The 72089-nt window shown below is 40.5% G+C and overlaps 2 protein-coding genes and 1 long non-coding RNA gene across 3 annotated transcripts; 1 reads left to right on the top strand and 2 right to left on the bottom strand.

The window, feature by feature from the left end:
* Positions 1-9839: 9839 nt before the first annotated feature.
* LOC134440303 (natural resistance-associated macrophage protein 2-like) lies at positions 9840-23139 on the top strand. The gene is made up of 15 exons (XM_063190325.1): positions 9840-9922; positions 10981-11105; positions 13845-13964; positions 14745-14864; positions 17249-17355; positions 17833-17903; positions 18005-18072; positions 18705-18860; positions 19289-19447; positions 19604-19690; positions 20002-20121; positions 20652-20801; positions 21304-21377; positions 21829-21979; positions 22777-23139. The coding sequence occupies exons 1-15, from the start codon at positions 9880-9882 to the stop codon at positions 22849-22851; spliced, it is 1626 nt and encodes a 541-aa protein (XP_063046395.1). The 5' UTR covers positions 9840-9879; the 3' UTR covers positions 22852-23139.
* LOC134440304 (uncharacterized) lies at positions 23138-25118 on the bottom strand. The gene is made up of 3 exons (XR_010032942.1): positions 24952-25118; positions 24686-24793; positions 23138-23703 (listed from the first exon to the last, which is right to left on the bottom strand). It is a non-coding gene; the product is annotated as an uncharacterized LOC134440304 (long non-coding RNA).
* Positions 25119-29729: 4611 nt separating this feature from the next.
* LOC134439970 (immunoglobulin superfamily member 1-like) lies at positions 29730-38956 on the bottom strand. The gene is made up of 6 exons (XM_063189898.1): positions 38935-38956; positions 38083-38382; positions 35981-36280; positions 31140-31442; positions 29861-30120; positions 29730-29738 (listed from the first exon to the last, which is right to left on the bottom strand). Exons 1-6 carry the CDS (start codon positions 38954-38956, stop codon positions 29730-29732), a joined length of 1194 nt encoding a protein of 397 aa, XP_063045968.1.
* Positions 38957-72089: the final 33133 nt, after the last annotated feature.

A 72089-nucleotide genomic window follows, 5' to 3' on the forward strand; every position in this document is an offset into this window, starting at 1 on the left:
TTTAACATTAATTGTCCTACCTACTTTGCTATTATTATCATTAGTATTACTTTTGTAATTTTTATTTATTTCTTTGCAAGGACCATCTTTATGACTTGAAGCACATTGAGTTGCCTTGTTGTATGAAATGAGCTATACAAATAAACTTGCCTTGCCTTGCTGTAATGGCCTACTTCTGATATAATTGAGTGGTCAAGAAAGCTACAGTATGCTAAGGCTGTAAGGGTTCAGCACACTGATGACCCCTTCTGGAAGACTCTGGCTATAGGACTCTGAGATGCAATAAAAGTTTTTTATTTTGATGGCCTAAGCACAGCAGTTATTTATCATGGGTCCTTCTACAGGAATAACTGAGGATATATGGGGGTGGCATATCCAAAGTCACTTGTTGCAGGTGCCAGACAATAGTGTCAGACAGTTGAAAAAGGTAGGTCTGCACACGGCCAAATAGGATGACAAATAGTCTGATGAAGATCCAGGGTGATCAAAACATTGCTTGTTTTAATTACATAAATGGGCAATGGCAATGTGCTGACCTGCTTTTTACAACAATATCAACTGTGTGGCAACATCGATTTGAACATGAAGGTCAATGAGATACCCAGAGTATGGTATGCTGTCTCCATACACTGCTTATTATGCTCCCTCCTTGCACAGGGGAACCATATCATGGCTGGGTTGGTCATAAGGCATACAGGGCATTTGCCTGGTGTACTGTTGATGATTTTGGCCTGGTCCTCCCCCAAATGTAGTGGTATCAGTCCTCATGCTGCTACATCTGACCTCTCTGAGTCATATTTAAATATTCATTTTTTGCTGTTGTGGTCAAAATAGCTCATAATAGACGACTAAAAATGTTGTCATGGGCTTCATGGTCTCTCCCGAAAATTCCCAGCCTGATTTTTTGTCCCAGTACAGCCCTGATTCGCACGCATTCCTTATGTCCCTGTCTGTTTGCTGTGTGTGCTGTGTCACAGTGTCATTGGGAATTTCCCAGTGACACTTTCATTTTCACTTTAAATCAAGATATTGAAAAAATATATTGTAATTTAGAAAAGGCAAACACATTTTGTCTAGAGCAACAGCAACACTGAGTGTGCAGTTAAATTAAGTGCTGTTTCCTGTCAAATAAAGTGCTAGTGCTTGGCATTTATGTTCAGTGATTCTCACACTGTGGGCCAGGCCTACTAGTGGGCCTTGTCTATATTCTAAGTGGGGCTTGAAATAATTTGCTAAAAATCAAAACAATGTTTGTGTGTGTTGCTTTGGAGTCTTTATTTGAGTTAAGGTGGGCCCCAAACATTTGTGAACATTTCAAGTGGGCCCCAAGTTGGCAACACCTGCTTTAGAGTGAACAACTAACATTGATACTGACTGTAGTCTGTGATGTCATGTGACCGCGTGTTACCTGGATGAACCTTTTGATATCTAATATAAGAGGGTATGTCCGTCCGTCTGTCTGTCGGTCGGTCGGTCGGTCTGTCCGTCTGAAACGCTTTCTTTCAATTGTTATTCCCTCCTGTGTCCATAGGGCGGCAGTGCATAGACGGACGCAACTCTGTCCGCCTGTCGGACTTGTTACCTTCCCTCTGCCCCCTATTCCTTTTTTGCTTGACAGATGTCACAAATCTTGACAGATCACATCCGGATCGCTGCTAAGGTTTGGGAGGCCCTAAGCATAGGTGGTCAGGGGATTTAATAGCATAATTGGTCAGGAGATTTAAATAATAATACGTTTTTACTAGTCAAGGGGGGGGGGGGGGGGGGGAGACGGACAAAACTTTTCCTTTTATGAAAACTGCTTGTGGCTGGCCAAGACGGAAATACAGGCAATCAACGCAGGAGTGACAGACACCCACACACACACAGAGTTCCTAAAAAGAACAAATAATATTTAATTAGTTGTTAATAATAGTGCCATTTGGTCAACTCAAAAGAGTGACCCAACCCAAAAGAACTGGCTCTCTAAAAAGAGCCAAAGTTCCTTTTACTATATCCAACCTAACCCAACTTTAGAGGAAGGCTCCCAGGGGGTGTGACCGAATGATGTGGAGGAGCGGGGGGATGAATGAGGGGTGAGCGGGGGTAGGGGGTAGAGTGGGGGGTGGGGGGGAATGAGTCGGGTTGAATTAGGGGGTGGGGGGGCAGAATAGTGTGTGGGGGGATGAGTGAGGTGGTGGAGGGGAATAGTGTGGCGGGTTCAGGGGGGCAGAATAGTGTGTGTGTGTGTGTGTGGGGGGGGGGGGGGAGTAAGTTGAGTCGGGGGGGAGGGGGTTGACCTGCCAAACTTTTCACATTGGAAGGGGGGTGGCCGAGTATTTTGTGGGGGGGTGGGGGCAGAATGAGTCAGGGGGGGTGAGCGTGGGGGGCAGAATAGAACGGGGGTGTGTGAGGGGGCAGAGTAGCATGGGGGGGATGAGTGAGGGGGTTGGGGGGCAGAATAGTGTGTGGGGAGGTGGGTGGGGCAGAATAGTGTGTGGGAGTCAGAATAGTGTGTGGGGGAAAGACACTGTATAGCAGGGGAAAGATGAGTGGGGGATACGTGTGGACACAAGCACGCACACTCGCCCTTGCTTTATGCAAAAAAATGTAGGCCTGAAAAACTTTTGGTCAGTAATGTAATGTGAAAAGTTTGGCAGGTCAATAGCCTTTTTTCAGCAGTCAACTGTGTATGTGTAATTCAATCATTTTCTGAAAACAATGCTTAGGATATTTCAAAGGGGCAAGATATATATTTACATCATTCTGTTACTAATCTTTGTACTCACGTCTGTAGATAGGAGATAGGACAGAATTTCACTGAAAATAGGTTTTCTTTATTGATAATGATTTATCACCTGCTTTAGAGTGAACAACTAACATTCATATTGACTGTAGTCTGTGATGTCATGTGACCGCGTGTTACCTGGATGAACCTTTTGATATCTACGTTGTCGTCATGGTTCACTTTGAAAAACCACACAGATTTCAGGCTCCCAAACGCTGGCATGAAATCTGGCATGCCCACTGCCATGATCACCGCATAGTTTGCTTATGCCCCAGGCTGGCCCAGATGATCAGTGTAAGATTAGGTGTGGGAACCACCACTGGTGCGGTTCTCTGTTGGGCTTCTCAAAGTACCTAAGGCCAGTTTCACATCACACAGCAAATTATGCAGTGCTCATTTAGCACTTGGAGGGGTTGATTTGACCTTATCTGAACTTAAATGAACTCTGAAGTGTTGAATTAACACCACAAAATTTACTCTGCAGAGTGTGACGTGGCAGGCAGCAAGAAGACGGTGGTCTTTCTGCTGAGTCTCGGCCAGTGTGTTCTTCTCAGGGTTTCACACTGTCAGCGTGCGGAGCCACGGCCAGACAAAATCCGCCCTACTTTGCCCCCATATACTATACCTGGTGTCTACACCACAGCACCCCCTGCTAAACTGGTTTTGCATCACGTGTGTTTGGCTGAGATTTGCTCACGTGAGAGACAATGAAACTCACATGGTGTCTGAGAAACTCACATGATTCCATTTGAGAGGTTGCTGCCAAGATGGATCTGAAACCTGTCTGAGCAGCTGTCGTTGCTCCGACTGTCATGGGGATGAATTGGTCGTGAACGATCCTGCTCTACTGCCAGCTCTTTGAAAAGAGAGACATATTTGAGAGCTTGTTGGGAGTCAAATTCATCCCCCAGTCCCACTTTAATTTGTCATTTTCCTTTTTAGTTGCGTCCTAGCATCTCTGTAAGAGGGTATGTCCGTCCGTCTGTCTGTCGGTCGGTCGGTCTGAAATGCTTTCTTGCCATAGGGCGGCAGTGCATAGACGGACGCAACTCTGTCCGCCTGTCGGACTTGTTACCTTCCTTCTGCCCCCTATTCCTTTTTTGCTTGACAGATCACATCCGGATCGCTGCTAAGGTTTGGGAGGCCCTAAGCATAGGTGGTCAGGGGATTTAATAGCATAATTGGTCAGGAGATTTAAATAATAATACGTTTTTAGTCAATCTCAATTTAGCAGGTCCCAATTTTTGGGGCACAGTGGTTGAGTCCCTAAGCGGTCTGCTTCTCTGCTTATGCCTAACGGGCTGGTGGCCCTCAATCACATGTGGCACCCATCATTAGGAAAAAAATGTGGGGAAAAAAACTAAACTTTTCCTTTTATGAAAACTGCTTGTGGCTGGCCAAGACGGAAATACAGGCAATCAACGCAGGAGTGACAGACACCCACACACACACAGAGTTCCTAAAAAGAACAAATAATATTTAATTAGTTGTTAATAATATTTGATGTGTCATTTGGCCAACCCAAAAGATTGACCCAACCCAAAAGAACTGGCTCTCTAAAAAGAGCCGAAGTTCCTTTTACTATATCCAACCTAACCCAACTTTAGAGGAAGTGTAAAAGAGGGAAACAAAGGATAATTGTCAAGAGTATTTGCTGAAGGCTGGCAGTAGAAGGCTTTGTGGTTGAACACAAAAGACATTTAAAAAATGGTGTAGCCTACTGTTTCTCAACGAGGGCTCTCAGGGCTCCCAGGGGGTGTTCGGGAGCTCTAAGGGGGCGTTGAGAATGAGACAGCTGAGGGGGGGCAGTGCTTAGTTGCCATTGGGGAGCATTAGTCCATTTCATTTTTTAGCACTACAGAGGGCGTTGGCAGGCTTATGATGAGGTGACTTCAAAAAGTTTGAGAACCACTGTTGTGGCCTATGGAAAGATATGTAAAAGAAGAAACTTGGTTTTGGCAAATTTCCAACCAACCCACATAACCTCATGCATGCGACTAAGAGCATGATCCAAAACCCAATGCCCAAAAGTTTTACTTCCTTACTGGTCTGCAAAATGTGATGTGGTTCAGTGGCATCCAGACAATTTCTGCACTCATCAACATTTGAAAGATAGACATTTTCTCACTAAGTGATAAACAAATGTGGACATTTCTTTCTAGTTTCTACTGGTAGAACTGAAACTGCCAAGACATTTCTTTAATAATGGCAGGTTAAATGTGCCTTTCATTCACATGCCAATGGCCCATCCAACCATTAGAATTGGATTGTTTCCAAATTGAAATTAATTGGTCCCAAATCCTGGGATATGTAATTTTTTTGCCGCCTGGGCAGAAAAACTGAGGAATGAATCTTTATGCAGTGTTGCAGGTAGTATGGGCAGAATTGGGCTTGAAATATTGAAAAAATATTGAAACAAATCAAAGCGTTTTCAATATATGAATGCAATAACATTTAGATGTCATGGGTTATGGGTGCAAGTCAAAAACATCTTATAGTACATATGATCCTGCCTTGAGATCCCAACCCTGGATATTTAAAGAGACCTTTATGTTGTGTTATTTGTGTCATTTGAATTTCAATGCATTTAATAATCAACAATACATACCTAAGCAGTGTGAGGAAACAATCCTACATTTGATAATATATTATAATTCCTAAATATATATCCACAGCAATGCAGAAATTGGCTAGTCCGGGTCATCAAGTCTTGGCAGACCAGATGTCTGAGGTGGTGATATATCATACATAATGGAGGAGTTGTGAACATTCTATAAAAAGCAAGATTCTGAAATTCCAAATTGTATTGTATGGCGCACAGAATTCTATACTTTCACTGCCCAAACTTTCCCGTCTCACCGGTGTGACGGTACACTCACCACTTCAGTCAATTTCAATATGCTGTTGTATTGCTCAGACTACCCTTGACTTGTCAGTACCCGGTGATGTCATTTTTCGGATCAGCCCTTTCCAAGATATGAGCTATTCTAATGGGGGCAGCTTTTGTTTACATTTTTTTTTTAAATAACATAGGCCTACTCCAAAGATTTCCCCAAAAGGTACCGCTGTTTGCTAGTTGTCTGCTGATGTTGCATAACCTTTTGGATGTTTTTGGGAATAAATAAAAACGTTTTTTTTATTATTATTTTTTTTTTAATGTAAACAAACAGCTGCCCCCATTACAATGACCAGGATCTCGGAAAAGCCTGAAGAAGAAGAAAAAAAAAAACTCTGGTACTGACAAGTCCTGGGTAGTGTGAGCATTACAACTGCATGTTGAAATTGACTGAAGTTATCCTTTTAAGGATAATACGGTCCAAAAACTAAACTTTGTTAAAGTGATACTGTCCCATTTTTGGAAATAAGCTTATTTTACACCTCCCCTTGAGTTAAATAATTCTTCTGTACTTTCAACCGTTCTCTGGGTATGGCAGTGCAAATTTTACCCCCATGCTAGCAGTTAACATTGATTCCTATGAGATCAGTTCGCGGCTAACTGGTCTCATAGCACTCAATGCTAACTGTTAGCTTGGAGGTAAAATGTGCACTGCCATAACTAGAAAACGGTTGAAAATACAGGAGAAAGGTAAAACCCTATTATTTAACTCAAGGGGAGGTGTACAATAAGCTTATTTCCAAAAATGGGACAGTATCACTTTAAATTAAAAAAGCAATGTTTCGATCAGGACCTCGTTTCCCGATAACGATGGTTCTTAGCCTTACGTGTGTCGTTAACCAGTGATCCTACGAATGTTCTTAGATTTCCTACGACTGTTTCCCAAAGACACTCGTACATGAACGCGCGTGCACAGCCTCTAAGATCATTCGTAGCGTCGCTCTTAAGGATCGCTGTCCACATATGTGGTGCTGAAGTGTACTCGGAGTGAACTGCGCCGTCATCTGCTGCTAAACCATTTACAAAATGTAAGGCGTGTGTCAGTATCAAAAGTTGTTTTCTATAAGGGTCTACATTTGTAGCAGTTTGCAACTATCGACAGGAGTTATTGTTGGCAAATGAAATAAAATGCACACACACAATGAAATAATGCAAAACTCCCAACTGACGGTAATAATGAGCTACGATAAGACCCAGATAAAGCGCGTGCACTTGGCTACTGCAGCTTAATATTTAAGAAGACAAGTAGGCATAGGCCTAGTTGGAGTTCCAAATTGGGATGCGCAAAGTTACAACCTCAAGGCGTTCAATGCTTGACAACTGTCGGGAGCACGTCAGTATGCTGTTATGAAAAACAATGTCCATCAAAATTGACACATCCCCTCGCTGCCTTTTTGTTATTGCTTAGCCTACTAGAGTCGGAATAGGGAGAGGAGCTTGGCACATGTGGTGAGCGGTGCGCAAAGTACCGCGCGCTCAAGACTTTCACAACTGTGAGGACATTTTTGCACGGCAGTCTGCTGTTATTAAAACAAAAAATCCACACGAATCCCCATCGCTGCCTTTTTAATTTTTGTCATAGCCTAGCCTTCGCCTACAACTATCATGTATTTTCGGTGTCGCCTGATGAAAGAGGGTGCAATGAAAGAGGGTGCAACAACTCGCTGACCATTTTTCTTCAAAAAATATAAAATAAATAAAGTTTCGGAAGTGGCCTTCCGACATTAACACTCTTGTCTCTGGTTGCTGAAGCCCCTTATTAATTTTGCCTTGTTCTTGTTCATGAAGCACCCACACAAATTATGATTGATCACAGTTTAATTATGCCCAGGTTTATCAAACACAGTCGAACTATTTTACTACCTGTAAAATATTTCCAAACACATTACTTTTATTTTATAGGCCTACACATCCACAATTAATGTTACCTTCTTATTTTCGTTGCAGTGTCAACTGTGCTGCCATGATATTTAGGCTACACTCCCGTCTTAAAACATCAACTTGAAGCGCAAGTTTCCTCTTTTCCTATGGGTGTCTCCACTGTGCCATGCCTCTCGCGTCTTAAAACAGCAATCTTATGCGCAGGTTTCTTCTTTTCCCTTCATATCCTGTGGGTGTCTCCACTGTGCCGTGCCGCTACGATCAATCTTAGCGCGTTAAGACTACTCTAGACCACTCGTGGATTGCTCTTAGAGTTACGTGTCAACCTGCGATGGTTCTTTGCTAAGTTGGCTTTGGGAAACGCTCCGTGAGCTCTACGATGGTGTTACGTGTGAACTTAAGTAGCACGTAGCGTTAAGTAGTACTTAAGGCCCTTTCGGAAACGAGGCCCAGGTCAGTGAGAAGGCAAAACAAACAAGTTTTGAGAAGGTGAATGAAAAATGTGCACATGGTACATAAGCAAATACAATACAGCCGTCTCCAAAACAGTTGTCGCCTATCCATCTGTTTGGAATAACAACTAATAACCTGACTTTCAATTAATCACTTGGCTTCCGAAGTCACTCATATGAAAGCTACAACCCTCCCGAATGAAAATGTATGTACAAAAATAAATTTCATGCACCAAAGAAAGATTGACCCTTTAATGAACACAGACAGGGCAGATTTTCACAAGACAAAAGTTTTGTTGCCTATTGAACAGAATGTGAAAATGAGCAGATAAGTCACTTCAAAACACTTCAAATACGCAGATCAGGTGTCATACTTAAAGGGACACTGTGTGAGATTTTTAGTTGTTTATTTCCAGAGTTCATGCTGCCCATTCACTAACGTTACCTTTTTCAGGAATACTCACCACCAGCATCGATTCAAAGTAGGGCCTATTCATTATGACTGGAAAAATTGCACTTTTCATACGTGAAAAGGGGAATCTTCTCCATGGTCCGCCATTTTGAATTTCCAAAAATAGCCATTTTTAGCTGCAAAAATGACTGTGCTAGGACCATACTAGAAAATATTTGTTTATTATTCTACTTAGTAGACTTTCATGTAAACATCAAATTTGGCAATAGGTAGCCCAGTTTCAATGAGCACCATAGTTGCAGTACCTTTTTTGACCATTTCCTGCACAGTGTCCCTTTAATCACTTATTCACTCTCACCTCTCCAGAAAATCAACTTTGGCCTTAGGTGTATGTTTAGGGTCATTGTAATCATGGAAAGCAACACAATGAAAATCTTTGAATGAAAAAGGTTCCCCACCCCTGCCCTATTGAATGCCTGTTAGTGAGCTTCAAGTTTCCCAATGTCTTTGAAGGAGGATGCTGTTGTATTGTCTTTAAAGTATTTTTTTGAGCTTTTCAGCCTTTATTGGTTTTTGTATAACAGGATAGTGGAGGAGAGACAAGAAGTGAGCTGGGAGAGAGAGACGGGGAAGGACCGGCAAAGGACCCGCACCGGGAATCGAACCTGGGTTGGCTGAGTGGTAAACGTGTGCCCTACCATATCAGCTACGGTAGGGCCAAGGATGATTTTGTATTGTCTTTATGTTGCAGTGTCTATGACACATGCACACGCGCGCGCACACACACACACACACACACACACACGGGCAGTCATGGGTAAGTGGTTAGGGCATAAGACTTGTATCCCAAAGGTTCTGGGTTTGACTCGCAACCTGCCAGCTTGGTGGGGGCAATAATTAACCAGTGCTCTCCTGCATCCTCCTCCATGAATGAAGTACCCAGACTCAGAGCATGGTACCATCCTGCTGCACTTCTCCCTTGGGGCACCATTGGGGCCCTTGCATGCATGTGGGGCATGAATGTGCAGTGAGCACTGTGTGCTGTGGAGTGCTGTGTCACAATAACAATTGCAGTTGGAGTTTCCCAGGTGAGTGTTTACTTTCACTTTTACACACAGACAGACAGACAGACAGACACACGCACGCACGCACGCACGCACGCACGCACACACACACACACACACGAGAGAGATAGAATGAGAATTATGCCTGAGGAATTCCATGCTGCAGTATTCTCATACTCACTGTTTTTTTTTGTTGTTGTTGGGGGTGGGTCATTTGAAATAAGAAAAATTCCCTCAATCAGGTTTGCACTTGCACATGCTCTCAGATATCACTGGTCCTACCATTGCAGGGTTTCAGTAGGAAGTTGAATACACTGTAGGAATATAAAAAGGAAGTGGAAAAGGGAAACAAGTGTCCATTGTCAGGGATCTTTTGCTTGTAAGCCTGCAGCATTGTCGAAGCAACAATGACCAAGAAGCAAGGTGCAGTGGATGAACACTCCAGATTGTGTAAGTGTTATTTGTTGTTCTAGTACTGCATGGTTACAGGCAATAGCATGAGTGCATCTTTTATTCTTCTCTAGAACACGTTTTTCCGTAATCTGTGTGTGTAAATTAAAAGTTTGTGATTAATTAATCAGCTAGTACCACATCCACAATTTAGTGCTGTGTCGTTGTTTGATGCAGATGGGCTCACTAGCAATCCAACTCAAAAAACTAACAAACTGTTAACACCTAAGAATAAGGTTTCCATGTCAGTCACAAATACATGCCTATTGTATAAGTGAATTATATGCCTTCTAGGGCCTTATTATGATTATATCAATAACAAAGGCCATATTGGCTGTGAACAAGAAATGTAAAATGTACATTTACATTGTGATTGTACAGTATACGCCTAACAAATGAATCATTTTGCAGAACACATGGCACTCACACAGACATTCCAGCATGTATTAACGCCAGCATGTGAATTGTAAAGTGTCACCAGAGATTCCAAGAGTATCCTGTCTCTCTGGTGTTACCGCAAAAATGAAAACAACATTGCAATTACATCGCAGGGGGTCTTAATTAATAGATTAACCCCTTTGCGCAGAACCTATGTTATAACCTTACTGTCAGCAAAATGGTAATGGCTATGTCTTTATCTGTTACTTAAGGCTCTCTGTACTGTCATAGCAGCGTTGTTATGATGTAGTTGAGTCTTTTCCGCAAAGAGTGAATAGGCGCGCCGGCGACCCCATTTGCAGTAAGAGGCTACGATGTAATCATTATACCATTTTGGTAAAAGCAACCTTATAATTAAAATCTCGGGCCCTGCCGTGTCTCTAACGGTGTGAGCTCTGGGCTGTTGTGCTGGCGACCTGGGTTAGATTCCGGCTCGGATCATTTGCCGATCCTTCCCCGTCTCTCTCTCCCTAGTCATTTCCTGTCTCTCTCCACTATTTCATCACTAGTGAAGTCTCGAAAGACCTAAAAAAATATATATCTAAAAGAAAAATAATCAAAATCTGTCTTACTTGGAGCAACAGTTGATCACCCATTATTTCCTGCCACCTGCTCCACAGTGGACTCTTCATCAGCCGGTGCCCAGTATGATGGTCTTCCTCCGCCCGCTGCTCAACAGGGCTCCTCAGCCAGCCACTACGATGACACCACAGCCAGCGTCCCAATACCAGACGATGACACTCAGGTGAAGGGCGCAACTGTAACTAACGGATGCCAACTAGCAGAGTCCGGTGGTACTGTAGAACGTTGCAGCCAGTTAAATGTAAAAACAGCAAGTTGCCGTGCTGACTTAAAGTGTGTAATTTAACTCAACTTGAGAAAGCCTCGAGTTGAGTTTACTCTTGAGATGAGATCATTTACAAGCTTGAAGCAGCAGGGCAACTTACCTTTCTACGTTTCACTGGCTTGCTTCCCTCCTGAAGCGTCATACAGATGCTATGGCGCTGATCGGCCTAGACCTTTAGCTCAGTGGTTTCACACCTGTGCTCCCATGCCATGATTGGGAGCTCGAGTCCCGAGTGGCAAACTATAGCGCAAGATGACCACCACCATCACACAACGAAAACACATACTGTACAGTTGGTCTACATGTAGGATTTGGAACTGGAAGCAGGGCTAGGGCAAAGATGTGTGCTCACAACTTTTTTGTTTTTGTTTTTATGTTTTATTTTGTTTTTACTTTTATTTCATTTTCATTTATTTTTTTCAAAAATGTATTTATTATATTTAATTTAATTGTATTATTATTATTATTATTATTATTATTATTATTATTATTATTATGTCATTTAATAGGCTCCAGCTGTCTCCACGGCACATGAGGAATGTGTGTAACCAAGAGGTCAAGTTTTGGCAAAGGACGCGCTCAACTTCTTGGAAAAACGAAAGTCTTTGGGTGCGAGATAAAAAGTATCAACTTAAGGAAGAAAAATCCGCACTCACAAAACTGCGTCTCATTATTTATTTATATTACCACCATGTCCAAAAAGCAAACGCCTGTCGGCTATCAAGCCTTCACCACGCACTGATGAAAGCTTGATAGCCGAAACGCGTTTGCTTTTTGGACATGGTGGTAATATAAATAAATAATGAGACGCAGTTTTGTGATTGCGGATTGTAACCAAGAGGTCACACAGCAGATACTGTAGATAGATACAACTAGGGATCATGCCTGGCTTCCAAGTTGTTCGATCTCAGCAGTAATATTTTGCATGGTGAAATAGTTCTCAGCTGACTTCCCTTTCACTTTCCACTATGGTGAAAGAAGGGAGTGATTTTTAGTTGTTGTAGCACAGAATCAGCACAGTGTCCGGAAACAGCTATTTCAGAGATTCTATATTTAGCAGAATGAACAACAAGATTAATGATGATGCTGTTATTTAGAGTTGTATACTTAACCCTATCGCACCGGACGCATCATATTTGATTCATCAAATTCAAAGCCCTCTCCCCGCTGACACAAAAAAAAATCGATATAAAAAACATCCTGCATGTCATTTCCAAACATCCTGCAGTACACGGAAACTGCCAAAAGAGAGCAGCGGTCAACAACAAGTTGACCACAGCTCGGCGAAAAATGCAAAAATGGGGTAGAAGCGGTTTCCCTGACCGACGCTGAGATATCGTCAAATTGCAAAGGGTTTGTGTACAAATTTCCGAAATATAACTCTACATCCTTTAATTTGAACACTTGCTTTGTGCAATTAATCTAGGAAGAGTTTATATTTTTACACCGTGTTGCAGAGAGATCGTGCTAAAACTGATGAAACAAATAAGCACCATCCGGCGGTGGCAGGAAGTCAACCATCAACGCATTTTGCCATAGGGAAACTTACAAAGCATACCACGACGATCATTTAACAAAACATACAAGTTGTTTTACTTCAAGACGAAGATATTGCCTTAAGAAACAGGTTTTACTTGCAATTTTGAAAATGTAATGCAAAATGTTGAAATTATGATCTCGTAAAAAATGCATTGAAGTGAATGGAGAAATGGTCCAATTGTAGTAATGGACCAATATATTCAAATTACACATGAAAAATGAATAATGATCTATATTACACTCATAAATAGGTTGTTAAGCAGTCGATCAGCTATGTTTTTACATAGATTTAAAAAAATTACCCAACCAGGCTGTGGGAAATGTAAAATATGGTCCTGCTAAAACAAGGATAGGCTTAAAAAAATGGCAGGATCTCACTAAATATTTAAAGATAATCCTCAAATTAAATTGTCTGACAACTTTTTTTAAATTAAAAAAAGTTGTAAATGCATTAAAAGTCATTTTTCAATGGTCATGAAATCCTGAAATCCTGATCCATTAAAGCCTGATGCATCATATATGATGCATTAAATATCTCAGTGACCTTAACAAAATTTAGAAAATTCTTTTTTACATTTCTTATAAGGGACCAATATTGAAGCAAATTCCAAAAAAATTGAATTTTCTCTCATTGCTTTCATGGTTCAGGTCTCACAGGGTTAACAGAATGAAATAAGATAGTCATTTTTTTCCAGTGTTAATTCAACACGCACAGAGTCAAGTTCAACACTCTCAGTGTTGTTCCTGCTCTCTCAAGGTGATGAATTATCACTGAATGAATTTTAATGTGTACAATACTGTATGATATGAGCCCAGGTGAAAGCTTCAGTTCATTCCAATGAGAAATTTGAAAACCTATCAATTTACCTGGTGAATGCATACCTGAAGGGCAATGTCAAGTCCTGTAAAATCCAGTGACCTCATAGTCCAACTTTTTACTCTTAGCGGTTAAAAGTGTGTTGTTGCTCAGCAGTTGTTATTAGAGATGAAACCTAATAATTGTATTTATTTTTCTCTGTGTACAGCATGCAGTATTGTAACACCACATTATGTAATAATATCAGCATTGAACCCCAACTCCTCCATGTTGTATTCTAGATATTCAGTTTTCGCAAGCTTTGGGCCTTCACCGGCCCTGGTTTCCTCATGAGTATTGCCTACTTGGATCCTGGAAACATTGAATCGGACCTGCAGTCTGGAGCTATAGCTGGCTTTAAGGTACAGTAAAACCACATAGCCTACTATGCCAGTTACCTTGTAACCTTGTTAAACCACACAGGCCTACTCTGCCAGTTACCTAGTAACCTGCGATTTAGCACATGTGAGCATGTTAGCATCAACATTCACACACACACATACATATATATATACACAGACACAAAGACTCTTATTCTGAAGAGGTTTCATTTGGACTAGAGATGGGATTTATGGCTCTTTGACGGGATCCGGATCTTAGTGGCTCGTTCCTTTCAAAGAGCCGTTCAAAAAACTGGCTCTTTTGGCTTTTTTAAAATTATTTATTCAGTGTTTAGAGTGTAATATTTGACTCCACCTCAAGTTGATTTTGTTCAAACAACAACTGATTATTCTCTTGCTTCTAAAGACTGTTTTTGCCACTCTTTAAGGCCAACAATTAAACATTGCTTTGCTTTTTTTGTAATGCATTGCAATGCATTGTAGGATTACTCTGGTCGAGGTCACGTGCTTAAAATGAATGAAAACAGTCGAGTGGCTCCCCCAGCTGTGATCCGGTTCCCATCGTTCACTTCAGAGAGCCGTTCAAAAGAACCGGCTCGTTCGTGAACGACACACCTCTAATTTGGACTGTGTGTGTCGTGTTATGTCTGCAACCACGTATGTGATCAGTAGGTCTATCATTGCATTCCAGGTTTATTACATCATGGAAAATACCATCAGTGTATTTTTTCAAATGTAATTATTTATGCATTAAAATTATGTATAACGAATGCACTTCCTCCTGTTTGCTGTTCGGTCCAGCTGCTGTGGGTTGTGCTGTGGTCGACCGTGATTGGTCTGTTTCTTCAGCGTCTGGCTGCCAGACTAGGAGTGGTCACGGGCATGCAGTTAGCAGAGGTCTGTCAGCAGCAGTATCGCAAGGTGAGTGTAAAATGAAAGTGAAAGCCCAACTGGGAAACTCCAACTCCCATATGTCATTGTGACACAGCACTCCACAGCACACAAGTGCACACTGCACACAAAGAAATTGCAATTACGTATGCCTCACCCGTGCAAGGGGGCAGCCCTTAATGACGCCCGAGAGGTAACATACATCTTCTAATCACACATACTACTTCTACTAAACACAGGTAGGAGTGGGTTAAAGGCACATTTTCTGTGTAAAATCTTAATCAGCATGCAGAGCCGTTTCAAGGTATGGGGGGCCCTAGGCAAAGAGGGACTTCGGGTCCTGTTTTTTCTCTTCATACTATTAAGGAGGGCCCCTCTGAAGAGGGATTTTGATAGCAGCATACAAGTATATAACCAGTCATTGTAAGGGGGTGCCCCTTTCAGCTGAAGGCCCTAGGCAATTGTCTTGTTTGCTTGCTTAGTTGTCATCATCGATGGGCGGAATGACTGAATGGTAGGCCTATATAAAGTAAGAAGAAATAGTAGACTACGGAAATGCTTATTCTGCTTTTCTGTAGACCCAAGAATTGTTTAGGAATTATTATTATTATTATTATTATTATTATTATTATTATTATTGTTGTTGTTATTATTGGAGTTGAGCCCAGCTACCTGTCACTCAGCAAAGACATCAACAACACCAAAACTAGTTTTGCAGGGAAAACCTTGCAAAAGGTTTAGGCATGAAAGGAATTTAATTGTGTGCTGTGGTTTATGTGTGTCACGATGACAAATACTTTCACTTTCACTGCTAGGTTTACAGCGTATGTTGTTGCTTCCCCAGATCATTCACCTCTGTTGTTTTGTCACTTTGTCACTTTGTCCATTCAGATTATGATACAGAAATGTTGAACTCCTTTCTTCTGCTAAATCATTTCTTTTTTGCAGTTGTGCAATGAAAGGCATCCCCAAGACAATGCAATGAATGGATGATTGAGTAAATACATCAGTGGTGTTGTTGCCTATAGTATGCCCTTTATTATCCCGCCATGGGGAAATTCATTTGTTGCAGCAGTAACATACAGGTTGTGCAAAGACAGTAGACAGCATACATACAACACAAGACCAGGAGGTTAAAAAGTATATGTAGGAGAGATAAAAAAGAGATGTTAAAGAAAATAGAAAAAAATAAACAAGTACATTAGTAAAAGTGAAAGTGCATTTGTAAAAAGTGCATTAGCAGCTTCATAAAAAGGAGGAGAGGGAGCTAGAACAATAATAAATAAGTACGTTAAAAAGTTAAAAAGATAAAAATAAATAACCTAATAACCTTTACTGTCCATCGGGGTATGGGAAAAAAAATATGTGGCACGCACCACCTATTCAAGGGGGGCCTTGGCCAGAGTTTACCGCTATATGGGGTACCGTGTCATGGTAAAGTTTGGGAAGCACTGGTCCACCCCATTATACTGTAATTATGATGGGATCAGTTCACTATGCTGAAGATGTAATGATGGATCGCCCCATCTAAATTGTGGGCTGTTCTCTAAGGGAAAATGTTAAGCAAAAAAAAAAAAAGGCATAGGCCCTGAAGACTATCTGCCCACCGGGAAAATGCCCTGTATGTTAGATGATCAGTCCAGCCCTGGACTCCAAGACTCCAGTAAACCAAAGAATCTGAGAGTATTTAGGCTCTTCTGAAGAATATGTTATTGAAACATTAGTCAGTGGTTTGCACCTAATTAATGTCCAAAGACTGCTTTAATTCAAAACAAAACGTAACTTGCAGACATCCAAAAGCCTCCGGCATTAACCTTTGTATCCTTATTTTCTCTGTGTGTTCCCACCTATTAGTTGTTTCAAATTAAATGTAATGTGATGTAAGTATATAAAAGATGAAACCATCTGAAGAAGGAGGGTGTTGTCTTCAAATAACTAAAATATGTAACATTTGCGAACAAACAAGACAAGGAGAAACTGAAACTGAATATTGTAGATAATTTGACTGTAAGCCAAGAGAATGAGACATTCTGGCACCAATTCAGGAAAAGTTCCCTGTATTGTGCAACTTCCAAAACTCTTACATGGCGTAGTCATCAAAATAAGGCATGGCATTTTTAGTGTGTGTGTGTGTGTGTGTGTGTGTGTGTGTGTGTGTGTGTGTGTGTGTGTGTGTGTGTGTGTGTGTGTGTGTGTGTGTGTGTGTGTGATTTTAAGGAGGAGAGAAGCGCTGCACACTCCCAAGTTGCATAAACAAGTCTTTAATGTGACAACGTTTCGGCCTGTGTGACGCTTCTCTCCTGCAAGTGTTTGACTGCTTGTCTGCACCTCCTTTTCTGGTGTGCGTTTTGCACCCCCATTCATCATGTGTCACAATTACAGTAATGCTTACATTTATTGCTCTGCCCACCCAGGTGCCACGTATCCTGCTGTGGTTGATGGTGGAACTGGCCATCCTGGGCTCTGATATCCAGGAGGTCATCGGCTGTGCCATCGCCTTCAGCTTGGTGTCTGGTGGAAGGTCATACTTCCTCTCCCACTCTTTTTTATGTGATCCACTGACTATCTACGTCTCTCTCTCTCTCTCTCTCTCTCTCTCTCTCTCTCTCTCCCCCTCTCTCTCTTTTCTCTCTCTCTCTCTCTCTCTCTCTCTCTCTCTCTCTCTCTCTCTCTCTCTCTCTCTCTCTCTCTCTCTCAATGCAATTCATTTCAAAAGCGCTTTATTGGCATGACAGAAGAAAAGTTTGTATTGTCAAAGCATAGTACAAGTATAGAACATGTATACTCTCTCTCTCTCTCTCTCTCTCTCTCTCTCTCTCTCTCTCTCTCTCTCTCACACACACACACACACACACACACACACACACACACACACACACACACACACACACACACACACACACACACACACACACACACACACCATATATTAACACTCACACACACACGTATGCATTGTGCGCCCGCAGATGATGATTATTTATTTTTTTGTCCTCAGGATTCCTCTGTGGGGAGGTGTTCTGATCACCATCAGCGACACATTTTTGTTCTTCTTCTTGGAGAAATTTAGTAAGTGCAGTCACTTTGACAATATGTGCCATTTGCTTTACGAATCACAGTAATGTTTGGATTGGTTACTGCCCTGACTGATTGTCATTCTTTTTTTCAAGATTTGAGGAAACTTGAAGCATTCTTCTTTCTTCTCATCGCCATAATGGCTGTCACTTTTGGATATGAGGTAAGAATTGTAGTCTGGATGAACATTACAGAAATTATCAATATATATATATACGTATATATATATTCAAAACCCTGCACATACACATTGCTACCATCTATACAAAAAGGTACGTAAATATCCAAGCGTTCTGTCTGTCTGTCTGTATGTCTCTCTCTCTCTCTCTCTGACACACACACACACACACGCACGCGCGCGCGCGCGCACACACACACACACACACACACACACACACACACACACACACACACACACACACACACACACACACAGCTCCAGAGTGACATCTGGTGGTGGCCAATTTGAGTTATATATATAGTTTACATCCTATACTGTATAAATGACTATACTTATATTGCTTACAAGTTGATGTGTTAATATTATTATTATATGTGTTTATTTATATACATTTATATATTTACAGTATGTGTTAATATTATTATTTATTAAGTGTCACAGCAAGATATGTTAGAATAAATTGCCTATACATCTTGAATAAATAAAATTCAAATGGACAAATAAAACATGAAACTAAAGCAGAACCTGAAACAACACATATGAAAAATGTTCTTTTCGATCGATATAAGGGAAGAAAATATTTTAATAAAACGTGCCTCGTCTCTCTTCACCAGTACGTGATGGTGGCACCAAACCAGGGCGAGGTGGTGAAGGGCTTGTTTGCTACCTACTGCCCTGGATGTGGCAGGGCAGAGCTGTTGCAAGCTGTGGGAATCATCGGAGCAATCATCATGCCCCACAACATCTACTTACACTCTGCTCTCGTAAAGGTAGGAGGTTACAGTAGGGCAGCACAATATATTGAAAATGTTTCAATATCAATACGCAATATCAACATTTGCGATAGGTGTATCATGAAAATGACTGGTATCGCAACATGAAGATTTGCAATAAATTGCTAATTTTTTGTTATAAAGACAACATTCATGACTAAAAATGTATATAATTTAAAAATCGGCATCTCTGCAGGCCATCATGATATCGAGTATCCTCATTTTTCCTGGTATCATGCAGCTCAAGTTTAGAGTCAATCAATCAATCAATCAATCAATCAATCAATCAATCAATCAATCAATCAATCAATCAATCAATCAATCAATCAATCAACCTGTCAACAATCTGTCAGTTTCTGTTTGTCTATTTACATTTACATTTACATCTAACCATACCGTACTTACTTTACTCACTTCTCACACAGTCCCGACAGATAGATCGTCGCGATAAAAAAGAAGTCAGTGAAGCCAACAAGTATTTCCTGATCGAGTCGGCCATTGCTCTCTTCGTCTCACTCATTATCAACATTTTCGTGGTGGGCGTTTTTGCAGAAGCGTTCTATGACAAAACCAACATGGAAGTGGTGAGTTTTGACATTTAGGTAATCTGTCACATACTGGTCTCATAACTGGTCTCATAACTGTCACATAACTTGTCTCATTTCATTGATTATTACGGTTGTAATTGTTTGAAGTATAAGCAAAGCCATCAAAAGAAACTGTTTTTGTTTATCCTCCAGAGTGAGAAATGCAACTCCACTGGCAGTGCACATACAGACCTTTTCCCACTCAACAACGAAACACTTGAAGTGGACATCTACAAAGGGGTGTGTTTGTAAATTTATATTTTGAAGAATATCATGAATAGCCATAATAATAATTAAAAAAACGTTTGCTTAGCCTGAAATGTTTAAGTGTTGTCTGTGTGGTCTCCCTACACCTTAATCCATTGATGTTACTTCGAGCAAGGCATCTCATGCCATGTTGATGTAAATCATTTTCTGCCCCTGAAAAAAGACTGTAAACAATATCCCGTGTCTAAAGTTTGTATATGTGTGTGGGTAAAGACATCAGCAAAATGTAATGTAAGGTAATGTAGTCTTAAATATTTAGTCGTATTTTGTCTTTGTTGCTGTAGGGAGTTGTCCTGGGTTGCTACTTTGGTCCAGCTGCCCTGTACATATGGGCAGTTGGGATCTACGCTGCCGGCCAGAGCTCCACCATGACAGGGACTTACTCTGGGCAATATGTCATGGAAGTATGTGATGTCCTTCATCTCAATTCCTGCTAATTTTAATGCAATGCTTCAGTGGTTTTGCTACTCTTGACTTGCCAGGATCTTGGCAAGGGCTGAACAAAAAAGATGTTGTGCTGTCAGGTATTGACTCAGGCGTAGCATGAAGAATATAGTAGGCTATATATCCACATGTTCAAATTGGCTGGAATTCATCTTTAACCTCACTGTTAAACATTGCAGCCAGTTAAACGTAAAAAAGCAAGTTGCTTTGCTGCCTTAAGTTTGTAAGTTAACAGCCAGCAGGGGAACTTACTTTTTATGTTTCACTGCCTTGCAATGTTTTACAGTACTTGCCACTATCTGAATGGTCCATCATGTAACATGTTAAGTCATTCTTTTTCAAAATATGTTGTTGACAAACTTGACATTTTCCATGCGTTTTTACCACCACCAAATAGCCTATTCCTAGATGACATTTATTGATTGAGATTGAAAATGAAATTAATTTTTCTCCTGTCAGTTTTATTCATCTCCATTTTGATGTGTTTCAGGGCTTTTTAAACCTCCAGTGGTCCAAGTTCCTTCGAGTGTTCATAACTCGCATGATTGCTATCGTGCCCACCTTGCTGGTGGCTTTCTTCAATGACGCCCAGGACCTGACGTGGCTCAATGACATCCTCAATGCGCTGCAGAGTGTACAGGTCTGGCAATATTAGCATTAGCATAACACTTAACTTGACGCCGGTGTCATAAGCATGTCATTACAGTGTCATAATATTGTCATGGCACAGTTATGCATGTGTAATAATTATATTATTATGTCATTATGTCCATGTCATAAACATTTTATGACTGTTGGCCTTAAGTGACATTCGGTTAACCGAATACACATTACGTATTGATTGTAAAACCCAGACTCACTGCTTATAAAACAAATCAAGTAATTTCTGAGTCAACATTATTTGCTCCCTTCTAGGGATCAAATGATGAAAAAAACCTTTTGGGAATTTTGCTTCACACTGTGTGCTGTATCAGTTCATATATAGTGTAAAATAACTAAAAGGAATCACATTTGTGTTAACTGTATAATTTGATATCCTTTTTCAGTATGTTAATGTTAAACCTTTATTACATCTTTTTAAATGGTAAACACTCATATTTATTGACAAGACTATGTTTTCTTTTTTGCTACTACATGAATAGCTGCCGTTTGCCCTCATTCCCATCCTCACATTCACTAGCCAGACCTCTCTGATGAGCGACTTTGCTAACGGCCGGTGAGTAGAGTGCTTATGTGAACAATCATCTGTGGTAAGAGAGATATAAAGATGTGCAATGATAACAAAATGCAGAAACATTACTTAACACGAGTGCAAAGGGAAAAAAATCTGATGCCACACGGATGTCTATTTTCTGTTATTTATTTTTTCAGTGCAGTAAGACTAACGTTTCGACATGCGTCTTCATCAGAGTCCTCCGTATTACTTAACACAAATTAATGTGGTCTAATCTATTTTTCAAAACATATAGAACAATGAACACACACAGAGTGTGTACATGGCATGTACACACACACACACACTCACACCCACACACACACACGCACCCCCACACACACACACACACAGTAGGTCTATATGTCCATCTGCCATTCTGTTTTGCACATTATTTTCATCCCCTCTACAACAATTTAAAAAAATAACACCCTGACCACGTCTATGTTTGTAGAGTTTCCAAAGTCCTGGGAACGGTGTTCACTCTGGCTATCATGGGCATCAACATGTATTTTGTGATCGACTACGTGATATCGCTGGCCAACGTGGGGGCCTACATCTTTGCTGCTTACTTCGCCTGCACTCTGTTGTTTTCTCTCTACCTGGTGCGTATGCTAATTGAATGAGATGGGTTTAGTCAGGAGCTGAGTCTGAGCAACATTGGGGTGATAGGCTACTTACTGATATATAATAGAATAGAATAGAATAGAATAGAATAGAATAGAATAGAATAGAATAGAATATAGGCCTGATGGTTTTATCTCCACTGCCTCAGTAACAAGGTATATCATATCATACCATACCATTTCATATCATATCATATCATATCATACCTAACGTCTTGCCTCCTGCATTATCATCTTTTTAGTTTGTGCCACATAATATAATATAATATAATATAATATAATATAATATAATATAATATAATATAATACACTTCACAATAGCCTTCCGCATAAATGGTTAATTAATGGATAACTAATGGTTTGTTGTGCATCTATAATACTATTATAAGCATTGTTTTATCATTATTAAATCAATTGTAAAACACTTACTGTCATTTGCTGTTGACAATAACATTTAGGGCTGCACGATTATGGAAAAAATTATAATCACGATTATTTAGATCAAAACCATGATCACGATTATTAATCGCGCTTATCCAGCAGAGCTTATAACCCCCCCAACCCCCCCGCCTTTCCGGAGCGACATAATAACACCTTACCATTAGTTAATATTAGTTAACCGTTAGTTAACCATTTCGCGGAAGGTTATTGTGAAGTGTTACCCAAAATATAATATAATATAAGAATGTTTTATTTCACCGCTACCTCAATAATTAGGTATCATATCGTATCATATCATAACTAACGTTTTGCTTCCTGCATTCTCATCCTTTTAGTTTGTGCCATGTCTCATTGCATTGGGAATCCCCTTACCTGAAGCCGCACAGAGTTTGATGATACAACCGAGCTGATAGAGGAAGCCCTGCAGAGGGCAGCAAAAACACATCACATGCCTCTAGCATTGGCCAGTGGGCAGGGTTGCCAGCTCTGGTTGCTCATGTGTGTGTGTTTTTCTTTCTTTCTTTAAAGGGACACTGTGCAGGAAATGGTCAAAAAAGGTACTGCAACTATGCTGCTCATTGAAACTAGGCTCCTTATTGCCACATTTGATCTTTACATGAAAGTTTACTAAGTAATAAACAAATATTTTCTAGTATGGTCCAAATACAGTCAGCTAAAAATGAATATTTTTGGAAATTCAAAATGGCGGACGCTGGAGAAGATCCCCCTTTTCATGCATGAAAAGTGCAATTTTTCCAGTCATAATGAATACTTGGAATTTGATGGTGGTGGTAAGTATTCATGAAAAAGGTAACATTAGTGAATGGGCAGCATGAATTCTGGAAATAAAAAGCTAAAAATCTCACACAGTGTCCCTTTAAAACAATCCACAACTATGTGCATTTTTTTACATTTACTTCTGGATATAACTTCACCTTCATGAACTGTTGAGAGTGCAATTCAAATGTTATTGAACAAACTTCCAAATGATGACTCATACAAAAAAACTCTTAACATGCGCTGTTTCAAATTATTGTGCAAAATGGAAATATATACTCTTTTGATACAGGAAATGTGTCACCATAATATAATGTACAGTAATGCAACGTACTATAAAACTATATAATGTAATATAGTACTATAATAAAGATCAGTAATATAAAACATTGTCATTACATGTCCTTGTCAGATGATGTGGCTTCATGTTAGTTCAAAACACTCCTTCTCTGTTTGGGGCATTTTCTGGTGTGGGCGTTTCAGACCTTTCAAGAAAATACAGTACAAGAACACATTAAATAACTTCAACATTTTATGCTTAGTATTTTAAGAGGTTTTATCATTAGATATTTATATTAGATGGTTTTCATTTCATAATTAAATGTTACTTGTTCCATCTATTGGTAGGCTACATAGTAGGGGTGGCACGGTTCACAAAATTCACGGTTCGGTTCATATCACGGTGTCAGGGTCACGGTTTTCGGTTCTCTACGGTTCTTAGTTCACTGTCTTAGTTTATTATTTTTAGTTCATGATAAATGGTGCACTGGGAATATTAAACAATATTTATATAACTGCAGTTACAAAGTGATGATGCGCAGGTTGAATTTGACCTTTTGCTTGTGTCTGAGAACTGCCTCTTATGCTAACCTGCGCTTGCACTTAAACTGTCATCAGCTGATGTGCGCTGTCTGAGCGTTCCAAATGCCCTCTTTCAACTGGCTAATAGAATCGGACTTATCACTAAATATCCTACATATGGTTTGTATAGGCTTATAATGTGAAAATGGTGTGATTTTAATTGTGTCATCCTCTGATTGGTTATAGGCTAATGTTTTAACAGAGAGACTGGATACTCCTAGAATCTCTGTTTTACATATTTTTCTGGGCAGTACATGAATTGCGGTTTGCCACGGATTGCACGGTTCGGTTCGGTATGTGTGTGAATTTTACGGTTTCGGTTTTCGGTGCGGTTTGTGCCATCCCTACTACATAGTGCAAATTAAGTATTGAATGATATAATGGCACTATGTAGCATCTTTGCGCATACTATGGGCCCACTTTCACTCATTGCTGAAAAAACTGAACTACAGTAGATCACAACATTTCTGACTTTTCTGAGAGACTCTGAGAGCCAGCACAGATTAAGACTTAGTCATTACAAATTTGGTGAGGCTCTGTGCAAAGGGATTACAAATGTTTCATCATTTGATTGAGATAACAGTGCACTGGCCTGGTCGTAATTACCTTTGCTGCTGCAGAAATGAGAGTAAGCCAGACCAGCCAGAGCTGCCATGACCACAGCTGAACACAGGAGTCTGATGACATTCACCCTCCACATATGGACATCCATCTCTAGTCAAAAAGAGAGACATAGTAACACAAGTTCATCTGTATGGAACACCATATGTGAAGGTATTGCCATATATAGTCATACATAACAGAAAGCGTAACTTCATCTCATCTGTATAGCCAAACATGAGTGCGGACCTGTAGCCATATGTACACATTACCTATGTTGCTTTTCCGATCATCCGGAATAGTGACCCCTGAGGCCCCAAAGTGGGATCTTTGGTCTGTAAAGGATGTAGTATTACTTTAATGATAACAAGTTCAATCAACTGTTGATTATTTGAGTAGAAACTGCGATTGTGCGTTGGCCTGTTCCATTTGGCCAATCTCCAATCTGATACAGGTTTTTTTGCATAGCACACACATTAATTAAATTACATTAATTAAACTGAATTTCAGTAAATTGAAACCTAGAGGAATACTGCACAGTTTGTTCTTTGGTTGCATTGCTGACATTGTTTAGCCTATGTGTGGTGGACCAACCGTATTCACGAAAAAAATAGATTAATTTTCGTGGTGCATTCACGTTATTGCCCGTTTTTCGTGGTAGGGCAACGAAACGCTGCCTATTCACTTGAATTGCCCGACTGTTGCCTAGCGACCCACTAGTTTGATGCCCTTTCGGTAGCCTACCGTCACATGGTAATCAAACATTTCAAACAAGCAGTTTAGGGTCAAGGTTAGGGTTAAGGTTAGGGTTAGGGTTAGGGTTAGGTTTAGGGTTAAGTAGGGTTAGGTTTAGGTTTAGGTTTAGGTTTAGATTTAGGGGATGTAAGGCGTAAGTACCGAAAGGGCGTCGAATTAGTGAGTCCCGAGTGTATCAGCAGTGTTCTGTCAGCACCCCCTCCCCGCCCCTGCAGACGCTTGGATAACCATAGCAGCAGTGGGGCAATTCAAGTGAATAGGCAGCGTTTCGTTGCCTTACCACGAAAACGGGCAATAACGTGAATGCACCACGAAAATTAATCTATTTTTTTTTCGTGAAGACTTTTTTCGTGAGGGCTCGGTGGACATACATACCGTTATGGTGTTTTACCTGTGGTATGATGAAGGCTGAATGAAGTGGCGGTTTTGCACCTGACGGTGCCAATGGGGTGCTTTCTAGTCGAATACACACAGCTGTAACTATAACTACCTGAGTTTTCTCTGGTGGGTTGAAAATGAGCTTCTAAACTCTTTTGAACCACTTCCATATTGACACCATGTCCGTTCTTGCAAAGGTACATGTGCAAGGCTTTCTGGGTTTGGATCTCAAGAGCCGCACATTTGACATCCACAGTGTCTCCCTCAGACACATAGGGATCTCTTATGAAGATCTTGGCATCTACAAAATCTGAAACAAACAGTTCATGCCAATTTAACACACATGCATTTTTTTATTTGCTATCATTGCATGTTTTACTACCATTGGAAAGCTAAAAAAAATATTACAGCTATGACTTAACAATTGCTGCGAGACCAGCCAGTTTCAAATTGTATATTACCTTTAACATGGATAGAGATGACTTTTCTGTCAACAGCTATTAGACTATCAGGGAGACCTATTTGTTTTGAATGCACACAACTGTAGTTCCCCGAATCGTCTTTGCTGACATTTGTTAGGGTGAACACGGCTTCCTTCGAGCTCTTCAGTATCTCCATCTTAATTCCAACACCATCTTTACAGAGATACATGTGCCGATCACCACTATGGACTTTATTGGTCTGAGAAATGGAACATCTAATTTCCACTTTATCTCCCTCCCAAAGCGTAGAAGCTGTTGAAAAAATCTCAGCAGGGCTGGTATCTGAAATGTCAAAAGATAGGGTCTAAATTACAATGGCTTGTTTATTTTTTTAGTTATTTACTTACAAAACAATTTTTGCTTACCAGTTTGAGATGACAGGTCCAAAGCGCTTGTGATAACTTTGTTTGAGAAGAGTCAGGGTTGCATTGTTGAGAATATAATGTGATTGTAGAGAATTAATCAACAGCTTTATGTCCAGCCTCATGCAAGCAGCACAAAAAACAACATACTGTAGATATTTTTTCCACAAATGTTCGAAATTATTAAGAGAACATACAAATCTAATGTGAACTAATAATGAATTTCAATTTCTCTAACATTGATATTAGTGTTATAAAATCTACATCTAGAAATGTCCTCTGATTAGTTTAGTCTACTAAACTAAAAAAATACTACTCACCAATCAAAAGAAGCATGGGACACATTGCAATGACTTGCAGGCCCAGAGGGGAGGATGATGTGACCTTAAAGTCATAATACGGTAATACTGAAGTACATTTTTCTTCAGACAATCATGCCACAGCCTCAGACAAACCAGGTTTAAAGAGGAAGTGGTCTGTCAGTTGCCTGAGTCTTCACTTGTGACTTGTGGGAAGGTAAAAATACATCCCAAGTAACTCAAAGCAGCTGTTTTTTTGTAACTTTCACATACTACAACTGGACTGAAAGAGAGCGTATGTTTTACGGTAACAGGTTCTTTTATGGTACAGTTACCATACTTTCTGGGTCACGTCAGGGTAACAAAGAGAAGTTACATCTAACGGGTAAAAAGGGGTAGGCCTAATTACAAAGTAAATACCATGTAACTGCCAAGAAAAAATATATTACTACAGGTATACCATATTTCTGGGTAACAATAGGGTAACAGAGATAAGGTAGGCTAGATGTTATCTAAGATAGCCATCTCTCTCTCTTTTTTTTACAACCATCGCCCTGTTGTTACCCAGAATATACGCATTCATTTTTTTTGGCAAATAAATGTCTAGTACATGTGTGCATTTTACAAATAAAGCTATTCCATTCATCCAGCCATTCTCTGTGTCTTAAATTGGACTGGACCACCAAGCTAAGACCTGTGTTGTGGTAGCAAATATGTTGGCAAATGAGTATTTTTCCACTCATGATGATAGCCTATGCTATAGTTACTAATATCATAACAGTGAGTGAGTATTAGAATGAACATGCGCTGCTAGACTCAAAGCTGGAGTCCAGGTTGAGTGTAAAATACCTGCAAAGAAAAGTCTTACTGTTTCGCTAAATATTGTTTATTTGTAAATAATGTAAAACACAAAGAAGTAATGTGCAATAGATCCATCACATGACACATAATGTGGCATAACAAGAAAAAAGCAAGCAGGTTAACAGTGGACATTTACAGACCGTGTATACTGGCATTCTGGTTTCTTTATCCATCTTAAACAATACTCCACTTGCTATTTTGGTAGCAGTTGCAAGTTATTATTCTGAAGGGTTATGGGCAGTCTAAACGAAACTAGCAGACCAGAAATTCTATGAAAACATTGAAATGGCTGGTGATAAAGAGACACAATTTCTTGAAATAAGCCTATTGTAAACGTCCCCATTCTTTCAGCCATTCTCTAAGTCTGGTGATCTTACTTCTCGAATAAGAGGTATGGCTTTGCGTTGCCAGACTTAGGAAATTAATGGAAGTACAGAGGAAATGTACAACTCAGTGATTTAACTCAGGAAAAGGGGAAAAATGGTTTATTTCCATAAATGGTGCAGCATCAGTATAATGGGCGGAGAGTAATAAGGTCGATAGTAAAGAGTGATGTTAACGCAACGTTATTGTCCACACAGCTTTTTATGATGGTGACAGCTCCTCTAGGTTCCTGCTGTCTGAGTCTTTGTCTTCCTGGTCAGAGCAACAACGACTGGGTGATTTCCATGGTTCTGAATGAATAAAGATATTCACCAAATTATAAGCCTACCACAGATATTGTCGATTTTCTCAATGAAAATTTCACTGTTCTTTTTCAATTATGAATTCAGAAGCATTTTTAAAGCAGATTGTATCTAACAGCATCCTTGGAAAACAGTACAACAGCAGGCATTGCATAGCAACACAGACTCAGTGTGTTAGGCCTACCTTTCTTGCTCCAGAGATGATGTGAAGTCAGAACAGCTACAGCTGCCATGACAACTACAGCTGAGCACACCAGTCTGATCACATTCATTCTCCACTGGTGGACATCCATCTCTGATGTTGAGGAGTCGGGTCCTCCAAACACATCTGAAATGATAGCCCATGATATTTATCATTAAAGGTGCACTGTGTAGTAGGGCTGGGCAATATGACGATATATATCGTTATCGTGATATAAAAGTGTATATCGAGACCTTTCTCCTATATCGTTTATATCGTAATAGTAACTTTATCAGTTTTATACAATTGAATATAATTTAATTACATTCCACGTTGTCACAATACACACTATAAGTTCATGTAACTGTAAAAATAACAATAAAGAGATCCATTTTAAAGAAAGGTTGTTTTGCGACATGAAAAAATAAAGAGCAAATAAAGAGAATAGCTGAAAACGCATGTAATTGTGCTATATCGTGATATATATCGTTATCGTGATAAAAAAGTAATCCATATCGTGATATAGGTTTTTTTCCATATCGCCCAGTCCTACTGTGTAGGATGGTGGCCAGAGTAGGTGTTGCAACTAGGCTGCTCATTGAAACTGTGCTGTCTATTGCCAAATTTGATCTTTTCATGAATATTTATCATACAATGAACAAATATTTACTAGTCTTTACTAGTAATTACTCAAAGAAGAGTACTTTTTGCTGCTAAAAATGTGTATTTCTGGAAAATCAAGATGGCAGACAATGGAGATGATCCTCATTTTCATGTATGAAAAGTGCAATTGTCACAGTCGTGATGAGTAGTCCTACTTAAAATTTGAAATATTTGGAAATAAACTACTAAAAATATTGCACAGTGCACCTTTAAGCTCGCACGATAGTCTTTGATGGAACAAAAAATGTAATATCACAGCTACCAAAAAGACAATAAATGAGGCCCGTTGTGCTACTTTTCACTGTAAAATCATGTCTAATGACAGATTCTGAATCCATTATTTCCCTCATTGCTCACATTTCTCAAACATGCTCCACTGATCTCATTGCCCCTGTGTGATAATGTTTTAGAGACAGTGATAGATACAAGATTGCAAGATTAGGTAGGCCTTTGTTTCACATATGGGTCACCTTTGACTTGGAGGACAACTGAGTTGCCATTCGTTGATCTTACTGTGCTGTTGAAGTGGTCCCTGGTAGTGTACACGCAGCTGTAGTTCCCCGAGTCCTCACTTGTGACTTGTGAGAAGGTAAAGGAGGCCTCCCCACTCGTAATGGGAACGCTCTCCGTTTTCACTACGGCTCCATCCTTGCAAAGGTGCATGTACACAGGTGCCTGGTGGACGTCCCTCTCGAGAACAGAACACCTTATGTCCACACTGTCTCCCTTAGCTGCGGAGTGGTTTGCGATAAAGGCATGGGCCATGAAAAAATCTGAAAAAATATGTAAAAAAAAAGTTGAAAAAAAGATGAAGATGAAGAAAATACGTGTTTAAATTACAATGTGTTGGATTGAATGATCTTGAACTTGTACACTTGCTATGCCAATGAACCTTGCTTGCGTGTGTTGCGGTCAGTGACATATACTAGACCTACTGGTCTCCAGGCGAGGGATGTATTATGAGCGGATCTTTGCATTGTACACTGTTTACTGTCTTAGTACATGTATACAGTATGCAGCTGGACACCGTAATTTATTTTCCTCTAGTTACCTCCGCCAATTTTGGTCACATTGGTTTGTCTGCTTGTCTGTCTGTTTGTCTGTCTGTCAGCAGGATAACTCAAAAAGTTATGCACAATTTTTTATGGAATTTTGTGGAGTTGTTGGAAATGGCAACAGGAGCAAGTGATTCAATTTCCTGGATTTTTTTTTTTTTTTTAATATGATTCTTCACCATTGCGGGATACGGCGAATTTTGACATTCCATTTTCTAACTCCACAAAAACAAGACAGAAATACTTGAAAAAAGGAGGGCGTAACAGTAAAATGTTCTATCAAACAGCTTCCTTGGCGGAGGTCTGCACTCTCTGAGTGCATTTCTAGGATTAACAAAGCTTCTACACTCTACAACTCCACTACAGCACATTCAATGCCACATTTACATTCACAGTACTTCCAGAATACAAACACGTGTCAGCTGTGGATATGAAAGCTTTTTAGTTAGCTGAAAAATGTCCATACAGTTGATAACATTACTGAAAGTCCTCAGTAACAGATTCAGCAACCACCCACTGGAGTCTAAGATCCCGCTGGTGGGATTTTTGACACTTGTCCAAAAACAAATCTGTAACTCTGTGAGTTTTTGTCATTCAAACACACAAGTGACACCATTAAAAAAACGTGTCTAGTTTGCATACACAGTATATATATACATACCGGTATATAAAGGCCTCAAAGCCTCTGAAAGGCCGTAGACTCCAGAGAGTTAATATTGAATACCACATTACTATACCTCGCAAATGGATGGTGATGAACTTTTCCCTGACAACAACCACTCTGTTGGAGCGCGATCGATTCTCTGAAAAGGCACAACTGTAGTTTCCAGAGACGTCTTTCTTCACACTGTGAAGCCTGAAGACGACATCCTTCGAGTTTTGGACCAGTTCCATTCTGATGATAGTGCCATTCTTGGAGAGATACACGTGCAGTTCGGCCCTCTGCATTTCAGCGGTTGGGGAAATGGCACACCTCAACTCAATGGTGTATCCTTCCAATACTTCTGTCTGTCTTGAAAAAATTTCACCGCTTCTAAAATCTGCAAATCCAGAATGCAACATACTGAAATAAACACTGCTTTTTAACTTTTCACAAGTGATATTCACATTTATTGTAGAATCATTTTTCTTCATTGAGCCTTGTCAGTATTGTATTTTTTGTTTTACAGACTAATAATGCAATACAAATGAGTGTATACTGTTATTGCTTTTCACATGAAGGGAATATCATATCTTATATTGGGCCTACCCAGGTGGCAACCTTCCAGTCTAAGAAATTACACCTACATGTTTGCATTACGGTTATAGACGGGGAGGAACGGTAGCTTACCATGCACCCCCCCCCCCCCACACAACAAAACGCCATATGACTTTTTTAAATCTTCAAGATGTCCTGAATAAGAATTTGAGTGGTAACAGTAATATAACTCACTCCCACTATACTTTTTCACATCATATTGTATATGACCCCAGAATGCTCAATGCATTCTAGTAGTACACTGCCAAGACCTCTAGAGCCATGATGCAATTGGTTATCATAGCTTATGATATACCATATGAAAGCTTGGAGTCTGTAGTATACATATATTATATGGTATTTGGTGTACCTTTTGCATAGCAACGGTTGCTAGGCAAAGCATCTTCCTTAGCAACCACCATCAGTGATACAGTTCCTCTGCGATTACATTGTGCTTTGATGTCTGGATCTAGACCACTTTTCCAAGGTTCAACTTGTTTGAACCCCCAAGATGTCCCTAATAAGAATTTGAGTGGTAACAGTAATATAACTCATTCCTATTATACTCTTGTACATCGTGTTGTACATGACCCCAGTACGCTCTATACGTTTTAGTTCTATGTAGTAGTAAACTGCCAAGGCCTCTACAGCCATTTTACAGTTGGTTATCATAGCTTGTTATATACCATATGAAAGCTTGGAGTGTGTAGTTTATGAATATTACCATATTTGTTATTATAGTGTATCTATGACATTTGGGAAGATATACTTGCTTTAGTGATATGAATTGGATGTCTGACAGCTCTGATTTTTCGATTCTTTAAACGGCTCCCTTCTACAATGTTAGCCAATTATGATGTATTAGAATATTATAGTTTTTTAATTATTTAAAGGTTTTTCAAAATTAATTAGCGCATAATAATCAGGAATGGGATTTATCCGCCCTCCAAAACTGCTTTGAAATAACTGACTGGGATATTTTTAAACAAGTAGCCGCCAACAACAACCAAATAAACATTGAGGAGTATAAAGATACAGTCACATCCTTCATCACCAAATGCATAGATGACATCACAGACACAAAAACAATAATCACTCGAGACAACCATAAGCTGACGGGGGACATCCACAGGCTGCTGAGGGTAAGAGACAAAGCCTTCAGAGCTCGGGATGAAGTGGGCCTGAAAACAGCTAGGGTCAACTTCACAAGGCATTAGAAAGGCAAAACAAGAATACACACAAGCAAAGATGCACAGAGCCAATGAAAGGACATCCAAGCTATCACTAACTACAAGCCATCACCTCGGAGCTGCAAAAACACCACATCCCTGCTGAACGACCTCAACAGCTTTTTCACACGCTTCGAGGAACAACCCGCACAAAACAACAGGCCCAGTGCTTAATTTGAGGGGGAGCTAGCTCCGGAACCTCAGACGAGAGCTCCGGAACCTTGGAGGGAACCTTATGGAAAGACATCACAAACCCCCCCCTCGGGGTGGAGCCACCCATCCTCTGCGCTCCGGGACCTCCCGCTTGACAAATTAAGCACTGAACAGGCCCACACAACATCCCTGGACTGGTGCTGAAAGACTGTGCTGAGGAACTAAAGCATGTCTCCACTGACATCTTCAACACCTCACTACAACAAGCCATTGTCCCCTCCTGCTTCAAAGCCGCCACCATCATCTCGGTACCAAAGAAGCCATCTCCATCCTGCTTCAACGATTACAGTCCCGTAGCACTGACATCCATCATCATGAAGTGCTTCAAACAGCTGGTCACAGCACACATCAAGTCCATCCTCAACCTCCTACTGAATGTCAGCAAGACAAAGGAGATTGTTGTCAACTTCCAGAAAGGTCACCACCAACTCCTGCCACTGACCATCGATGGTGCTGCTATGGAGAGGGTGAGCAGCACAAAATTCCTTGGAGTGCACATCAGCGAGGACCTCTCCTGGACCACCAACACTGCATCACTGGCCAAGAAAGCCCAGCAAATCCTGAGGCATGTCGGTGCCCCACCAGCCATCATGACCACCTTCTACAGAGGAACCATTGAGAGCATCATCACCAGCTGTATCACTGTATCACTGTAAAGTCCACTGTGATGGTAGCAGTGAGAGTGAAATTGAAAGTGATTGGTCAAGCACAGACAGTGGCAGTAGCAGTAAATGAACTTTCCGCCTTGGACTATACCTTTCCCCAAATGTTCAATAAAATGTATTTATGATTCAACTGGTTTCCTTCTATTGGGGTCTTATGGTCTTGTGCACCAACTTGCACAGACTGTAACTGTGACACAGACAGTACAGATTGCAACATTGTCAATATTTCCAGTAGTTAGTGCTTACAAACAACACATTAGGGTTTGGACTTTTCCAAATTGTTAATATATTTCCTTTTAAGGCCTTTATATATTGTAAGAATTAGTAATTTAAAGAATCGAGAAAAAAACAGCTCTCAGACATCATGCCACTAAACCAAATATATTTTCCCGAATGTTATAGGTACACCAAAAATATGACAATATTCATAAACTACACACTCCAAGGTTTCATATTGTATATAACAAACTATGATAACCAACTGCAAAATGGCTGTAGTGGCCTTGGCAGTTTACTACGACATAGAACTAAAACGTATAGAGCATACTGGGGTCATGTACAATATGATGTACAAGAGTATAGTAGGAATGAGTTATATTACTGTTACCACTCAAATTCTTATTAGGGACATCTTGGAGGTTCAAACAAGTCATGTTGAACCTTGGAAAAATGGTCTAGATCCAGACATCATAGCACAATGTAATCGCAGAGGAACTGTATCACTGATGGTGGTTGCTAAGGAAGATGCTTTGCCTAGCAACCGTTGCTATGCAAAAGGTACACCAAATACCATATAATATATGTATACTACAGACTCCAAGCTTTCATATGGTATATCATAAGCTATGATAACCAATTGCATCATGGCTCTAGAGGTCTTGGCAGTGTACTACTAGAATGCATTGAGCATTCTGGGGTCATATACAATATGATGTGAAAAAGTATAGTGGGAGTGAGTTATATTACTGTTACCACTCAAATTCTTATTCAGGACATCTTGAAGATTAAAAAAAGTCATATGGCGTTTTGTTGTGGGGGGGGTGCATGGTAAGCTACCGTTCCTCCCCGACTATTAGGGAATGGCTATGGAAGCAGACTGTTAGCCTCCAGAAATTCGAATAGGCTCCAATGTTAATGGTACCTGCACTATATTTGCAGCACGCTTTAAGTCAAGCACCATTTTGGCTGTGCAAAAACCCAGGGTGCGATTTGTCGGAAAACCAGAAGAGGGGATATGTTTCAGATTGTAAGCAATATCAATGAAATTACATTGAACTGTGATAAAATCATCTAGAAAAAGTGGCGATATCAAGACCAGAAGGGGGGACAATCCCCCCCAACAAATCACACCCTGCAAAAAGCTATGTGTGATATCATGGATGCTTTATCGTTGTTGTAGTATAGGAGGTAAGGGGATTGTTGCACTCTAGATGTTTAGAAAAATAAGTAGGGGCGTGGACCCAAAAAGTACACTTCAAAGAGGGAGCAGGTTCGAAACACAAGGAGTTTATTTTATTTTTTCTGAGAGCAGATGTTTCAGGTTTCTGCCATCATCAGTGCTCTCTCTGCTCGTGTGCTCGTGTTGTGGTATACACAGAGATGACAGATGAGATGGTTTGTTTGGAGTTTTGGATCAATAGACGGTAACATAAGGTTCTAAGCTGCCATCCAGTGGCAGCCATGCCCGTTTAGGAGACTGGGGGAATGATGGAGTTCAGTGGGAAAGGCACGCCAAATTTCTAAGTGAAGTCAGTGCTTGAAGCGGGGGGGGATGCAGGGGAACTCAGTTCCCCCATCTCTTAATTTTCCTCATCAGAGTTCCTGCACTAATCTTTTCAGTGCCTTGTCCGGCATGAGGCACAGCCGCACAGCATTAAGCCAGACGCCTAATTGGTTAAAATGCATGAAATTGCATCTAAGAAACGCAAATTTTCTTGGGGGACGACCCCCAAACCCCCCTCCAAAAATACATCCTCCTTTTTGCTGTCACGGACATGGTCACTCTTGGTACTGATTGGCTTGTCGGAAAATCAGGATTCTTGCGCTTGTTTTTGGATGGTATTTTCGGACAATCACGGTTCCTGCACCTCTTTTTTTCCACCTCAAGCACTGAGTTCAGTGAAGTAAAGTGAAGTGAAAGCAAGAGTTTATCACATTTCTTTGTATTGGTGACACATGCTACAATTTATCTTGGTTTGCCATATTCCACATTTTTGGTATCTATATGGGCCTACCTGTGACTTCCAGGGCCATCGAGTTTTCATTGGTGGATCTGATGCTTTGGTAAGGATGTAGTTTTGCTGAGGCCAGACAACTGTAATTTCCAGAGTCTTCCACTCTGACTTGCGTGAGAGTAAAGAAAGCTTCATTTCCTCTATGCACTGCAGCAATGTTCTCTCCCACTCCATTCTTGCAAAGGTACACATAAAATGTATTCTGACCCTGCTTTCTTCCAGGGACCAAACACTTTATGTCTGCAGTATCTCCCTCCGTTACAAGAGGGTTTCTTATGAAAACACTGGCCATGAGAACATCTACAACAGAGGAAAAGTAAATGTCATGATTTAGTATTCTGTGTTTATGTGTAGTGTGAATATTACAAGTGTTGCCCTTAACAGTGGATCTTACGTGTATTCATTTTTTGTTTTTGTTTTTGTTATACACATATACTAGGTTATATACATTTTGTTACATACATATTTTGATCCTTTTGACACACAGCACGGGGATTTAAAAAAACACCATTGTGACGGGTGAGTTTTAGAACTCAATAATATTCATTTTAGGGAGCTAGAACTCCATGTACAGCATGCTTACTGAAAACAGGGTCTTAAGGGCTCTGCATACTTCACGTGCGCACTTTGGCGCATTTGGCGGGAGAACCATTAAAATGTGGCAGACCATTCATAGTCAAAAGCGCCATTAACAGGCTTTCGCTTGCATTTTCGGAAGTGTGCCCTCTGCTGTTCATGAGAGAAACGGCAGTATCTTTCGCAACTCGCAGCGTGAGTTCCACGGATGTAGAAAATAGAAAGCCAAACACGGCTGCTGTAGGGCTACTGAACGTCTGACTTATGACTTACCACATTGAAACATAGATTTTTGTTGTAGCCTACATTGCCAGATCATTTCAAGACCATGTGAGAGCATTGTTCTGGCGGCAGAATTTATAAATAGATCGCCAAACACGACGTGCTTCTGAACAAAGTAAACAATTGTTTCACTGAACAACATTTAAGGGAGAAGATAAAATAACTCTCAATGACATTTTATTATCGTCAAAATGATGCAGGGTCCATTCTGTAGTAGCCTGCAGTAGCTGTAGCTTCTCTTCGCAACTCCTGCTTTGTCTGCCTACCTGCATGGTCGCTGGTGGCGCACGGCAAGTTACAAAAAATGTGGGGTGCACGACCTCGCGCCACGGCAGCTCGCGCCACGGCGTGTGACGTCATTTTGAGCGCGCGCCATCGTCGCGAGTGAGGTATGAAGGAGGTTAGCGCCAGTTACGCCAAGTATGAATCCGCCTTTAGTCTATGTCAGTGTTTCTCAACCTTTTTTAAGGCAAGGCACCCTTTCAATTCATGAAAAATCTCAAGGCACCCCAAACCACCAAACCGTGACATGGCATTGCATCCGATACCACACATGCTTAGAAAAGTAATAGCCTGCATTTGGAGCCGTTCGAAGTTGCAGCTTTATCCCAGACAGGCTATGTGTAGGCCATACTAGGGTGACCTAATTTTACTTTTTATTGTGCGTAAATGGTAGATGAAAGATTCCACTGACTAAGCATTCATTTATTAATTTAGACAAATATGTATTATATATTACATACTTTATTTATTTATTTAGGTCAATTTCACATACCGTCAGCCACGTTTCCGCGGGACCTACTAATTTGACGCCCTTTCGGTACTTACGTAGTACGTCACATGGTAATCAAACATTTCAAACAAGCGATTTAAGGTAAGGGTTAGGTTTAGGGTTAAGGTTAGGGGTAGCCCCTTAATGCACGCCGTACCTCCTGTGGCACGCTGTAATAGACATTGAAAGTTAACTACTATAGTACTACCCTACTATGACAGTGCACAGGGCCTTTAGTAATACATTACGACTTGGTCATTGCCATTCTGGTAACAACTCATTTATAATGCCAGGGTTAGGGTTAGGGTTAGGGTTAGGGTCGTATGACGTAAGACGCAAGTACAGAAAGGGCGTTGAATTAGTGAGTCCCACATTTCCGCGGCACCCCTGAGGGGGGCGTGCGGCACCCTAGGGTGGCATGGCACCCCGGTTGAGAAACACTGGTCTATGTTGTATGTTAAAATACTCTTACCCTTGACTCTGATGACAATGCACATGCCGAAAGGAGTTACTTCGGAAACTTTCTGTTGCCGTCTTGAATACACACATGTGTACATTCCAGAATCTTCCTTTGTCACGTTGGGAAAATCAAAAACCACCTCTGTTGAGCCGGTGAACTTTTTCATCCGGATCCCGGCAGCATCCTTGCAGAGGTACATGAACAGCTCCTCTCTCTGCTCCTCATCTTCCTGCTGAATGGCGCACCTCAGCTCCAGATTTTCATCTTCAAATATGACAGGGATGTTTGCAGAAATGCTTGCCGGTCTGAAAGCTGGAGTTAAAACAGTAAGTAAAAGATATGGAGAAGTATAAAGAAGCAGTACACAGTATTGTGACAGTGTTATTGTATACAGTGTTATTGTAAACTCCATTGTAAAATATAGAAAAAAAGATGAAGTTCCCATACCAGTTTGAGAGGACAGCTCCAAAGAAGATGTGAAGACTTTTTTGAAGAAGAAAAAAGAAACGTATAATTAAAAATATATTATTATTAAAAAAAAAAAAACCATTATTGCAAGAAGCAAAAAGACAAGGCTTTATTGTGAATTTCTACATGTGTAGGACAGGCATTCAAATTATGTTTTCGTTAGTGCATATGCTGAAGGACTGAAAGTCCGAAAAGTTCTGCCCTTCCTTAAACATTTCGGAGCATTGATCTATGTTGCAGACCTTTATCATTTCTTTTCTTTTCAGTTTTGGTATATTTAGTCCAGCAGCTGTAGGCCTATAACTGATGTGTGTGCATTCACTTTTTGGATTTACATCATATCATTTTGTCAGTATGTCATATAAATATACTGTAAGCTGTCTGAACCGTACTCACCAATGACGAGAAACAGCCCCATTGCTGAGAGGTGCGAAACAGAAGAGGAGGGTGTGGTACTAGTGCTCTGCTGACCATCACTTAGTCAGGAACAGTCACTTCTGGCCAATGAGCACTAAGGGACACTCACTTCTAGCCAATCAGGACTCATAATCTGATGCCACATCAATACACATATATTCACTGTTTGGGTCTTTGTATGTTGAGGACAATGTATGCATACAACATGGTAGCTCAATATGTTTCATGCAATAAAACCCCACAAGATGTGTGTGCAAATTAATGTGTGTTTTGTATACTGTGGTGTATGTACTGTAAGACTGTCAAGAAAATTAGACAATTTTGCATAATGAAAACACACGGACAAGAGATGTAATATTTTTACTTTTTCCGGTCCATATGTCTGGTTTCAAGATGAGAGCGTTTCTTCAGTTCAGTATTTCAGCATCATCTTTCAGTTCAGTGTTCTGAAAGGTCTTGCTCTGAACTGTTGAACTTTCTACAGAACTGTACAAAAGTCATTGTTTTACTGATGTTAATAAGCAATTTAAAACAGAGATTATAATTATTCTTACAAAGACCTCTTGGTAGTCTGTGTGTGTCGCAACTATAGTTAAGCCACTTTCTACAGTTTCTACTATCTACTGTCATGTCTGGAATTAACATAGAGGAGCGGGAAAGGATTTACAAACTGCTTGCAAAAGACTTAATTTATTAGGAGCAACGTTTAGATCATGGATCTTCTGCAGGTATCTGCTCTTAAGTCTTTTGCAAGCAGTGTGCAAATCCTTTCCAGCTCCTACAGTATTTTTTATTTGGCACCTGCTGATGCTTTTCTGCTGGATGTGCATACTTTCCACTACCCTTTGGAACTAACATAGAGCTTCATTTTCTTTAGCAAAAAGGTCGGACATGTTGTATCGACATACAGTAAACCAACAAAACACTGTGGACAAAACTGCAGAGATATTTGAGACTAAAGACGACTTCCATTGATGGTTGGTATATTCCAGTGCAAAAGGCATAAGTGGCGACTGGCAACGTGGTTCTAAACTATACAGCATGTAAACATTACATTAGGGCAACAACAGTAGCAAATAGACCATGGTGGAGGTAGTGGTGGTGGTGATGATGATGATGATGATGATGATGATGATGAAACTGCACTACCTCTTTTTTGTCTTAAAAACCTTGTTCATGTATTTATATCTAATTTTATACCATTTCAAATTTATACCTTCCTTACATATCCCCTTCTTTTTATCTCTCTGGTCCTATGTTTGCATGTCTATTTTAGTACACGTTGAATGTGTGATACTGCTGCAACACGGATAATAGGGCATAGGCCTGTACTTAATTATTATGCACATGCAAATTGCAGCCACCACATACACAATTTAAAAAAATATTCCATTTCCTCCATGCACTCCCTAAAACGGTTGTGTATGTGTGGTTCTCGGTAACAAGACTCCACCTTATATTACTTCTCTACGAGGGCCCTAAAATATAGGCTGCATTACCTCCTTTGTCCATGTGGGGCAGTACTGAAAATCAGTGGCAGAAAATTATAACAACGTCTGTGCAGTCTGTTTTGTTGTCTTGACAACCAGCTTTGATAGCTGTGGTTTAGTTCTGTAGACAAATAAAGCCATGCTCAAAGTTAAAGCAGGTTCACACACTAAATAAGACACTAAGGTCAAGCACAAGAAGTTTTTTTTATTTTTGTCATAGCAGAGTAGAGCAGACATTTCANGTTGCTGCCATCATCANTGCTCTCTGTGAGCACAGAGAGCACTGATGCTGGCAGCAACCTGAAACGCTTGACCTTTGTGTCTTATTTAGTGTGCGAACCTGCTCCAACTTTGAATTTTACTTTTTTGGGTCCATGCACCTACTTATTTTTCTGAACATCTAAAGCGCAACAATACCCTTGCCTCTTGACAAATAAAGCCATACCTGTGCTCATCACCCCTCACTACACGTGTTTATGTATAAACCCATGAAGCATGCACTCAGCTATGTGCTCACAATGCACACACACACACACAGACATTATTATTTTTATTAATGATATGTTTATTGATTTTACACTCAAGAACAATTGACAACTGTGAACACAACATAGACCCTACTCACAACACACAATCAGGACAGCAATGGCTCAGTTACACGCACAAATAAAAAAAAAACATTGTTTAAATATAAAAATGACAGCTACAACGTGTTTAATACACAGTAATGTTCAATGATCTTCCACTAAAAAACATGGTAACATAAGGGTCTAAACTAGGGTAACAAGGGTTTAAAAAGTTCAAATATGCTCCCAAATCTCAAACAACAGTTAGAATTGTGAGTGACTGTCATACACAAATTGTGTATTTCAGTGGTATAATGCCAGACAATACAACACAAGCATGTTAATAGGCTAATGACAAAATAGTTGTTTAATAAATGAACAAACAAGCACAGATTAAACTCCAATTCTGTTATTCTGATGCTTCCGTTAACTGATGGTGCTTAAAAGTGTTCTCCTGCAAACAATAAAGAACCCCAGAAGTTAGTCAATCATGTACCTCTAACTTTTATTACCACATAAGATTGGTTTATGTCAGGGATGGGCAACTTTCACGATAAGGGCCTCCGCACATCGGCTCCGACAGCACTGCGGAGCACTTTCGCTTCCGACATAATTACGACCCCCAAACCCAATTTCACACAAACATAGCATGGATAGTCAAAGGGCGGCTCAGACAACATAGAACTCGTCTCTAATCGCTAGCCGATGTCCGCTGACATCGGCACCATGTGGGGTTCTATTGAAAACAATGGAATCAAACTTTTGCGGAGCAGTGCACTTTGTCTGAGCCGGTGTGCGAAGGCCCTAAGGGTGGGAGTCACACTTTTTCATCACCACCATAGGAGGGCCATCTGTACTGCATACACATTTAGGATGATTCAAACACTTCAACTCTAAAGTTTGTTTTCATTAATGACTGCCTTGAGGATAAATGGGAGTAGCGTATACAGACTGAATTTATCATTGTTGATCATATTTTGATTTTCATCATATACTGTATACATTTTTCATTCCTGAAAAAAATACAGAGGCCTCTGTGTCCTCAATAGTAGTTACGCCCATGGTTGTCGCATCATAACTGCAGAAATGAAATAGAGAAGCAGAATCAACTCTGTTTAGCTTCCCACAGCATGCTCTTCCCCTCTGCAACTTGCACATTTGAGGCAGACAAAGACACACAAGCAGCTAAAGATGAGCTAGAGCAGGGTTTCCCAAACTGTGGTGCGTACACCCCTGGGGGTGCCTGCCACAAGGGGGTGCGCGAGCTGAATAGAGCAATGAGTGAGATGGGTGTTTTTATACAGAATTAATGAACTTTACGTAATTACGCTCAAAAACATTACTTAGCCTACTTCAGAGTTGTCATAACAAAGGTCTTGTCAGCCAAACCAAAGCACAGAGAAGAATATAGCTCTTTGCAATATTTCTGTACCCAGTGTTTTTAGGTGTATCGCTTGGTTCAGTCGCCTACTTACTCAACAGGTGCAGAATTAAGACTGAACTGACAGGATGCTTCTAGCGAACAGCAGAATAGATCCATGGATCACACAGCAAGAAACATAGTCCAGTTGAATGTAAATCCAGTGAATCCGAAGGCAGACAAACGGTTTACACAATTTTTTGAACGGGAATGTCCTATCTCTAACAATAAGGTCGCCGACATCCCCATATCAAATTATCCCTGCTGTAACAACAGTGATTCACTGCTTTCCAACCAGCAATATGCAAGCAAGACTACGGACTATGTCCATGCCAAAACTAATGATTGTACACCACACCGCTAAGTTTGTTAATCATGGTAGGTGTCTAATTTAGGCTACTGTCGAAATAGACAAGCAACAATATTGTCTTTCCTCACTTCCCGTAGCTCAATATAGTCCAAGTAAAGTTAGGCAAATGTAACCCCGCTGACATCAATTTGGAAATTTGTGTATCTGCACAAAATCATAACTCTGCTAATCAACCTCATTGACTCTGTGAGGAGCTTCAAAGGACGCGTTACCGCATTGCATGGCGCCTACTTTCCAACAACATGGTCCAGCTGATTACATGCCCGTGTACCAAGTGACGTGACGCTGGACACAAAGCCAATGAGGAATATGAATAGGCCTAACAATAATAATTGCATTAAACAATAGGGAAATAAGTCAACAGGGACTTGTATTCAGATTAACTTGCCTTCTTGGTGGCTCGTATTCAGTGCTTTACTACATTTGTTTTTGGAAAAATATATACACACATTATATATATTTTTTTTAATTGCAAAATAATTAAATGGTGGCTGATACTAAAGTAAGGATGGCTGACGCCACCCTAAAATAGGGCTAATGACGGCCCTGTGGAGAGGCATTGTCTGATATTCACCATGCCTAGCATGAGACACTGTATCTCTGAAGCTCTATGATCAAGAGTTACATACTGAGTTAGCTGACACAAAAGCAGGTGCCGAGAATACTGCAGCGCACAGAGGTTTAACCACACAGGTAGCCTATACTGACAAGCCATGAGGACAAATATGTATGCAAGGCAATGCAATGCAAAACACTTTCGACCTCAAAGCAAGTAATAGACATGTGCAGGCTATATATTGTCACCAATAAATGGTGTCTTTGCGGCTGCAGAAAAAGACACAGAGACGCCAAGTGCCAAAGATAACTGGCAATCTTCACACCGTCTACACGCTCACTCTCTAGCTGGACTTCATAAGCTGAGTATGTACTTTCAAAAAACGAAAGGAGTAGTTTCGCACACGTAGACCTTTAGTTGTACAGTACATGCCCTAGACCAGTGGTTCTTAACTGGAAGAGTCTTTAGACCTACAATTTTCTATGCCATTATGTTCTGTCCCATTTTATTTGGTCTTGCCGTTGGAATCTTCCAATAATGATCAAAGATTATGCATCATTTCATGTAATGTACAGTACTGTATTGTATGCGGACATGCAACGTGTCCAAAATGTTTCACTCTCTCTTCAGTCATTTATTCAATACCACATCTTATTTCAATTTTCTTAACTGACAATTTAGGGTGAATACATTTTTACACCACATCTCCGGGACCCATCCAGGACCCTTCCGCGACCCACTTTTGGGTCCCGACCCACCAGTTATGAGACACTGCCCTAGACCAGGAGTTCCCAAACTTAACCATGACAAGGCCCCCCATATACCGGTAGATTCTGGCCAAGGCCCCCTCTTACATGTTGCAGGTTGTGCCACACTATTTTTTCTGCGCATCCCCCTCACAACTGTAGTCAAGGTCTGAGAAGCAATAGATTATGATAATGCAGTTATTAACTAAAGGGAATACATTGTTTGACTTATTTTTGGTTTATCTTGGTGTACTTAGTTATTCCATTTATGCAGTTATTTATTTTGCCTTTCCTGCCAACTTGCCACTAACACCCCCTCACGGCCCTCCCAAGACATTGCCATTTTGGTGTAGTGGTTGCTCGTCATCACTGCAGAAATGAGAATAGACACACAACTGTATTTAGCGCCCCACAAGATGTCCTTACCGCCTGCAACCCTCTGATAGGGCCATAGGGGTTACAAAGTATGTAATAATATGTAATAAGTGCTCTTACACTGTGCATTAGCCCTTTAAGACACGGCATTATAACTTAGCTGTTAACATAATGGTAATGACCAAGTATAGTAATGTATTACTAAAGGCCCTGTGTACTGTCATAGTAGTGTAGTACTATAGTAGTTAACTTTCAATGTCTATTACAGCGTGCCACAGGAGGTACGGCGTGCATTGAGGGGCTACGGTTAGCTATGTACAGTGTAAGTGCATAAGGCCTACAGTGCATGTTGATTCAGACTTACATCTGACAATTATTGATGTGCATACATGTCTGAATTAGCTGACATTAGCTGTGTAAAAACAGGTGCAGAGAACACTGCAGCACAGAGAAGTGCAACAACACACAACCACACGCCATTATGACAAATATGTAGACAATGGAAACCACGTTTGACCTCAAAGACAAAGAATAGACACGTGGGGGCCTACATTGACTCCTCTTCGCACTGTGCTGACAACCCTGTAGAGCATAACCCCTCAACCTCTCATGGCGCGTTGCTTTAATGTGGCATCTTCACTAAAAGGCAAAAAGAGACACAACCAGCTAGAGATAGAGCTAGAGATATAGAGATACAGCTCTGTGGTAGCCTTCAAACACCCAAGCCTACTCACACTGTTGGTTGACTTTATTAGCTCATCAGTTCTTTCAAAAGAACAAAACAAGTGTTGCACCTGTAGATCTCCAGAATGTGTGAGAGATTGCCATTACAACAACCTTACATGGGTTAAACTTCGGCACAGCCTTTCCTGGCCTCAAACAGTAGCAAATCATGGGAGACGGGTTAACCAGGCCATTTGGGAAACATTCTCCGTTATCTTCTTGGTCAGACGAGATTTGAAAGTGGACGATAATCAGGCAACTTGCACTGTATCTCATGGTTACTAATGGACAAAGCATTTAGGCCCACGTGTTGATTCAGACTCATCTGGTAATTATTGATGCACATGTCTGAATTAGCTGACAAAAGCTCTGTAAAAGCAGGGGTAAGAATATTGCTGCACAGAGAAGTGCAACCACAGAGGTGCAACCACAGGCATCACCACGCCATTACGACAGATATGGAGACAATGGAAGCCACTTTTGACCTCAAAAACAAAGAATAGACACGTAGGGGCCTACATTAACTGCGCTTCACTGCGCTACAACCACCTACAGCACAAACTTGCAGCTTCTCATGGCGTATTGCTTTAATGTGTCATCTTCGCTGTAAAGGAAAAAGGCGACATAAGAGACATAAATCTGTAGACATAGTTGTGGTAGCCTTCATACATAGCAAGCCTACACTCACAGTTGGTTGACTTCATTAGCTCATCAGTTCTTTCAAAATAACAAAATGTGTTTTGCACCTGTTACAGGCCTCCAAACTTTGAGTGAGATGTTGCCATTTTGGTGTAATGGTTTTTCGTCATCACTGCAGAAATGAGAATAGAATAGCAGACACAATCTGAAAAACGCCCCTAATGTTGACAGTTTCAAGACCAGACTTAAAGTGATACTGTCCCATTTTTGGAAATAAGCTCATTTTATACCTCTCATTGAGTTAAATGATTGGGTCTTACCTTTCTCCTGTACTTTCAACCGTTCTCTGAGTATGGCGGTGCAGATTTTACCTCCATGCTAGCAGTTAACATTTAGTATGAGACCAGCTGGCGGCTAACTGGTCTCATAGGACTCAATGTTAACTGTTTGCTTGGAGGTAAAATTTGCACTACCATACAGAATGGTTGAAAGAACAGGAGAATGGTAAAGCCCTACTATTTAACTAAAGGGAAGGTGTAAATTAAGCTCATTTCCAAAAATGGGACAGTATCACTTTAAGACAAAGCTTGTCTCTAATGCCTACTCATCAATATGTTTTTGATGTTTTTATGTATTTTTCCCTTATTTCTTGCTTTTATCTTTACTTCTTATTCTATTTTCACCTATTTTTATTTTATTTCATGTTATTTTGTTTGACATCATTTTTACTTTACTGTACAGCACATTGAATTGCATTCATGTATGAAATGCGATATACAAATAAAATTGCCTTGCCTTGCCTAACTGTGTTTAGCACCCCACAAAATGCCCTCTCCGTCAGCAACCCCCTGCAGTTCACCTTACCCCCCTTCATGGACAGTAATAGACTGGCGCAGTAAAAAGTCATTGCATGTCCATCTTAACAGTGTCTGTTGGACTCTATGCATCTCATGTGTGAAATATGCATCCTTACGTGCACGCTTGTGATACAACTGATGACTGAGTTCGCTCATTCAGACACTGTTATTTTTATTACTTTCTAATGATAACGCTTTGCCCCCGATGCCTTTTTCTGAAATAATTTGTATGCAGCAGACAAAGAGGAAATTGTCAGAAATGCATTTATTTCAACTTATAAGTGCTGGACGTTAACAGAAGCTAGCATGAATACAAATGTCATTATCAAAATGCTAAAGGATGTCATATGTAACCTAGTAATATACTAATGGTCGTAGACAATGTTACATCCAAGGTTAATAAAAGATAAACTAAAATGATAAACGAAAAGGTAGCTGAGCATGAGATATACAGGCAGGTTTATACATTATGTTACAGACCCTTTTTTACATTAATTAGACAGTGTAACATTTTATGTAACATTATGTTACATTATGCTCTTGCACTGTATCTCAAGGTTAGGGTTGATATGGGCAGTGTCAGTACACCGCATTAGCGCACGTTGGTACATGTAGTACAGACAGACTGATTGTGGGAATACACACTGACACAGCAATCTGTTCACTAGATTCAGATGATTAGGCAGCCTGAGCAAGTAGCGACAACGTCCGAAAGAAGATGAGGAAATATGAACCATGAAGTATTTTGTACAGTACTCTCCAATTTCAGTACATGCAGGAGTGAGAGGTGGAGTGTAATGGTGTTGTTTCTTCATCACGTCACTGTGTAAACAACAACAGGTGATGAGACAAAACAGATACAGTACGAATACACCAAGCGTGTTATGAGCGAGTCCAGCGGTAGTAATTGACTTTGTATTGAGTCGCGTGACAAAAGCGATTCGGGCGACTAGAGGCGATTCACCCGACTAGAGTGACAATTTGTAGTTGAACTGCAAGCCAATATTATGCAATTTAGAGATGATGCGGTTCGGCGACAGCCACCACAGCCAATGGGAATCTTGGAATGCTTGCATTCTGTTAATAACGGACATACTCTTTCGCTTCAATCCGTCGTTTCGTTCTCGCTACACAGCCTAGCGATTCTCTGCGACTTCATCTCGTCCTGGCCGGTGTATTAGCCCAGTAAGAGGCACTGAGGAAATGGCCAAACAAGCAGGTCTGAACACTTGTCAACACTTCCTCAGCTTTAAGGAAAAAGAGAATAGATGAGTGTGTCTGTGGGGTAATAAAGTGAAAACCTTCAGGTGCTCATCGGTATCCAAAGTTGCAAACTTGCAGAGAGAGAGAGAGAGAGGGTCTGAGGCACTCTGAAGTCTGTATTTAAAGTGTTTTATTAATACATGGACACCATAGATAGCCAGTATACGATCTATCTATGGTGTCCATGTATTAATAAAGGACTTTTAATACGAACTTCAGAGTGCCTCGGACCCTCTCTCTCTCACTTCCTCAGCTTTTTTCTATCATGAAGAAGAACTTTGTTCCTGGTGTCCCTGAACATCCACTAAAGTCATTGAAGTCTGCAGTACATGTACAGTGTGTGCAGCCTGATCTCCAAAAATTCTGTGCTCCTGGACACGGATGTTAAGGACACGAAATCCGTGTCCAGGAGCACGGATTTTGCTAAAATTCCCGTGCTCCTGGACACGGAATTGTTTTCCGTGCTCCAGGACACGGAATTGTTTTCCGTGATGGGCACACGGAAGTGCTTTCTAAAGGCTATTACCACAACACTGTGTTAGCTCTATCATTAGAAAATACACACCAAATGCTAATTCTAAACAAATGCTATGGTAATTTAAGTTGTGCCCTGATCAAAACATTCCCTAACCTTAACTTGTCATTAAAGATATATTTTTGAGAAATACCTTTTCCAGTTGGTTGCTAGGCTATCAAATTCATATAATGAATGAAAGAAAACTAGCTCTGCCCAGACCAAAACAATACCTAACCCTAACCTGTCAGTAAGAAAAAAAAATTGAGAAAAAATATTTGAAATTAGGAAAAATCCTGAGAAAACACAAGACTGTGGAAACATAGAGCTGTGGGAGTATAGAGAGAGCACTTCTGTGTGTCCATCACGGAAAATAATTCCGTGTCCAGGAGCACGGAATTTTGGCAAAATCCGTGCTCCTGGACACGGATTTCGTGTCCTTAACATCCGTGTCCAGGAGCACGGAATTTTTTTGTGTCATGTTGGTGTGTGTGATGGTGATTAATCTGATGATGTACTACTGCTACTACTACTATTAACAATAGTAAGAATTATAATGCCTTATTACTACAACTAATATTGCTTTGCAATGTCAAAAACACAGTGTTAATTCAACACCTAGAGTCGATTTAACATCCTAGATTGTATTTGGTCCCAATCTACTCTTTTTTGTACGGTGTGACACCTACACACCTCGTGTTATTTTACTGTAGATCGCGTCGTCTGGAGTTGTGTTACTGAAAAGAGAACAAATGCAGAGAGAGGGGGGGGGGGGGTTGGATTGCACATGACTAACTCCACATAGGCTACAGTAAGGCTGAAATTTGAACAACAGTGGTTTACTGTGGTGGAAACTTTCGTTCTCAGCCATGTGGTACCGCAAAACATACCTGATAAAGGCCTGGGTGTCACTTGTGGCTGTGGAAATACACAACATGTGACTCTGTGACTACTGTATAAAGTGTATGACATATGACAAGAACACACACACACACACACACACACACACACACACACACACACAAACATACCTCTAACATGTGTGGCTTCGCTGTAGATGATGTCTATGTCTAAAGTGTCTCTGGTCTCCCTGGAAAAGAAGAAAGTGCGTGAGAGTGTTTTGGAGGATAGCATTGAGTTTTACGTTTTAGTTATAGCCTATATATATAATATAGGCTCTTACTAGATATGGTTAAGTGTGCGTGTGCGTGCGTGTGTGTGTGTGTGTGTGTGTGTGTGTGTGTGTGTGTGTGTGTGTGTGTGTGTGTGTGTGTGTGTGTGTGTGTGTGTGTGTGTGCGTGCATGCGTCACGGGAGTGTAAAATAGTGTAGCCTAATGTGTTTGAGTCTGTGTGTGTCTCTCTGTGTGTTTGATGATTTTGGTATTCTTTAAAAAGCTGCAGCTCTAGGCTATTTATTGAGTTGCCATGCCAATCATTCTACACATAATATTTTGCACAAAACATATACTGTACCTGCTAGATGTCCTAGATTTCTTTTTAGCTGGGAACAGAGTATCAGTAAACATACTATTATTTGTTCTGCAATGTATGAACTTGATTGCTTTTGTATTAAGTCCCACCCATTTTATATAATTTTGTGCTCTCACAGAATTTTCGGCCCACTAGTTTCGGTTAATGGTTACAGATGAAGTCCATGGACTCCACTGCACGACCAGAAATCTGATGAGAGCTGATGATTGTAGCATTGCGGCACTCGTGTCACAAGCTGTGTGTAGACCAGACACGACGTATGCAACCTAGGTATCTGAGGTCGCTGAAGCGCTGAATTCGCTTTATTCACTCCGGACGTGACGTTGACATGTTTGATTTAGCTTGTCACATAACGGCTCTGGCTTGACAGCCTAGGACATTCGGAGATACGAACATTGCAATTTGTTTACGCCGAACCGTATGATAGCTCATTACCATGATATTACGTAGATTGACTTTCATCGCTAAAATTCGCTCTAGTTGCTCAGGTTGCTGAGCTCTTGCCGAATTTTCTTTGGTCGCTTTAGTAACGGACCCTCCATGAGAAATATTGACTTCCGTCTCGCAGGTAGCGCAGGTCGCTATTGGTATACACATAGCTTAATAAGGTGGATAGGAAATGTTATAGGCCACACACGTTTTGTACTCACATTTACCATGTCTTGGGTCACTGTAGATGACGCTACCCTCTTCGGTCTCACTGGAGGAGACAAAACAGGAAGTGGACAGGAAGTGCTTGTTAGTGATTAGGTCAACTTGTGCTTCACTTTATTTGTAGTGCTTATATAGCCAGGCTGATTGCATAATATGTCTAAACAAAACTTAAGTGATCCAACATCCAATGAATCTCAGAATCTTGTTGAGGAGACTTACCCTTTTTGTCGAGGCTTACTTTCATCTGCTGACAAAAGGTAAAATAATTTGAAGTCTTAGGGAGTCGTAGAAAAACATTGCAAATTTATGACATTCAAGAGAGGCACTCACCTTTTATGTATATTGGTGCGCTGTAGACAATCTCTGCTTCCTGAGCTTCCTCTGTCCAACTGTGTGTGTGTGTGTGTGTGTGTGTATGTGTGTGTTGGGGGGAGGGGGGGTGGAGTTGGAGTGGGAGAGAACAGACACAGATTAAAATGTCATCTAAATATACATTTACGTTAGGACCTATTATTAGTGTGTACTGCAAAGGATAATGTTGACTTACTTCTGTGTACTTGGCAATGTACCTGATAGAAAAACGAAAAAGGAAAAAAACCTTTTTATATAGAAATCAGTCCATAGCCGAGAGTTTCTTTTTAAAATGTTACTATTTTCTGTTAGTATTGAAATATTTTATCATGCTGAGATGTGTTTAACTGGAACACACCACACTCTTGATTAAAAGGTGCCAAACATAAACAAAAACTGTGTCAAATTGAAAGAAAATGTCTGCACACTTAAATCCCCTTTGTGTTCTTTTTAATAATAGGCCAAGCTTTTGGTCTACTGACCTTCCTCGGGGCTCAGTTCATGCTGAGATGCCCCAGCACCCCCTTGTTAAAAAGTACTTCCCACAGCCATGAATCAGTCTTACAACCACACATACACACCATGTGTGTGCATACCGCAGATGAAATGACTATATAAAAAGTACACAAATAATATAACATGATGAAATTACAAGGGCATTTTAGTGTGACAGATTGGTCTACACCCCTCAATCTGACTGATTTTGGTCCTTGTCTGTGATTGGCTGGCCCATTACTGGCAGGACTTTTATGTTGATAAATGTAGTTTTTGGATGTGACGTGGGTCTCTCTTTCCGCCCCGCTGTTGTTTTGCCGGCAAAGGACGCCGGCTGGCGTGTGAGCTGCTGCTAGCCGTGATCATTATCCGGTAGATTTGGTACCTTCAGCCATTCTTGCGTGGAACTGCACTCTGCTGTGAACTGGCGTTCACTTCGCGCTGCCTATACTGCACCGGTGTGTACCTCCTTGGTTGGTGTGTTGCCCCATCATCTGTGCCAGGCCTGATTCGTGGTGCTTACGCCGGCTTTGGATTGGCCAGAGGGGTTAGCCCCTGGTACCAGACTGCAGTCAGTGGATGTGTGTGGTCCAAATTGCGATTGTTCCGAACCACGGATCCATGATTGGGTTAGCGGTGCCTCTGACGCCGTGGGATTGCTGGCTGCACTCCTCGGAGGTTGCTGTTTTGTTGCCGTCACACTCTGCGCCGGTTCCGACTGGCTCCACCTGCTCGTCCTGCTTTTGTTTGGTTTAATTATTTTTATTTTCTGGCCCATTTCTTGGGACGCCAGCCTCCTCGCTGCGCACTGCGCAGGTCTAGTTACCTGTGTGTGTTGTGAGTGCGTGTGTGTCTGTGCGTCTGTATGCGTGTGTGGTTATCATCCTCTAGGCACGGCACCAGGAGGCAAGTGTACACCCCCTTCAGTCAACCTACGGCGGTGTAGTTCTCCCCTCTCTCTTGCTATACGAAAGTTAAGTTGCATCTAGTCATCACTGTGTATGCAAATTGTGTAATACATTAGCACGTGTCATTCTCGCTATTGAGTGTCTCTCTCTTCTCTCCTCCCTGGATAGGTATGGAGTTGCCATAGCGCGCCGGTCTTCGGGTGGTGGATTCCCTCACTTTTCCATTGCTGTGTGCACTTGGGTGACTATTACTATTTTGCTGTGCTTAGTAGCAGTAGTAGAAGTGTGTTTTCTTTTTATTTTGTGTGAGTACTTTATTGTGTGTGTTTATTTTGTGTGGCCTTTTCCCTAGTCTTTAACTATCCCTTTTCAACCGTGCTGCTATTGGTTAGCCTAAGCCTAGCTTCCCCCCCTTTAAGAGTGACACCATTGCACGGCCCGCTAGTGGGCGTCTCATAGGGATCAGTGCAATATTGTCTGTAATACAATTCATCCATATTGTATTTTGTAACGTATTAGTATTTGTTCCTTTGCAGTTTGCATCACCACTGCACATTTGCACATCTGAACTCACCTGACCTCAATGACCTGATGTATATTTTATTGATCTGTATTACTATTGTATTTGTGAGAAGAGAATAAACACGAACTTGACTCTTGTCTAAGAGCGTTCCGAACCTGTGTCCTGGTTTACTAATTTGGGGGGTAATTTCACTCCTAGGTTGTCTTCCCCCACCCTAGGTGGCGTAGTCGTGCAAGAGCTGAGTTGAATTTAATTAACTGTAAACGTGCCACTGTTACATTAGAATAAGTTAAAATCATGGAAAACGTCGGCGAGCATTTTTTCTTGAGTCTAGATTTAAAAGAAGGCCTGCTACGTCGGCCTTGTTTTAAATCTAGACTCGAGAAAAAATAATATCGAAGAAATTGTGTGGAAATACGTCCATGTAATTTCCATGATATTGATTGGAATAAGTGATAATGCATTTTATGGCCCCAAATATATGTAATTTCAATAAAAGCACTCCGTTGATTTCAAGGTAATTAGGCAGAAACAATACAAGGCAGCTTGGATGTTCGTTTCTATATAATAATATAGGAAGAGGAAATAATGCACGTTATGGCACTGACACCAAGTTACCATGTAATTACTTAGCTGCTGCAGTCTAGTTACGGCACCCCTACAAACTAACTACTACGATGACACAGTCTCTATCATCTATCATCTGTTACAGCATAACACTTCACTATGACCATGTGGTTACCAGCATTTTACCTTTTCAATTGAAAGCTGTTTCCATCGTTATTAACTGGAAACTATACAGCGTAATTGTACTGGAAACTGTATAGTTATTTTGTTATTGTTACTAAAAACAAACCGTTATAACCATGAAATTAAACTGAAATTATTTAGAAATTACCATGCCATTACCACTTTATTAGTGACCCGTAATGAAAAGTGTTACCACATTTATTACATCAAGAGAGCAATGTCAGACGAGAGTTACTCAGAGAAAACATAAGATAGGGACACGAAATGTGCTTTTTCTGAGAGTGAATCTCACATCTTTTACTTACCCTTCTTGTTGTATTTTCTGCACAACACAATACTTCCTCCAAGAACACAGAGTAAAATGATAGGGACAGGGATCAACATCAGGAGGAGTTTGGTCGGTAGATTGGATTCGGAAGAATAAAAATCATTCCCTGAAGGATACCCTGGAAGATGGAAGATCTTGAAAAGGGTCAGATTTCATTGACATGCCAGAGAGTTATTATAGAACAGTTCAACCAAATCTAAATTACCCCTTTTGTGTATTTATTTCAATAAATAGCCTAAATAAAAGCAAGACAATGGGAAATTGCCTAAGTATTTACAAAAAAAAAAGGGGGGGGGGGGGTGTCTCGTAGGCTTATCTTGATAAAGATACTGTAGCCTATGTTATTTTCTTGATTTTGTTGTCATATTGGTCTCTGAAATGCATTACTCATCAATTCAATTTGGCTGACAAGATGGATGCTGGTAACACGTAAGAATACGATTCACATTTCAAACACCAATACATGCCTAATTAGCATCTGTATACGTAATATAAGAGACATGTTATGCCCATGGGGACCCAGGTTCAAGTCTGAAAGTAGCCAAACCCTACTTTCTGTGAATCCCATTACACCCCTTATCCCTAGACCTTTCCCCTTTGCCTCCGTTGTGCGTGTCCACGTGTAGGGGTAGTGGCATCCCGATTCACGTTCTGACATATGGGTAGGGTTACAGCAAAGAGCTTTCCACCCCTCCGTGTGGAGATTTTCCGACACCAGACTCCACGAGGGCTACGACAGGTTTCCCTGAATGCTTTGCGAATTCATTGAAAAAAGGGCGGTAAGCCGCGGCACCGACAACACCAAACAAGTTTAAGTATTTTCACCACAATTGACGGTTTTAAAGTGGTAATAATTATTCCATCGGTACTAAGTTTAACATTGTCATAATGTGTGATGGCCCTTTTCTCCATGAAACGCACATGGAAAAAAAAATCGCTATTAACGTCAACCTAATGCATGGAATTAGTGACAGAAGGGGTGTCCCAATTCGTAGTGGTTGCGTTTCAAGCCCTACACCTTATAGCTTCGTTGGAAAGCATGAGGGGCATGGGGAAGGCGTAGGGATAGGGGTAGAGATTAGTAATGGGAAAGGCCCTTTGTCTTTCTTTCCCACACCCCCCTCCACCGAAAAAATGACTCTTTGGATATATTTAAGTATCAAATTATCTATTTCTGTAATTTAGGCATCATTATACTGTATAATTCATATAAACAGGCGATATAAGAAATATTGGCCTTTCAAGTTACCAGTGCATGGGAAAAACAGGGAATTAAATTGTAAGTTATCCCTTGCTACGTACACATATGTGCACAAACCATTTGTAATAGGCCTCAATTGTTCTATCCCTTATAACTGTAAGACATTACCTGTGACTTGAAGAGTGACTGAGTTTACATTCCCACATCTCACACTGTCAATGATGTGTTTCTTCTTTGAGTAAACACAGCTGTAATTGCCAGAGTGTTCTCCCCTGACTTTCTTGAGGGGAAAATGGGCTTCTGAACTCCCTTCAACCACCTCCATGTGGACTCCAAGTCCATTCTTGCAAAGGTACATGTGCAAGGCTTTCTGGGATGTGGTCTCCAGAGCACATTTGACATACACATCGTTTCCCTCGAATACAGAAGTGGTTCTGAAGAAAACTCTGGCATCCACAAAATCTACAACATGTCAGAATCTAATATTAATAGATACAGTAAACTCTGATATCATTAATACACATTAACTAAGAAAGAGTCATATATCATGAATAATTATGCAATTGCGAAGTGTAGCTTGACCTCAACTTAAATAAATAAAACGGTTTGTGTAATACCTTTGACATGAACAAAGATAGTCTTTTCACCGACAGAAGTCACTGTATCCAGACTGTGTTTGGCATTTGAGTAAACACAACTGTAATTTCCAGAGTTGATTTGTCCAGCAGTCTCAAGCATAAAAGTAGTCTCCTTTGAACCAGTTAGTATTTCCATCCTGATTCCGACTCCATCCTTACAGAGGTACATGTGTGGCTCACCCTCGTAGTTTAATTTTTTTTCAAAAACACACTTTGGTTTCATTGTGTCTCCCTCCCATACTTCATGAGTGCCTAGGTATATGTCTGCCAGCCAAAAATCTGTAATTTAGGGTAAAATTTTGTAATATTTGTAATTTAGGCTGAAAACTAACTGTTTGCCACAGTACAAACTGTCCTTTACAAATAAAGTTGTGATGGTCATGATGATCATTTTTTTTCATTGTTATTATTTAGAAGAGAATCATTCTTAGAAGTAGAAGAATTAGAAGTAGTGGTGGTGGTGGTGGTGGTAGTAGTAGTAGTAGTAGTAGTAGTAGCAGCAGTAGCAGTAGTACTAGTTGTTGTTGACGATGCACATTTTCAAGGGAGAATAGGGTATGTCATTTCAAGACCTGATCACAGTTGTAGTTCAATGTTTTGTGGCATGTACTAATTTGAGTTAATATCAAAATCTTAATAAGTATTTGTACCTAACACTATTTGTAATAAAGAATGTTGTGAGTCAATTTCCACGTACCTGCTTGAGAGGACAAGTCCGGAGTGAAGGTGACCACTTTGGTAGAAAAAAGACAGTGGTCAGAATAGTACATTTCAGTTGCAGTTCTTTTTTGTTATTTTTAAATTTGGTTGTCATGAGAATCTGCAGTGTAATTTGCTTTGAGGGTATTATTATGCCATAATACTGTAAGTGGAAATAGATGTCAAAAATAATATACATAGTCGAAAATAAATGGAATATAAAGCCACTTAAAATAACTCACACTTGATATTCCTAAATGCATTATACATAACTCCTCAAGATCAACCCCTCATTTGATATATATTTTAAAAAAATCAAGCATTTCCCTTTCCCTAGATAGACATAGCCTATTCATAGATAGGATAGAATAGGATGAGCCTTTATTGTCTCTTCTAGAGAGAAATTTGGTATGGGCACAGAGAGTCTAAGCGTTTACACAGAACACATATCAAAATGACTTGAAAATGACTGAAAATAAATACCAATGTTTGTCACAATTGCAATAGGTACCAAAACTATGATATTCATTTATTAATGGTATAAGCGCTCGCATACTTACATACAATGGTCAGAACAGCCCTCGTGTACATCTTAGTTCTGTGTGCTGTGTATGAATGTGGAGTTCCTTTGCAAGTAAGCAATCGTGGTCTTGTAAGGTCTCCACAGTCAAAAGGAGCCAATCCAGAAAGGCATCACGTCACCACAGCGTTAAAGAGGGAAGGGAAACACGACGTGTGATTGGCTGGTTTCGACCAACTGAGCCTTCACACAGTATATTCCAGAGTTTATCTTTAGTGTCACCAAACGCACAGAGACACGTGTTCGTCTTATCTGCCCCCTCAGGACCATATTTGCGTCCCTCTGGCCTTGCAGGGGCTGCTATGCAACAGGCGAACAGACTCTGAAGAAGACACTTTTCTCAGCGCGTCAGCCCATTCAAAGGCTTTTTTAAAACTTTATCAAGCAGTGTGCCTTTGGAATCCTTGGCAAGACTGAAACAACAGTTACAACTGGACTTTGACCATATCTTTAAGTAATTAAAAGTGCACCTGCTTAGTAGAAAAAAGTGAGGTAGTACTCCTTTGTGACCAGCACTCCATCTTAATCCAACTCTGATTGCAAACCAGACTGTAGTACCATGAGAGGTCTAGTCTGGCACTCAATTGTTAAGAAAGATGAGGACCTTGCGTGGGATCGAAAAGATTGTTCAAACAGGGCTGTACTGGAACTAAAAAACGCAAAATTAATGTTTAAATCTGACTCAGACAGGTCAGCTGTAGTGGCATGTGGATTGATTTCACTATATTGAGGGGTAGACCAGGCCAAAATCAGCAACAATGCCCTGTATGCCTTACGGCCAGAGGTGTCAAAAGTAAAAGTAAAAGTACATTTGTGATGTAATTATAATCAGAGGTGCATCTTGCCACCAGGCAAGGCAGGCAGCCGCTTGGGGCCCCCAAGCCCCTAGATAGTGAATAATAGCCCACATTGTACCACAGTAGTGGTGATTTTGGTTCAAATGTTCATTCTTTTGTATTTTCGCTTGGGGCCCCACCCGACCCTACAATCGCCTCTGATTACAATATTAGCACATGTTATTACATTACTGTTACACCATTTACTCCATTGTAGCCAATGAGATGGATAGACTGTGTTGTTATGGAAAAACACTGAAAACCTAACAAGGACTGACCAAAAATTTGATCCAACCAGTGCAGAGTTAGCTGATCATACGATAAGAACACGGGTCTTCTGGTTTTTCAGATAAGTTACTTGTGTAAGAAGGAAACTGTGTTTCTTTTTTTCTTTTACTTATACTTTTGACACCTCTGCTTACGGCCAATCCAGCTATGGTTCAAATTGTCCTTGTACATTACAGTATGACCAAACAGACCTACAGTGTCTAGCCTGCCCCAATGATGCAAACAAGGGGAGAAAATTGCCATTACTCCATTGATGATTGCTTGGTGATTGTTTGTTTGTCTAGTTTACTAGGGTCATGGAAGCCAATAAGTAGGTAATGATGGTGTACTAACTTGTTAACTACTAACTGAGTGCCGGGAGGCAGACTGGAAGACTACCATCTACCCAGTGGAGGTTGGATGCCGAGGCTTCATGGGGTTGTCAACCATACGCCTCCTGAAGGATGTGGGAGTCAACGTAGGAAGGCTAAGGAAGGCAATAAAGGAACTGGCAGAGGAGATGGAGAAAGGGAGCTTTTGGCTCTGGCTGTGGAGGAAGGACAGAACCTGTCTTACAATTAGACTTACAATTGAACACAACTAGAATCAGCAAAGCTCAGTGGTAGAAGGACAAAAAAAACATCAAGCTGAACAAGCAGACTACATGATCTACATGAATAAGTCAATCAACAAGCAAGGACCGGCACAGGTGTTTAGTTGGTCAAGTAAAAATGCAACACTTCAGCAAAAGGACATGCCTATATAGGAGCAGAGACACTGTTCAAACAGGTTACAGGAAAAGGGAGAAATCAATCTCTTCGTAAAGTCCAGGGAATGTGGTGGCATTTAATTTGTCTATCCAGAACGTCTCCCGCTAGTTGGGGTGCGTCCTAATGGCATAAACATGTTCTGACAATCTGTCCCTGAATCTTCGCTTCGTTCGACCTATATAGAAACATCCTTGGTCACCGATTGGTGTCAGCATGACCAATTGCTTGTTAGGTATTCCCTTAGCACGCTCTCCTTTCCCATTGGACAGCCAATTTGTGTCTTGGTCACATGACCCTTTGTGATTTCCTTTTAAAACAACTTGTATCCCACCTTTACACCTTGAAAAAGACTCCTGCGTGAGTCGAAACGCGTCAGTGCGTGTGAAAAAAAAAACTTTGAATAGCAGTGTTGTCTCGGGACCCTCCTTGACTTTGAAGATTCTGATGGCCTTTTCCCTTGAAGAGCACCTGCACAACATTTGATTGAGACCCAAGGCAGCGCTCTCCCATCTCTCTCCTTTTTAGACTTTTGATAATGTTGTAATATGACAAAATGGAGGCTTGATGAATTTAGGTATCTATTTTTAAAAACAGGAAGTGGGCCACCATTTCAGTTTGCAGTGTTTTCCAACTGTAGAAACTCGCATGTATGCATGTAATGAATACAAATTCACTTAAATATTGGGGCCACATACTGTACATCCAATTTGATCTTAAGTGGGCCCGACCTGTAATTTAATTGTGACGTGTTGCTTATTTCTGCTTTATGTCTAGATCACATTGTTAGTTAATCATCTGAAGGGTGGATGTCAGCGGGCATATTAAGAGAATTAATGGTGAGCAGAAAAAAGACTACTGGCCACCCAAAATCTCAGACACCTCTCCTAATGGGCTATAGATTTACTTATTTTTTATACTTAATTATATTGTCTCCTCTACAATTCTGGGACCTGATTAACCCATCTGGCATCTTTTTTACAAGGTCTTCAGGTGCAAATAAACAGATGTGTTCCTTTTTTTTAGCGAAAAATCTTCACTCGAGTGTAACTCTTGGTAAGACACTGAAGAAGGCTTAGGCCAAAACGTCTGCCTGTCATGCTAACCCACTAAAATAAATTACAGACAAGAATCACACTCAAGTGTGCAGCTTTTCTACAAAAAATGACACCCCTGACGTAAATTAATCTTTGGCATCGTGATGTGTGAAACCGTGGTGTCATATAGCGAGGATTGGCCAATGTGTCAGGATATGTCAAGACGGTAGCCAAATCCCAGTTTGTGAGGATCCAGGTGTAGAAACCAGTCATGATCAGCAGAGGTCAGAAGATGCCAGCAAAATACATCCAGCATGTCTGCTCTATAAAACTGTAACCACAGAAGAAAGTAGGTGACACGTTTTTCCCCGCATATTGTTTCTTTTGTGTGTGTGTGTGTGTGTGTGTGTGTGTGTGTGTGTGTGTGTGTGTGTGTGTGTGTGTGTGTGTGTGTGTGTGTGTGTGTGTGTGTGTGTGTGTGTGTGTGTGTGTGTGTGTGTGTGTGTGTGTGTTTCAATGCTCTCCTCTGGTGTTATTTTGTAATGTAAAGTAATATAGCCTACTGTTAAGCATTTGCCATTTATGTGTGTGCTCCAGTCGTCTCCAGTGTGTTTGTACTTGTATCTCTGAATGCAGAAATTTCCCTGCTTTTCTGGAACATTAGTTTTTTTCCGACCACATCTTTTTTTATCAGAATTATGTAACTTTGTCCATGAAGGGTCCATGGAGTCCCACCTCATTGTGTATGTCTGTGTGTTTGTGTGTGTGGGTGTGTGCATGCCTGATTCACTCTGGGTGTGTTTGCGTCTGTGTTTGTGTGCGTACTGTATGTGCATGTGTGCGTGCATGTGTGTGTGTTCAGGGTTGGCGCTAGGCATAGGCAGACAAGGCGATCGCCTAGGGCCCCAAATGTCTTGGCGGCGCCCTAGGAACATCCGAAGAACAACAGAATTAGACAGTGAAATTAATAATTTATATTTATGTTTATGATTTATGATGATTATTTATGGGCACTTAATATACAGTATATGTAGGTATTAGATCAGCTGTCAGATTTACAGCATTATACAGATACCGATTTTCTAAATGCACAAAAAGTAAAGAGGTTCCTCGCCTAGGGAACCAAGCTAACTAGAACCAGCCCTGTGTGTGTGTGTGTGTGTGTGTGTGTGTGTGTGTGTGTGTGTGTGTGTGTGTGTGTGTGTGTGTGTGTGTGTGTGTGTGTGTGTGTGTGTGTGTGTGTGTGTGTGCGCGCGCGCGTGTGCATGGGCATGTGTGTATATACGTGTATATACTAAGGTATAAGTACATGGTATTATTAGGGCCTACATGTTGATTCAGACTTGCATACAATTATTGATGTACATATCTGAATTTGCTGACATTAGCTGTGTAAAAGCAGACCTGTGCTGACAATGCTGCAGCACACAGAAGTGTAACCACCATTACGACAGATATGTACACAATGGAAACCACTTTTGACCTCAAAAACAAAGAATAGACACGTTGGGGCCTACATAAACTGTGCTTCACTTTGTGCTACAACCCCCTAAACAGCACAAACTTGCAGCTTCTCATGGTGTATTGCTTTAATGTGGTATCTGCACTGCATAGACAACAGACAAATAGACACAAACAGCTAGAGATGAGCTAGAGAGCTGTGGTACCGTTCATACATAGCCAGCCTACTCACACTGTAGGTTGCCTTTATTAGCTCGTCTGTCCAATAATAATATGTAGGCTTCCTTCATTGTGCCTTAGGGTAAGGTATAAGTACATGGTATTATTAAGGCCTAAAACCAGGTGCAGAGAACACTGCAGCACACAGAAGTGCAACAACACACAACCACACGCCATTATGACAAACACGTAGACAATGGAAACCATTTTAGACCTAAAAAACAAAACCAGTAAAGACACGTATGGCCTACATTAACTGCGCTTCACTTTGTGCTACAACCCCCTACAGCACAAACTCTCAACCTCTCATGCTCTTATTGCTTTAGTGTGGCATCTTCACTGCAAAGGGAAAACACAAATAGACACAAGCCTACTCACACTGTTGTTGACTTAATTACCTCATCAGTGTTTTCAAAAGACTAAAACGAGTTTCGCACCTGTAGGCCTAGAATGTGCCCTAGGCGTTGCCATTTTGGTGTAATGGTTCCTCGTCATGACAGAAAAAATGAGAGTACAGAAACGAACACAACTCTGTTTCGCTTCAAACATAGCCAGCCTACACTCACAGACTGACTTTATTAGCTCAACTGTTCTTTCAAAAGACCAAAACGTGTTTTGCACCCGTTACAGGCCTCCAGGCTTTGAGTGAGACGTTGCCATTTTGGTGTAATGGTTTCTCGTCAATGGTTTCAATAGCAGACACAACTGCGTTTAGCTCCCCACAAAATGCCCTCCCTGTCTGCAACCCCCTGCAGTTCATCCCCCTTCATGCACAGTAATAGACTGGCACAGTACAAAATTATTCCATCTTCACAGTGGCTGTTGGACTCTATGCATCTCATGTGTGAAATATACATTCTTACGTGCTTGTGGTACAACTGATGAATTCGCTCTTCTTATTTTTGTTACTTTATAATGATGACGGTTTGCACCCAATACCTTTGTCAGAAATTCATTTATTTTAGATTCTATAAGTGCTGGACGTTAACAGAAGCTAGCATGAATACAAATATTATTATTAAAACGCAATATACTAATGGTCATAGACAATGTTACATCCAAGGTTAATAAAAGATAGACTAAAATAATAAACGAAAAGGTAGGCTACAAAGTAGCTGAGCATGAGATATACAGGCAGGTTTATACAGTACATCCTTTAACAGACCCTTTTTTTACATCAACTAGACAGTGTATAACATTGTATGTAACATTAGTGCTCTTGCACTGTAGCTCAAGGTTAGGGTTATATGGACACTGCCAGTACATACAGTATTATTACCGCACATGTTGATAAATGTATGTATAGACTGATTGTGTGAATACACAATCTGTTAACTGAACTCAAATGACTATGCAGATAAGGATGTAGGTAAAGTAGCAATAACATCTGGAAGAAGATGATGATATATGAACCATGATGAACAGTACTTGTTCACTTGTGTTGTTTCTTCATGTTCCTATGTGAACAGCAACAGGGGATGAGACAAAACAGATAGGCCTACAGTAAGAAGAAATGGCTTAAAGGCCAAACAAGCAAGACTGAACACTTTTCAACAAATCTACTACTATGACTATTACTATTAATACTAGTAAGACTAACAGTGACATTATTAATGGGCCTACTAATATTGTTTTACAGTGTCAAAAACAGTGTTAGTTCAAGACTTTATAGACAACAGTTTATTTAATGTTTTGTATTTGGTTCCAATCTACTCCATTTTTTTTTTTACAGTGTGACACTTACACACCTTGTGTTATTTTGCTGTAGATCGTGTCATCGTCTGGAGTCATCTTACTGAAAAGAGGACAAATGCAGAGGAGGAAGAGAGAGAGAGAGAGAGAGAGAGAGAGAGAGAGAGAGAGAGAGAGAGAGAGAGAGAGAGAGAGAGACAGAGAGAGAGAGAGAGAGAGAGAGAGAGAGGGAGAGAGAGAGAGAGAGAGAGAGAATTGCACATATGTAAGTGCAGATAACACTGCAATTTGAACAACAGTGGTTTACTGTAGTGCAAACTTGCCCTGTCAACCATGAGGTACAGCAAAACATACCTGATAGAGGCCTGGGTGTCACTTGAGGCTGTGGAAATACGCAAATGGTGACTCTGTGATTACTGTATAAAGTGTAGGCCTATGGCACACACACACACACACACACACACACACACACACACACACACACACACACACACACACACACACACACACACACACACACACACACACACACACACACACACACCTCTAACATGTGTGGTCTCACTGTAGATGATGTCTATCTCAGAGTCTATCTGGTCTCCCTGGAAGAGAAGACAGTGTGTGTGTGTGTGTGTGTGTGTGTGTGTGTGTGTGTGTGTGTGTGTGTGTGTGTGTGTGTGTGTGTGTGTGTGTGTGTGTGTGTGTGTGTGTGTGCGTGCGTGCGTCACGGGAGTGTAAAATAGTGTAGCCTAATGTGTTTGAGTCTGTGTGTGTGTGTGTGTGTGTGTGTGTGTGTGTGTGTGTGTGTGTATGTGTGTGTGTGATGAACATGATTTTGGAAGGCTATTCAATAAGCTGCAGCTCTAGGCTATTTATTGAGTTGCCATGCAAATCATTCCGCACATAATATTTTGTCCAAAAAATATACTGTACCAGCTAGAATTCCTAGATATCTTTTTAACTGAGAACAGAGAATTGGTAAAAACATATTATTTGCTCCCACCCATTTTGCTTCGCTCCTGGTGAATTCGCTTGGTCGCTTATGCCGATCCTCCATAGAGAAATATTGACTTTCATCTCTCAGGTAGTGCAGGTCGATCTTGGTATACACATAGCTTAATAAGGTGAATAAATGCTATAGGCCACACATGTTTTGTACTCACATTTACCATGTCTGAGGTCACTGTAGATGACAATAGCCTCTTCAGTCTCACTGGAGGAGACAAAACTGGAGTGGAAGGGAGAAGACAAGAGGGAAGACATTCAGGCTCCGTTTACATTAATTCATTTCACCATATCATCGTGCTAGCGTCTTGCAAACTGCTTACTTTACCAAATAAGTTTCTGTCCTGCCAATAAAAAGCTACTCTGTTTATTAATAAAAACCAAACGGGGACCGGCTGAGTCGCTAGTATGACCCATCACGTCAGCGCAAACCATGGTAAACTGATAGAAGTTGGGATACTTCACTCACATCGATCCGATAAACTCCACTGATAAGTATGGACATTTAAACCATACGAGTTCATAATTGTCCTACACTAATGGCCAAACGAGTTATCTCCCCTCCCTAACCGGACAGCGAGGCTAAAAAAGGAAAAAAGAAAAGAAAAATGCAAGTGTCTCTCTTTCTCTGAAAAGAAATCTGATGAGTGCTTCAAATATCAGGCTTCTATCTTTCAACATTGAGTTTATTCCTCGTCAAAGATAGGTGCCTAGTGTCGCGTAGGTCTATTAAGGTGATTTTTTCATAACCAAAAGAAACCCCAACATATCGTGCCAAATCATGTGGTTCACATCTGTAAAGCTGTCACCGGATACGTACACTTGCTACGTAGTCGCTTACAATTGGGGATTATAATTTCTTCACACCATGACAGTTTATTTTATGTCATCAAGAAAACATTACAGTCGCGTTCTCTCCCTTTCTTTGTGGATTGCGTCAATGGTATTTCAATGATACGATGAGCTTAACAAGAACGCAACATCATGCCAAGAACATGGTTCACAAGTGGCAGGATGTCCTGGTAGTGCAAACTGGTAGCGAAATTCCCATCACATGAACGAAATATGATCCGCTTTACAATTAATGCACATTTTAAAGCATGTCAGTTTATATCTTTTTTCATATTTCAATGCAGCAAACTCTCCCTTTCCCTCTCCCTTCCGTGCCAGGGAGGCATAGACACAAATAAGCTCTCTTTCTCTGTCAACAGTCCGTTAATGATATTTATGTGATTAGAAAATATTAAAGCGATGGTTCGGAGTAGAATCACCCTAATGCCATTTGAACCGTGACACCCATCCACCTTTACACCCGAAGTGTTTTCTGCCGCAGGCTTACATCAACAGAGTTGCCGTGTTATTCGATGTTTATTCCAGTTAGCTTGACTCAAGCGCATATGGATACTGGGCACCGTCTCCAAACTTTCCCCACAAAAATAACATGTCATGACACCAAACTTCTGCAGTAGCACAAATATGGTCTGTACTCACGAAACGAAGCATTTGGAAGTTTGGAAATAGTCCAGGAGTTTATTATTATCAACACAAGCCGAATAGCTTCTCTGCTGCTAAAGCTGCGCCAACGTTACTTCCGTCATCTAAGACAAGCATGTAAGAGTCCTCAACGAAGCTCATAATATGCACAATGAAAAGTGAATTCAGCATCGGTATTGATAACGAAAATCATTGTCTAATTGATAGTAGGTAAGATTTGAAATATCTTTTAAGTATTTCCTTGAAAATATAAGCCTTAATCACAATTCAGTGAAAACTTTTTTAACACTCTCGTCTGGAAGTTTGTTGAAGACTTTTACGGGCTTTGTCTCATATGACGGAAGTAACGTCAAGTAGATTGCCGAGTGCGTCGCACCATCAGCTATGATTATTTCCATAGCGAGTAACCACAGCTGATGGTGCGACGCACTCGGCAATCTACTTGGTGGGCTTTAGTGTCAAATAGTTGTCTTGACCGTAATTTAGATATTCTCAAGGTAGTAGCTTCACAAAACACATTCTGCAGACCTTTCAAGAATACATGAAGGACTTTGGACACTTCGGTTTATGTGTGGATACCCTCAACATATTACGAGGTAAGTGTGACGTTGTTTTGAGCTGTGCAAGACTTTAAAATGTTGTGTTTTTGAAATGTGTGTAACCGCCGAAAAAACGATGCCCGCATCTTTCATATTGCATAACTGATATGGCTAACGAGGCTAACGTGATATTATCAAACTTTCTCAAAACGCATCCTTTTGCCTTGATTTTGCTCTAGAGTGACTGTATTTCATCCCAAACATGCAAAAAACAGGCAAATTTGTTCCAACTCCGGATAAATCCTTTAAGTGTAAGAAAAGCGTAACGTTACGATGGTCTCTTTTTGATGGTTTGTGCAAGTAGGGTATTGGTTGAGGTTGAAAGGTTTAAACAGGTGTAATTTAATTGTGGAATCTGGGTTCACCAGATTTTCCCCGTCTGTATTAAACATTGGGAAAGTAGAACTGAACGTAAAGAAAGCTGAAGCAGGTTGGACTGAAGAGACTTTGAAGGCTATTTGTTTGTATTTGTGATACTTGTTGTTTGTGCATTAATGCTATTGTTTTAGCGTCTGTTGTTTGGTGCTGAGAGATTAGTAATCGAATAAAATACTATTGGATTGTCATCATGGGCTTGAGTAAGAGTAAATCTGTTAAACTCCCGAAAGGTATACATACCCCAGGATGTTTGCAAGACATGCATAATAAGTTTGGAGCAGAATGTGTAGATGAGAGAGTCATAAGCAAGTGGCATAAATGGACAGAGGGAAAATTCCCTATGAATGGAACATTGAGTATAAGCAGACTACAAGAGTGTAGGCTGATGATGGAAGGCAAAAAGAGACAGTTTAAACCAGAATTGTTGGAGAAATGGGAGCAGGAAGCAGATGAAAGGGAGCGGAAAAGGAGACAGACTAAGGAAAGGAAAGTTAAAAAGGCATGTAATTGTGACACAGACACGGTGATAGATCACACGACAGCAACACATATGAATAGCAGTGGTCAGATACCACCACCAACTTATGTGGATACCCCACAATATGTCTTTCAGGCACCAATCATCCAAATGCCTGGTCCACAAGGAAATGCAATTAATGTTGGGAGAGCATGGTTTCTTGATCAGTTAATGTCAGTTGCTGCAGAATTACCTAAGCCGGAAGAAGGCATTACAAGCATGGGACAAGGTGGTACTGGAAGGTCTTTACATACTAATACTTTTAGGTGTTGGAGATGCAGAGAATTGGGACATATTGCACGCAACTGTAAGGTTAATAGGGGACCACGTATGAGTCATCAGTGACAACAGATGCAGGACTAACTGCTCACATGAACACAGCACGCTATCACTGACAAAGACATGATACACACAGGGAAACAAGGGATGTTCCCTGTCAACATGTTCACTGTGAACACAATTTTAAGCATATCTCTTTGGAAAAATTATATGAGCTGCAGTTAATAGTTGGACCTCACACATCTAGAATATAAATGTATGCAGCAATAGTTATAACCCTAGGATAAGGAGAAAGAATTTTCTAACAGAAAACCCATAAGCATAAAGGACCTGGTGTCTGTTTAAAATATCAGATATTTACATACATACATTCACATAATGTGAAGGATGTTCATTTTCACTTTGAAGGACTGACCACAAAGTAATCACAGCCATTCAATGATGCATATACGCTACATAGCCTGAGGCTACATTTTCCAGAGTTGGCTATAGACATACACATAAGGCCATTTTGTGAACAAAAAGCAAGCATTGATGGTGTAACATAACATAAGTTGTAGTTAAATACAACCTGGCATAATTTACATTTTTTGAAACGTTAAATTTAAAGGATGTGAGTAAAGTTACAAAGCAGAAGATATGGTAATTTTGTTTAGAGAATTTGAGAGCACATTGATATAGTTTTAAAAAGCACACATAGTCTAAGACTTAATTAGGGATACCAGCAAAAGCGCAACCTATATCTATTATTTGGCATTGATATGTCAAGTCAAGTCAAGTCAAATTTATTTTTATAGTGCATTTTATACACAGGTGCAACTCAATGCATGTGACTTGGTGATATTTGGTGAAATTATAGAAATTGTGATACTAAAGAAAGAGCCAGTAACATCATCGGCGACAAGGCTATGGTGAATAGACAGTGGTGTTGTGTGATGGGTTTTTGACCCTTACCGTAGGGGGATGCCCCAAACCAGTTACAACTTTGTCACTTGAGAGTTATGTATTGGGTTACATGCTCTCCTCAGCATAATGGATCCTTCATACATTCAGTATTGCGGCAATAACTGCTAGATCTGTGACCCAAAATATGGCCGGTTTTGGGTTTGGTTTTAGGAGATCTGAATCAATGTTGACTGACCGAATACAACTTGGACTGACTTTGTTTCTGTATGAATGAGTGAAAAGATATGAGGTGAAAGAATGAAATTTGAGACAATATGATATAGCAAAGATTTTCCAAAATCTAAAATATATATTAGCCATTTCAACAGTTGGAGCCAGAATGCATGGTGCAAATCCTATTGCATGAAAACTGTTTGTCTGAAATCCCCATCCTAACTCTGAATCCCCATTCTTGTTTAACCCAGACTAACTCTAAACACCCTCCCCACTGACTTGACAAGATGTTGTCTAATATAACACCAGTATGTCTTATGAATACCCTGGCTATATGGCTTCCAACTGTAGAAATGGGGATAGAAAATTAAAGAAATCAGGGTTCCTACAGAGTCTTCAAAAAACTGAGTTAATGAATTCGGAAAGAATAACGTAATCTGACTTGGATGTCTGAGCCTCAAATGATGAGCAGCGCTACCCAAGGCAATACTACAAGAATGTCTTTGAGAAGATATATACAATCTTTGGCGCATATGACTGGTGTCAACTTGAGTGCACACAAATTGTATGAACAATAATGTGTTTTTAAAATGGTCTTAAATTGGTCATGAATTGAGAAATTGGAGAAAGCTGGAGGAACCCTGTCACCTTGTAGATAGACTTAAACAACACAAAGGTTTTCTTATTTGCGTCTGTCAAACATCGTATTTCCTACAACCAGAGCAGTTGTGAATGGGCTTGTTCACAAGCCAGAGCCATAGGCCACTGGACAGGCCAGGGTTTAAACAAGAGTTGACGGAGTCTTTCACGGCTGCATGGTGCATTAGCCGTGAAAGGGGGAGTAAAGGGGAGGAAAGAAAATGGGAATTAAAAACAAAAATATCAAGCATTGAACTAGAAATGGTTAACATTGATAATCTCTAAGAACATCTATAAAGGTTTCTGGTATACTTTGACACATGTAAATGAATCCGAATGGGAAATTACTATAATACAATGATAAAGAAATGCATGCAAGTCAGATATTTGGGGTGTTATCCTTCCTCAGCGTGAGAAAAGTTATTTTTCATCCAGAATATTATACAAGGTTGCAAATTCTGAAAATGCTGGGGGATACATGAAGCATAATTCAAGTTTTAGCTTATTTGGTTTACTTGGACAGGGACTATGTGCAAAGTAATAAACACACGTACAAACCATAATGATCACTTACAGTGATTTTCACTTTGTGTGAGAAATTGTTTAGATGAGTGGGAGAGTACTCCAACTTGAGAAACTACAGTTTCTCTTGGTGGCTCTGTCAATGTGTTCAGAGAAGGGTTGGCTAAAGGTTTTCAAAGATGGTGATGTAATATCGTGAATAATTTTGTGCATGAGTCATATATCAGAATAAAGGATGAGGTTATCACAACTGAGCAAGTTATACATGTCTATTATGGCACAGTGGTAAATTTAAGGATGTTTGTCCAACACTTTAGCAGGATCATAGCAGCAACAACAATTAGTAAATTGTTCCCCAGTTTTTCTTTTATGCGTCTCAGTGTGGAGTGTAGAGTCACTCCCAAATGTTTAAATTCATCAACGGTTTTTAACTGGTTTTACATATATATGTATTTGTCAAACTTGTGAAGATGACTGACTCAATTTGAGCTATTGATAACAGTGTAATACAATATGCAACTGTAAAAGGACAAAGATGAAAGGGCCGAATTGAGATAAAGATGACACTCTTGTGCATCAAACCAAATTGCCAAGTCTAAAAGAGTAATATGTGATTAATGTGAAGATGAAATTGTTACACTGGTATCAAATATAGGACAATGTTTCTCCCAAGAATGGATGCTGCTGTTTTTTCTCTATTTTGTGTCTCCACAGAACTCTGAGAGCACTACAACCCCCCAAACATCCATGACAATCCAGGGGTGCGTTTCCGCAATGTTAGCTTTGAACTACAGATGTACTTTGTAGTTATCTACTTACTTCAAGGCGAAATCCGTGCATTTCTCGAAACCTTACTATTCCCACAGTAAGCCAAAAGTAGTGCGGCTACTTTCCTGAGTCCACACCGCTACTTACTTTCTTGGCATTGCAGTGCGTGACCAAAGAAGCAACAAGAGATAGGCATGATTGCTGAGTCATGATTCAGCTGTTTCCTCCTAAATTCAGTGCGTGAAGTAGAAAGCAATAGTGTACAACCACCACCAGCACATTTGATTGGATGTCACGACACCGTGACTCCGCTGTTTCCTCCACAACACACCTTGTAATTTCTTTGTGAAAAAACACGGCCGTGGCATTACAATCTGACACCGTCCGCACCAATAATGCAGTATTATCTGCATGCCGATTGGATTTCGTTTCATTCCGAGGTGTAATTTGTAAAATATTTGGACAATAAAGTTGTGGTTACTCCCAGAAAATCGCCTGTTGAAGTGTCATATCCCTAAAAATTTTTCGCGCGGATTTCATTACATAGCCTAATGGTATTCACGCTTGCATCCCAATGAGAAAACAGAAGCCACGCCGGTTCGAATCCACATGGTTGCTGTGCCACAATTTTGGAATTATCTGGCAGAAATAGATAATTTATGTTGTGCATTACCAACACACATGTGCAGCCAAGGGAAAATGTGTTACACTGTAGGGTCCAAAACATTATTTCACGAGTTGTTGTCAACATGCTGCACACTGGTTTCGAACCCGCGTGGCTCGCGTCTTCCCATTGATAGGCAAGCGTAAATACCCCTAGGCTACGAAATGAAATTCGCACCAAAAAACTTTAAGTACTTCACACGTAAGCCAGTGCATTTCCGGGAGTAACCAATACTTTCTTATCTAAATATTTCACAAATTACACATCGAAATGAGACGCAATTCAATCGATATACAGCTAAAAGTATATTATTAGTGTGGGATTCATCAGATTCCAAGGATATGATTTTTTTTTTTCACGAACAAATGACATGACGTGAATTTGTGTTCTGAACACTCTCGCAGCTGTATCATGACTTTGTGTGCATGTCGATTGATTTTCAGTGCTTTTGCACCACAGGATTAAAAGATATTGACACATTTGTGGTCAAATATGTACTACAAGTTTAGCTAATGGGTGGAGTCACACTCTGAAGTAGACTAGCGCTGTGTGTTACTTGGGGTGGCTGAGGTGATGTCTGGACTCAATGGATCTACTCCAGCTGTACTTCAACTTCACTGTCGAGATACGGATAGGAGGCGCCTCACTTTCAAAGTCACCACTACTTCAGAGTGCACATTACTCCAAGCAGTAGTTACTTCGTGCGCTAACGTTCGAGACACAGGAGTTAGCA

The sequence above is a fragment of the Engraulis encrasicolus genome, chromosome 23 (assembly GCF_034702125.1).
Source record: "Engraulis encrasicolus isolate BLACKSEA-1 chromosome 23, IST_EnEncr_1.0, whole genome shotgun sequence".
Classification (NCBI taxonomy): Eukaryota; Metazoa; Chordata; class Actinopteri; order Clupeiformes; family Engraulidae; genus Engraulis; species Engraulis encrasicolus.

Excerpts from the sequence above, each read along its gene's own strand:
- LOC134440303 (XM_063190325.1), top strand. The coding sequence starts at position 9,880 with ATGACCAAGAAGCAAGGTGCAGTGGATGAACACTCCAGATTGT. Across the intron at positions 13,965-14,744 it reads GAGCTATAGCTGGCTTTAAG|CTGCTGTGGGTTGTGCTGTG; the intron begins GTACAGTAAAAC and ends TGTTCGGTCCAG. Across the intron at positions 18,073-18,704 it reads CTGTCACTTTTGGATATGAG|TACGTGATGGTGGCACCAAA; the intron begins GTAAGAATTGTA and ends TCTCTTCACCAG.
- LOC134439970 (XM_063189898.1), bottom strand. The coding sequence starts at position 38,956 with ATGGGGCTGTTTCTCGTCATTG. Across the intron at positions 38,383-38,934 it reads GGGGCTGTTTCTCGTCATTG|CTTTCAGACCGGCAAGCATT; the intron begins GTGAGTACGGTT and ends TTTTAACTCCAG. Across the intron at positions 31,443-35,980 it reads GATGGCCCTGGAAGTCACAG|ATTTTAGAAGCGGTGAAATT; the intron begins GTAGGCCCATAT and ends CTGGATTTGCAG.